This window comes from Sturnira hondurensis, unplaced genomic scaffold (assembly GCF_014824575.4).
Source record: "Sturnira hondurensis isolate 20B ecotype Veracruz unplaced genomic scaffold, ASM1482457v3 Scaffold0019006, whole genome shotgun sequence".
In the NCBI taxonomy this organism is placed as follows: domain Eukaryota; kingdom Metazoa; phylum Chordata; class Mammalia; order Chiroptera; family Phyllostomidae; genus Sturnira; species Sturnira hondurensis.
This window is the reverse complement of record NW_028091637.1, coordinates 5,663,925-5,736,013: the sequence shown is the minus strand read 5'-3', so window position 1 is coordinate 5,736,013 and position 72,089 is coordinate 5,663,925. Positions and strand designations below refer to the sequence as shown.

At 39.6% G+C, this 72,089-nt stretch overlaps 1 long non-coding RNA gene and 1 other non-coding gene across 2 annotated transcripts; one reads left to right on the top strand and one right to left on the bottom strand.

The window, feature by feature from the left end:
- Window positions 1-22,033: 22,033 nt before the first annotated feature.
- Window positions 22,034-45,167, bottom strand: LOC119004101 (uncharacterized). The gene is made up of 3 exons (XR_005070111.1): window positions 45,054-45,167; window positions 22,607-22,612; window positions 22,034-22,047 (listed from the first exon to the last, which is right to left on the bottom strand). It is a non-coding gene; the product is annotated as an uncharacterized LOC119004101 (long non-coding RNA).
- Window positions 36,515-36,615, top strand: LOC119004137 (small nucleolar RNA U13). The gene has a single exon (XR_005070130.1). It is a non-coding gene; the product is annotated as a small nucleolar RNA U13 (small nucleolar RNA).
- Window positions 45,168-72,089: the final 26,922 nt, after the last annotated feature.

Genomic DNA, 72,089 nt, shown 5'->3' with positions numbered 1-72,089 from the left:
GTGAATATAGATCTAAGCCTTTAAATTGGATTGTGTACATGCATTCATCAATTTGCCCTGATACGAGACTTATCATCAGAGGAAAGAATGAAAACAGTTTTAAGTTCTGTGTTAATATTCAATACGAGTGCAAATGTCAGGGCTTTGAAGACAAAAAGACCTGAGTTTAAATCTAAACTCTGTCTCGCACTAATTTTGTAGTGTTTGGAGCTGATATTTGAGTCTCAATTTCTGTGAATTTCTGGGGATGATAGTGTTTCCCCTACAGGGCTTTTGGGCTGACAAATTGAGATAGCTTGAATAAGCTCCCTTGCTTGGTGCTGTGTCCTTTGTAGAATTTTAATAAATATTAGCTCATTACAGCCCCTGCAACATCGCTTCCTTTGGGAATATGAATTAGAGGTGTGTAATGCTTTCTCTTCAGCTGTATTGAAGTATAACTGAAGTATAATAAATTGCACATATTTAAAGTGTGAGACTTGATGAGCTTTAACATATGTAGATACTTGAAAACCACCTGCTTTTATAAGCCACAACCTTTCCATCTGCGATGCTTTCTATAAATTGCGGTTAGCTAAATATTTCTACCCCATCTTTTCTCCTGTCTACTTGAATGGAATCCAATATATACAGAATCAGATCTAAACCTTGGAACCCAGGCCTTTCTTTGCTCCGCCATTTATCCCTTATATGCTTTTCCAGCCTTATCTCCTTTGGGCTCTTGGTTATAGCAATGGGTCTGTCCCCCATTCTCCAGTCATGCCTTGTACCAGGGTTATAGTCTTCTCTCTAGAAGAGTACCCTGCCACCCTGCCCCATGTCTACCTCATATATTAAAATTTTACCCTTCCTTTAGAGAACAGCTGAAATCACACATTATTTATGAAGGAGCCTCATTAATTTCAAATTTGCTTCCTTTTATTTCCTTGACTGCCTCGTACCATTGCCATTGTGTTTACTACACGAATGAGAGGGTGCAAGAAAGCTTCCCAGCTCAGTGCCTCATACAGAGTAGGGATTCGATCCATGGTGTTTTAGCAAAATTACTACTGCATAGCTTGGCTCCTTACATTTACTCATTTACTCACTCAATAAATACTTATTAGCATTTCAACAGGTATATACTGTGTAAGTCTGGGAGGAACAGGGGCAAATGTAAAAGAAACTGTCATCCCATAATCCAGTGGGAAAGACAGGTGAGCAAAGGGACACTTGCAGCTTGGTGTGATTTGTGTAATAAAGTTGAGTATGGCTCATGAGGGGAATGTCTTGGACTTAGCTCCAGCTGTTCACTGCCATGCCAGAAGGTACTCTCAGGATTGCCAGACCTTCTGATTTTTTTAAATGAAAACTAGAAATCAATAATTTTGAACATGCCACTCATTTTGTAATGTGGGACCAAATTCATTAAACCTGATTTTGGCCAAACTACGTGATTTTGAGGGGTGGGTCCAGGCTGCCGAACATCAGCTTATGAATCCTCTTTAACTGCCGTATGCAGTGCAATGCCTTACTCACGTGCGAGATGAAAGGGGTGTACTGTGCAGAAGAAAACACACCAGCTCTGGGGAGGATGCTATGCTGTGGATGGCGTAGTCTGGGACACTACCTTCCAGGCTTGCCCTCTTCCTCTCTGGCTGCCCTTATCCTTGTGTGTCACCGAACCTCCTCTCAGGGTTCCCTTGTGAGTTTTCCACAGTTCGCACCACGCCCCACATGTGCCCCCAGCTGAGGTCAATCATCCGATGTCAATTAGCATGGTGTTTGCAGTGTGTTTTATCCTCATAGTAAAGAGATACTTCTATAATATGTCTACTAAAGTGGAGAAACAAAAGATAGATCAAGTATCAACTCTATTTTTTAATGGTAAAGACCATTTTATTCTGCAAAAGTGGAAACTATTCTTAACTATTTAATATGCAGCATGGGTCACCTATTCATGGCTTCTTCCCTGGTCCCTTACATAAAACATTGCTCAGTTGAAGATAACAGAAACCACTCTATCATTTTAAGGAAGAAGCGATTTAATAGAGAAAATGTGTTAATGAGAGTCTTGTTGATCTGAAAGATCAGAGCTCCAGAATTGCCTCCCCACCAACAGCCCTGAGCTGAGTCCCTAGGGGGCCAGCTGCACCCCTGCTACACTCAGGAAGCACCTGCTGCAACAGCATCATGCCGTCCGAGCCCGGATCCGGGAATCAAGATGGCCTTGCCAGTCTGCTGCAGCTCCATCTTGTCCTAGCTGGAATCCAGAGGTAGGGTGCGTGCTGCCTGTTCAGAGCCAAGCCATACATCTCTGCTCCACATCAGCCAAATAGATACCTTGTGTGCTACTGTACCCTGACCACTGAAGGTGCTTTTTCTCTTTTTTAAGTTTATTTATTTTTAGAGAGGGGAAGGGAAGAAGAAGGAGAGGGAGAGAAACATTGATGTGTGAAAGAAACATCTATTGGTTGCGGACTCTCATACACACCCTAACCGGGGATTGAACCCACAACTCAGGCATGTGCCCTAACTGGGAATCGAGCCAGAGGCCTTTCGCTTTGCAGAACAGTGCCCATCCAACTGAGCCACACTGGTCAGGGCTACTGAAGGCATTTCTGATTGCAGATTCACTAAATTCATGGGTCACCTTGGTAAAACTCAAATAATATTTGAAAACCTCCATTTCCAGAAATTCTGAGAAATAGATTCTAAAAAATGCAATTTTATTATATAGTATAGTCTTTAAAATATTTTTATTATTTAAATTTATGTCTCTTTTAAAGTAAAATTTAATATATAGTATTTTTTACTTAAAGATGAATACATGGCTATTATATTTTAGAAAAAATGTGGAGTGCACCCACCTTCCATATTAGTCACTTCAACTTCTATATACTAATTTGTCTCCCTATGTATACTTCAAAAGAGCAGAAAAAAGTTGCTTATTGTGGCTTTAAAAAAAGCTGCATTCACAAATGTCAAAAATAGTGCTGATTTGCCTCAGTAAAGTTACTGTACTTGGAACAGCAATGGTAACTGGAGTCACCATGTAATTAAGCTATACATCATTTTCTTTAAAAAAAATGTTTTATTATTGTTCAAGTACAATTGTCCCCATTCCCCCCCAACTCCCCTCCACCCCAACCATCCACATTCCCCACACTTGATCCTACCCCTCTTTGGTTCTGTCCATGTGTCCTTTATACACGTTTCTGAAAACCCTTTCCCCTTGCCCCTCATTATATCCTTCCCTCTCCCTCTGGTTACGGTCAGTCTGATCTCACCTACAAGTGGAACCTAATCAAGAGAATTAGCAAGGAAGCTATACATCATTTTCATAGACTCATGTTTTTTAACATTTAAATAAAATTTTTGTTTCAGCATAGTTGTGAATTTACAGAACTGCACAAATAGTATCTATAGAGAGCTCCCGTTTCCCCAACACACGTCTCGCTTCATTAACTTTATCATGGTAATTTGTCACAATCAGTGACAATGTTATTATTAACTAACAGCCACACTTTCTTCCTCTTTTCTTAGTTTTTACCTAATGTCCTTTTTCCACTCCAGCACCCACCCACGATATCATGTGACATTTAGTCATCATGTCTCCTTAGGCTCCTCTTTGCTGTGACAGTTTCTCAGACTTTTGTTGTTGGTGACCTCGACAGTTTTGAGGAGTATTGGTTAGGTATTTTTAGAATTGCTCAATTTGGGTTTGTCTGAGGCGTTTTCTCATGGTTAGGCTAGGGTTACGGGTTTGGGGGAGAAAAACCACAGAAGTAAAGTGCCATCCCACTCCGCACAGGACATCGAGGGTCGGTACCCTCAACAAAACTTACCACCATTGGTGATTGCCTGGCTGATGTGGCCCATCTGACTATTGCTCAGTTCAAACAGATGTGTGAAACGGGAGTTATAGGGATTAATACTCCTGAATTTTTCCCACTTTCCCATGGTGGGTCCTAAGGTCCTGAGATCCTCCTGCGTGAAGTATTGCTCTTGGTTTTCCATTTTGGCAAAAAGGAGCTTGATGCTTCCTGTATGGAACCCTCAGTTTCCCGGTCAGAAAACCAATGTGGGGGTCTGCCAATTTCTGAGTGCATTGGTTTAACCATGTATTAAAGAAGTGGGAAATAATCCCAGGGTGGATTTATGGACCAACTGGCTCCACTGTGAAACGTGCTCAGGTCAGAACTCCACTTAGGAGGACACGGTCCCTGTAGCCTCCCATTCCAACTGTGGGCCAGAGTGCTGTTCTGCTGTAGGAACTCAGAAGTTAACATTAGCTCAGAGGCAATGTGCAATAATCCCCTGTCATCTGAGTATTGATGGGAATGTCCCCTTCTTCAACGTACAACCACTGAAACGGAAGTATTCCACTTGGAAATGTTCAGTATTCCATATCACATCCCCCTGCCTCCCTGGAGAGTTGATTCGACCCATCCACTGTGCCAACCTTCATTCCGTACAGCTCCTCCATACCTGCTGACCCTCCCTTCTTGCCAAAAGAGAACAAGTTTACTTCACAAAGTCATAGGTCATGCTATGGCTTAGTTTTTCCTATACACTCCATGTAGAAGTCACCAGAAGGTAGGTGAGATTGTATTTATTTGTAAGGAATCCTTTCTTTCAAGGGAAAATTACTATTCTTAATTATAAGTAGTTCCATAACTAGGTGGGTAGTCTAGGGGTCATGGTTTATATTTATGGTAGAAAAAATAGACATGTAAAAAGAAGAAACTTAAACCACTAATATTTCTGCCCCTAGAGAAAACTTCAGAATATTCACTTCAGAATATTCACTTTCCTTGTAGGCATTGGTTAAAACATTTTCAATGTTGTTCACATGCAGATTATTTTTCCCTTTAATTTACAACTATGTCTTGTTATTTCAGAGATAGGACATATGTATTAAGACCCTGGGCTAGACTTATGTCCTAGATACAATTTATTCACTGTGTACTCTTGGGTTTAGCTTTCCTGAGTTTTAGTTTTCTTGTCTGTAAAGTAGGGAAAATAAAATTACCCGTTGTAAAAAGTGATGAGCATTAAATTAGAGATCTTATGTAAAGCATACAGTCAGATTAGTACTTAGAATATAATATGTACTTGATAAATGTTAGCTGTTGTCATCATTTCACGTCAATAAATACTTATACTAGATTTGTTAATGATAGTATTTATTGGTAGTATATACCTTAATTTACTTAACCGATAAAATATATATTATATTATCTATTTTTTGCCATTTGAACATAAATTAGGTAAAAACCACTCAGAATAGCACTTGGGAAATCATAGGTGCATGATACATATTATGTACAAATAAGTATGTGATTATTAAATTATGAAAATGAATACATAATGAGCAAATATTTGTGGGTCCTTTCAATAGTCTGTTATGATGAGTTTCCAGAAGTAGGACACATATTTACTTGCAGGTTTATTTATATGAGTTGAATGATTGACACAGAAAGATTTTTCCAATTTCCACTCCCTCTAGCTGACTAGGAGCCTATTTCCCTGCCCAGAAGATAAGGTTTCCTTATTCTCTGTCCCAGAAGCATAAGTGATAGCTAAAATAACCATGACACCCTTTCAACATGAATGATTTAAGGACCTTCTCTTTGGTCTCATTAAATTGTTTTATTATCATCTGGAATAACTGGCAGAATCTCTATCAGTTGGGGTTTTCTGGAGTTTTGCAGGAGGGACTCAGGGAAAATCAGTAGTGTTTCCAGGTGTACACCCTCTCCAGGGCCACAGGGCTCTCGTGGGTGTTAAGAACACAAAGCCAAACTAGTAAAAGCTGGTAACTAGAGCTGTGGCATCTGAGGGAGGGGTATTTGCCTAGCTGGAAGTAAAATGACTGGTAAACTTAGTCTTTGGGGGTTATAATGAGAAGTCTACTAGTATCTGAGTTCCTGAAAACTGCGGCTTTCACCCATTTTAACCAACTGGGAATATGAATAATATTATCTCACTGATGTTCTAAATGTTGGCATTTTGTCAGCGTTATTGTAGTTATGGTGGGGTATGGTGGGGGTAGTTAATCTGAGCAGCTACAAGGCGATCTATTGACTCAAGTTATCTTGATTCCCTCTAAGGCAGGGGTGTCAAACTCATTTTCATGGGCGGGGTCCACATCTGCCTCTCGGCTGCCTTCAAAGGGCCGAAATACTTTTAGGACTGTATAAATATAACTACTACTTAACTGTTAAGGAGTTAAAATTACATTTGGCTCTTTGAAGACACCCGCCCCAGGTGAAAACGAGTTTGACACCCCTGCTCTAAGGGTATATCCACGGGGCAGAGAGAAACACGATTATCGCAGACTTCTTAACAGCCACCACGAACATACTGCCCCTCCTTGCTACTCTTTGCAGGTCAATGGCATCAGCATCACCCAAGTCCTTGTTCCAGGTGTAGAATTTCAGACCCCACCCAGCCCAATGCCATCAGAATCAGCATTCTAGTGTTTGAAAAGCACTGTTTTAAGCTACGCACCAGAAAATCTGCTTGATTGTACTAGTTCTCATTTTTGTGGCATTGGTTAAGTTACAGCCGCCTGTAAGCCTGAGTTTTTTCATCTATAAAATTATATCAACAGCATTTCTTCACAGAGATCTTTACAGAATGATGATATAATGTGAGCTAAGTGCTTCACTTGAAGGATATTATTATCTTGTATTATAAATCCCACACCATAACACTCATAACTGCTCCCAACTGAAGACTTGCCTTGGGCTGGTGCATTGCATCATTTCTCTGCAAAGCAAGTGTGAATGACTTCCACTCTACTGATAAAGACGATGAGGGCAAGGGATTAAGTGACTTACCCAAAGCCATGGGACTAGTAAATAGGGGAGCTGGGATTTCAGTCTAAGTTCATATGGCTCAAATTTCTACCTTCATTTCTATTTCAGGCTTAAAATTACTTCTCTCCACTGTGGAGACCATTTCTTTTATATTCCGTATTTTTTTATTCATCCCTGCTACATAGACATGTTTAACCTCTGTGCAGTCTTATTGAGGAATTTTAAGTTAAAAGAAACTGTAGTCTCACGATGAAGTGCCCTCTGTAGTCACCACTATTTGTTATATAGACAACTAAAATCATCCTTATTTGGCATAATTTGCTTTACCGCCTCCACAAGGTTATTCAGAGTTGGCATCATATTCTTAATACGTGCATCGCTTTAAAAAAATTTCACATGTGAGCTGCTGTGTCTGGCCAATAAAAGGAAAGGGGACCTGAGGGTGTGGCCAGCCTAATAAATGTGGAGATTTATTAGAAAGATAACTTTTCCTGGTGAGATAAATAGCTACAAATAAGTTCCCACACTCTAGCAGCCGTGTCCAGCCCGAGGCCTGCGGGCTGCATGCAGCTTAGGATGGCTATAAATGCAACCCAACACAAAATTGTAGGTTTACTTACACCGTTATGAAATTTTCTTTTGTGAGTATGTGTTGCAATGTATTTAATGTGCAGCCCAAGATAGCTCTTACTCTTCCAGTGTGGCACAGAGATGCCAAAAGATTGGACACCCCCACCTAGTGCACTGATTCTCAAAATCTGGCCCATTAGCATCAGTATCACCTGTGAACGAGTCAGAAAGACAGATTTTGGAGCCCCACCTGAGACCTCCTGAATTAGTCCTCTGTGATTCTGATGCATGCTAAAACTTTGAGAACCACTGTTCTTGTCCACTGGTTCTTAAACTTGGCTGGACACTAGAATTGTCTGGGATCAGGTAATATTGGTGCTTGTGTCTTCTCCCCAGAGAGTCCGATTTCATTAGTGGAGGGTGGTCTTGGCATTGAAAATGTGAAATCTCCCCAGGTGATTCACATGTTCCGCCCTGAGTGAGATCCACAGTTCTGTCCTAATACTTAGGGTTTCTGGCTTACAGCAGGCACTCAATACAAACCTTGATGGGGACAGCTCTTCTTACTGCTGACTATAAACCAGAGAGCAGGGGTGTCATACTCATTTTCTCCGGGGGCCACATCAGCCTCATGGTTGTCTTCAAAGGGCGGAATGTGTAACTTTAGGACTGTGTAAATGTAACTACTCTTTAGTAATTAAGCGAGAATTCGGTGCTGCTGCTGGGTAGAAACAAGGTGCCGGGCCGGATAAAACAAAGTGGAGGGCCGGAATCGGCCCGTGGACCTTCTGTCTGCCACCTGTGCTGTAGGGCCTAGAACAATATCTGGCCCTTAGTAGGACCTCAGTAAATAGCTGTTGAATGAGTGAATGTCACATAGAATTGTCACACTTCCTCAGATATATAAGATAATACAGTTGCCTCTGCCTATTATGAGTTCCCCTTCCAAACATTTTCTGGTGGACTTTTTTACTTATCGTTCAAGTCTCAACCTCTCAGCCTCCTCCTCTGGGAAGCAGGCCTTGACTGAGGAAAGCTGCCGAGACAATGTCTCCTATGTGCTCTCACTATGCCCATCATTATCTCTAGTGCCTTTTCAAAGCACGTGATCAAAATGGTTCACTTAGCCATTGATCTTCATTGGCCCATGTCCTCCTTAATAGCAAGTACTACCACTTCCTTACTTGGTACCTCCAGCCACTGAGTCAGTGTTGGGCACCTGACGGCTGCCCGGCAAACATTGTTCAAAGGAGTAGATTATTGCTTCCTACAGGATCGTCCTATGTTAGACAGCCTCCTGGTCAGCAACTCAGGCCTCCTCGATCAGATAATAAAACAATCTGGTCTGCCACGTGTATACTGTCTTTAGCAAGAGATGCTGTGGTACTTTTGACAGCTGGTCATTCCTGGGATCCATATAAAAGCCCCAGAAAATAGGCCGGCTGAAGTTTGTTGGTTCTATTTGATTCTGCTTTTGTACAGATGAGCTGTTTGGAAGCTTCGTTCTCGATACCAACTTGTTAAACCCGACCATCTGTTGGAGAGGATTTTATTTTAGACGACAGCATCTGGGTCCCCATTTACATTTGCTGAGGTTAATAGACCTGACAACCTTTCTCTGTTCTCAGCAGGAGCACATCCTGGAGCTGCTGGGGGTGGGGGGGGAAGACAGCTGAACTTGTTCACTGGTTGTTGTCAGATGAGCTCTCCCCACTGGAAGGCACTTTTATATTCCATCTTAATACTCTTATTTCTTAAAGTCATAGCTTCCAGAGACTGCACAGCAACTTCCGACCCCAGTTGCTGCCACTTGGTAGCTAGCTGGGTTAGCTGGGCCAAAAATTATGACCTCTCAGCTTTATTTGTCTTACTTGAAAATGAAGGCTAAAAAGTCTACCTTGCCATTTTTTGAGAGAAATAAATCATATTTATTAAAGTGCTTAGCACTGTATTCTGTAAGTAGTCTTACAGAATGGTTTTCATTTCAAAGGTTCTGCAGACATTCCACGTACATTTGATTTCATTCTCCCGACAACCCTGTGGCAGGTCGCATTTCCTGGGAAGCTCTGAGACGGCTGAGTGGACAGGGTGTTTGTTGTGAAAGTACCCTTGGGAGGATCGGTGAGAGAAGAGGAGGACGGAAGCAGGACAGGGCAGAGGGGAAAGGTGAACTATGACGAAGGTCCGGTGAGTTTTGGTCAATGTCCTGGGGGCTCTGGAGCTGGAAGGGTGTGCTGACAAATTGTCTTGCATCTGGCCAAGAGGTCCAGATCCTTATACCCCTGCACCTGTCAGCTACTGAGTGAGGCTCTGCTGTGTTTGACGGACAAGAGGTCTTAGGAAGGGTACTCGGCAGTGAAGTAATCACTGACGGAGATGGAAGCTGAAGGCTGTCCGCAATAGCTCTTCCAGCAGCTGGGTGACAAATCCTTCACTGTGGGGCAATCTGGTAGTTGTCACATACCCCGGGCCTGGAGTTTCCTTTCTAAATAAATGAGAAGGGTACAGACTTTCCCTAAATGAGATGGCAATGTGTGTGTGNACCTCTCAGCTTTATATGTCTTACTTGAAAATGAAGGCAAAAAAGTCTACCTTGCCATTTTTTGAGAGAAATAAATCATATTTATTAAAGTGCTTAGCACCGTATTCTGTAAGTAGTCGTTATTTTTACCTTTCAGATGGTTTTCATTTCAGAGGTTCTGCAGACATTCCACGTACATTTGATTTCATTCTCCCGACAACGCTGTGGCAGGTCGCATTTCCTGGGAAGCTCTGAGACGGCTGAGTGGACAGGGTGTTTGTTGTGAAAGCACCCTTGGGAGGCTCGGTGAGAGAAGAGGAGGACGGAAGCAGGACAGGGCAGAGGGGGAAGGTGAACTATGACAACGGTCCAGTGAGTTTTGGTCAATGTCCTGGGGGCTCTGGAGCTGGAAGGGTGTGCTGACAAATTGTCTTGCATCTGGCCAAGAGGTCCAGATCCTTATACCCCTGCACCTGTCAGCTACTGAGTGAGGCTCTGCTGTGTTTGACGGACAAGAGGTCTTAGGAAGGGTACTCGGCAGTGAAGTAATCACTGACGGAGATGGAAGCTGAAGGCTGTCCGCAATAGCTCTTCCAGCAGCTGGGTGACAAATCCTTCACTGTGGGGCAATCTGGTAGTTGTCACATACCCCGGGCCTGGAGTTTCCTTTCTAAATAAATGAGAAGGGTACAGACTTTCCCTAAATGAGATGGCAATGTGTGTGTGTTTGCAGAGAGAGAGTAGAGGAAAAAAAGGGGAGACAGGAGAGAATAAAACCTAACACCAATTTCTTAACTAGAGGCCTTTTGATAGTAAAAAAAACCAAAACATTTTGTGTTTTACAAAATGCATCTTGCTTTAGGCACCCAAGCGATCTCCCTTAGTTTCCCAGGGAGATGAGGAATCCACTAAGAATCATATTTCCCCTTGTGAAAAAACCCACTAATGATTCATAGGATGAGCCCAAGAGAGAGGGAGGTGTCAACATAAGAACTGCCCTGAACAAAAGGTAAATGGGTGGGGAAGACTTCATGCAAGACGATTACAAAAGCAGAGGCAGATTGAATTCAACGGAACAGGGGGATGTTCCAGGTGTCCAACATGAGTTCATAGATCTTGCTCAGCAGAGGGTTTTCAAAAGCTGTGAAGGGGAAGTCAGAGCCACCTGTATTTGCTAATTGGCTTAACCCAAAGGCAAAGTAAACTTTCTCCCCTCTGCACGACTGGGCCTTAGTTTTACAACCTGGAACTGAGGTCCCCTGTGGAGTTAGGCGCCTGCCCTCCCACAGAGACTATAGCTCCTTCGATTTTCCCATTTTAAAAAGATGGTTTTCTGGTCCTTGAAAAAGACATTTCCTCGTCGAAAAACCGGTGAAAGGCTTCTCAGGAGGCTTACTTATATTTCAAAGGGGGCAGGAAAAGAAATGACATACACTAGTTTTCTAAAAAAAATGCTCTTAGAAAAGGGAGAATGGGGCCTATAATCAGGAAGAAGCCTGCCAAACCTTTAGTTGCGATGAGGGGAACATTAAAGCGTTCAAGCTGTCTCGATCAGAGCTTTGCAAAAGAGCTCAAAAGTCAGGGCATGAGTGCTGGGTTTTGACAAGGCAGGCCAATTAAACCTGCTCACAGCCAGCAGCCCTCTGGAAGACGGGTCCTTGCTGGACTGCCTTCAGCTGGGTAATCAGACGCTAGCTGCCCGAAAGGGTCTGTGTGAGCCAAGGCCCAACCAGGTCATCAGAAAGCACCAAAAGCAGCAAGCGTTCTGAATGGAATCGCTTACAGTGCTTATGCTTTAAAACCTTAGACACTAACGAAAGTAGCATCTAACTTATAGCTGAAAAATTTTTTCTTCTTTTTGATTATTACATTTTTATTTTTTAGGTTTTTTATTGTTGTTCAAGTACAGTTATCTACATTTTCTTGCGACCGCTCTTTTCCCTGCCCACCCACTCTCACCTCCCACCTTCAATCCTACCCCACTTTGGCTTTGTCCATGGGTCCCTCATATAAGTTCCTTGACAATCCTTCCCCTTCGTTCCCTCATTATTTCCCTCCCCACTCTCCTCTGGTTACTGTTAGTTTGTTCTTTATTTCAATGTCTCCGGTTCTATTTTGCTTGCTTATTTGTTTTGTTGATTAGATTCCACTTATAGGTGAGATCATGTGGTATTTGTCTTTCCCCACCTGGCTTATTTCACTTAGCATAATGCTCTCCAGATCCACCCGTGTTGTCACCAAGGAGAGAAGCTCCTTCTTTCTTTCTGCTGTGTAGTATTCCATTGTGTAAATGAACCACTGTTTTTGATCAACTCATTTACTGATGGGCACTTAGGTTGCTTCCAGCACTTGACTATTGTAAATTGTGCTGCTGTGAACATGGGGGTGCGTAGATTCTTTTGATTGGTGTTTCAGGGTTCTTAGGGTACAATTCCAGCAGTGGAATTGCCAGGTCAAGAGGCAATTCCCTTTTTAGTTTTTTGAGGAAATTCCATACTGTTTTCCATAGTGGCTGCACCAGTCTGCATTCCCATCAACAGTGCACTAGGGTTCCCTTTTCTCCACAACCTCATTGGCAATTGTTGTTGATTTGTTTATGACGGCCATTGTGATCGGTGTGAAGAGGTATCTCATTGTGGTGTTAATTTGCAACTTTCTAATGGCTAGCAATGCTGAGCATCCTTCCATATGTCTCTGGGCCCTCTGTATGTCCTTCTTGGAGAAGTGTCTGTTCAGGGCCTTTGCCCATTTTTAAATTGGATTGTTTGTTTTCCTGGAGTGCAGGCATGTGAGTTCTTTATATATTTTCAAGATCCAAGGGGGGAGCACGGGGGTGGGATGGGATGGGAGTAATAGACAGAAAACTGTACTTGAAAAAGAATTAAAGAAAAAAAAAAGAAAAAAAAGATCCAGCCCTTGTCTGAGGAATCATTGGCAAATATGTCTTTCCATATGGTTGGTTCCCTTTTCATTTTGCTAATGTTTTCTTTAGCCATGCAGAAGCTTTTTAATTTGATGAAATCCCATTTGTTTGTTCTTTCCTTTATGTCCCTTGCTCTAGGGGACATATGGGTAAAAATATTTTGCATGGAATATCTGAGATTAGGGAAGTATAGACATGATCATCGCTTCTGACATTTTAATGAATTTGTTTTAGCCATGTGTATTAGTAATTTAAATTTTTCCAGGTATTGTCAGTCTCCAAGTAATGCTAGGTCCTATTTATGCTAATAATTGACGTTTTACTGAATTATCCTTCTTGAGTATTGGAGAAACTTCCATTTCCTTACTCCTGCATAACCTCACCCAGAGATTTCTAGAATCCCCATCAAGAGAGAGAAGTTTCAGATGTCAAACATGAGTTCACAAACAATTGTCACATATATTTCCATTCAGGTCTGTGGCTGCCTTTCATGCTGGAGAGAGGCTAGCCTGGGCTTGTTGCACGTCAAGAGGCCACCACTGAAATCTGCATCTTGCATGCCTCAGTGCTGGGGAGTAACATGTAAAATACATCATAACCAGAGAGTTCCGTTTCTAAGGCCTTTTGCTGGTTTGGACCTGTTTGCCCTTGGATCCATTCCTTGCCTTTCCTCTGCCGAATGGTTGGGAGCCACCCTGCCTGGTTTTAGAATCTGTAACCCCCCCATGGCTAAGGCTGAGTGAGCAACCTTCAGACCATAAGCCACTAAGGAGACAAAGATTATCTTCCTGGCAGGAGCACTGCTTCTGCTCCCTTTACTTCATCTGTAACTGGCCCCCTGTGCTTGATGGGTTAGCCAGTGATGGGTAATATTCCCCAAGGGGGGAACAACCTAAGACAGGCACAATCATGTGGAGGCCCCAAGGAAGGACTTGGGGGGCTACAGCAAAAGGGGGTGATAGACCCTTGCCCCTTGGTTATGGCATAGCCTGAGTCCTCATTCTGTCTGCAAGAAGTCTCCTAATCTCTTACCCTGGACTGACTTAAGCATGAAACAATGCTGGTGGTGGGTACTGCCCTATGCTGTGCTTGCCCTAGGGTGGGTTTCCTAGGGCAATCAGGCCTAAGAAAGAGTATGTAAAATCCTGTGAAACCTGCTTTGTTTAGAATGCTCTCAATTAAATAAGAGTCCAAGCAAGAAGCGAGTTTTTTCCTCAAAGTTTCATAGCTCTTTAGCTATCTGACCCTGACTCAAAATAGGCCCTCAGAGTTCTTTGTTATCTATTGTTTGACCCTTATTGCCTGAGAATGATTAATGAGCTTTACCTGTATTCCTGTGCAAAACAAAGCTAATAAAAGTCCATTGAGGAAAAGGCTCTTGGCCTTTCTTTGAAAGATTGGCCACCTTTCATCCTCAAGCAGATCATGTCTTGGTAGACTTATTCTCATTTGTGGTGGCCCGGGGGGTTCTGCCCGCAGCCCCCCCCCCCCCCCCCCCCCACCAAACCACTGGGATGTTTTTCTTCAGAGATTGGAGGCTGGGAAGAGGGCATAATTAAGGATAATTCTTTACTTCCCTCTCCACCTCAAGCTTTACCTCCTCCATGGCCCCAACTCAGGCTGGACAAGCCTATCATAGTTGCAGTTAGCCTTGAGAGACCTAGCCCTTGAGTTGTGGCATTACTACCACCCACTTTAACCTAGGGATATACATGGCTTCCTGATTTTCCTAATCTCCAGTTTTTTATTGTCTCCTGTTTTCACCCAGCTGTGTCTCCTATTCCATGAATTAAATTCTCTCTATTTAAGATATCCAGTCATGTCTCTTTTCCTTATCGAACCCTGACTTGTACAGACTTTCTCTGCATACCCAAAATGTAATCAGATATAACCTTTATCTTTCAGGCTAGCTCTTATTTTCTCTGAGGAACCCCACAGGGGAAAAAATTCTCTACAGTTTCAGCAATCTCTCCACCACTAAGAATAAAGGGGGGAATGTTGTGGTAGCTGAATTCTTTTCCCCCTCCTGGCTATGATTGCAGCAGCAGACTTAAGGAAGGAAAACATGAGATAATCTATAAGCCCTCAGAGCTTTCCTTCTCTTTGTTGAGTGAAAGAAGGGAGATAGAAATTTGGTGGGTTACAGTGAGATCTTTCAGGATCACAGCCAGCACTGTATTGCTTAAAGGAATAGATTAAGAAACAATTCTCTTTATTTATTATATCAAAGCTTTAATTGTTTGATATTTCAGAAATATATACCTGCCTAAGGCAACTGGAATGTTCTGAAATGAGTAAATAGCTTTAATTTTGTGATTATGGATGTACTATTTTTAGTTACTCCATTCTGATCACTTCTTTAAGGCAATTCTGTGGTTATCTTTTCCCAAAACATAGTGAATACATTAAATGCAGTTCAATAAACAGACAAATTGGAGTTTAATTACTGGAAATTGCAAGCAACCATTAATGCAGAAGAGCCCTCATTATTTGTGGTGAATTAAGAAAAAAATAGTATTCCATAAAGTTTATATGAAGTGTTTAGCATAGTAGGCTCTTGGTAAACATTAATTTCTTTCCCACTTCAACTAAAAATTCATTTTCCTTTTTTTTTGTCTTATTTAAATCACCTTTAAAATTGTTCTCATGTGCTCTAAGCACTCATCTCTTCTTTGCATATCCCCACCCTCTTAGCCTGGTAAAAAGCTTGGATGGGCATAACCCATGGTTACCTCTCTGACTCTCATTTCCCTACACTTTCCTAAAACATTTTGATCTGCTTCTCAGGGCCATCCCCTTTGTATTCATCACTTTCCAATATGTTTTTGTCCCTTTTGTCATTAGAAAATCAAACACTCTAGAGTCCTTAAATATGAAACAGGTTAATGAAAATTCGTTATAGTGCAACAGCTACTATTTAGACATATGTGATATTTGAACTATAAGAATGTGACTGTCTTTTAGGAATGCATGTTAGGATTAATGAATATTCTATACCTAAGTTCTGTAATGCCTGACCACTCACTGTAAGAACTGAGAGCCTTAACAGTAAATGTATAATGACCATCTATCCAGGGATTCCTGAGGTTACTGGGCACAGAAAGAGCCTTTTGGGTAAATTTACTCTTCTTTATTGATGAGTTTCCTAAGGGCACATGCCACAGTTTTCCATTTACTTTGTGTTGGGTCCCTTAGAAATAGGTCATCAACTGTTTGTTCAGTAGGAGTTGAATTGAGTGTTGCCTTTGTGAGCTGATTGATGTTGGCACTGGGGTTTCCTACATTAAGGGACAGGAGACAACATGCCTGGTGTGAGGCCCATGCTTGACTATTGCTCTCTTAGACGAGTCATGAGTCTAGCATGAGCTAGAGCTGAGTCCTAGCTTCAGAGCTTTCCGACCGTGCAGTCTTGGGCAGCTCATTTCACTCCTTGGAGTCTTAGTGCCTTTATTCATAAAGTGGAATAAAACTATAGTGAATATTTCACTAGATATTTCAAAGATCAAATTTGATAATTATGTATGCAAGGGTCATATAAAATGTAGACTACAAAACAAGTATAATCAGTTATTATGAACTTGCATAGATATAATTATAAGATGAAAATTGAACAAAGAATGACTCGGTCAATATATACTTAGATATTTGTGAATTTTTCAGATTTACTGCCCTATATTTTAGGATAGTCTGTACCCTCTTGGGTTTTTTTGTTTGTTTTGTTTTGCTGTGTTGTACCCTCTTGTTTTTAACCTGAATTGAATTCATTACCATTGAGTGTCTCAGTGTATATTTCCTTCCATCCAACTTTGTAGCCAATAACTATAATTTATATAAAAACATCAGGGAGTTAAGGGAAAGGAGAAGGAAGGCAAGCCACAAATTTCCATCTTTCCTCATGGATAGTGTTGATCTTAATGTCCATCTATTCAAGATCTGATGATAGCCTCAATGATAAATTCACTTTACACTAACATAAAACATGGTCATGGGGAACACATTTTAAAAAAAAACATGAAGGAACGTATTATTTGAAATACAAGAGAGATTGAAATGAGAAGAGCCAAATGATCTGATCCAAGTGTCTTTATTTGAAGCGGCACTCACAGGTGGGCTAAGTCTAGACAGACTGCAGAAGTCGAGGGAGGTAAGAATTTTTTTTTGTTTAAAGAAAAAGCACGGAGTTGTAGAGGAATAAGGGAGGGGTCAGTCTCTTGTTCTTTTGGACAGTTGCCTGAGGGTTTCAGGATGTGAGTCCGGACAACGGGTTTGGTAAAGGGCCAGGCTGTCCCCAGGTGCAGGAAGGTCAGTCTGACCACTTGCCATTATGGCTGGAGTCAGATGTGTATTGTACAAGGTGGGAGACAGTTCCAACTAAGCCGAAGACTAGCAAGTGAGTTGGGACAACTGAGTTGTGGGCAATTTGGCAGGTCAGAAAACTCACCTGACCCTTTCACGTATAAATAAAAATAAAATAGTATGTTGAAAAGAAAATTAAAATAAAAGAAAAAATCCCATTTTCTTATTATGTAAAAGTTTCTAATTCCAGTATCACTATTCCTTTTTTTTCAAAGATATAATTGACAAATCTTGATCTACCTCAGGATTCCTACATTCAAGAAAATGGTCTAAGTTATTATGATAAAGAATGTATATACAACCTAGGAATCATAAGACTCTTGTGTATGTGAGAGAATTCTTTATGACTTCTCAGACAAACCTAGGCAACTATTTGTAGATGTATTGTCTGTTTACTATCAATAATACTGACCTATCTATTGTCTGTTCTATAGCAAGTATTGCTTGTGTATATGACACCATAAAAATGGATTATATTAAAAAAACATTCAATCTGTTGAATGTTTTTTTTTCTTGACATCTTGGCCAAATCACTAGAGAAATTGTTGAGGAAATAATACACGGACAGAGTGAATTTTTAAAAGTATATTGTTAATCCTCACCTGAGGATATATTTTTATTGATTTTTAAAGAAGATTTTATTTATTTATTTTTAGGCAGAAGGGACGGGAGGGAGAAAGAGAGGGAAAAAAACATCAATCTGTGGTTGCCTCTCACATGCCCCCAACTGGGGACCTGGCCCACAACATAGTCATGTGCCCTGACTGGGAATCAAATTGGCAACCCTTTGGTTCACTGACTGGTGCTCAATCCACTGAGCTGCACCAGTCAGGGATTTTTATTTTTTCTTTTTAATTTAGGAGAGAGAAAAGGGAAGGGAGAGGGAGAAAGAAAGAGAAAGAAACATTTATTGGCTGCCTCCTGCACATACCCCAACTGGGATTGAACCACAATCTGTGTATGTGCTCTGATTGGGGATCAAACCCATAATCTTTTGATATATAGGACGATGCTCCAACTAGCAGTGCCACCTGGCCAGGGCAGACTGAATTTTAATAAGTTTTTCTCATGACGCAAACACAACCGGCAAGTATAACCTCACACAAGTCACATTTTTTAAATTTTAGTTGTATCATAAATGAGAGCAATAATAACTAACTTGCAGATTGATACATTTAATTCATCAGGTACTGAGACATCAATGAGACAGAATCATGATTAGAGTTGTAAGGATTAAATATGTCAAATCTGATAGCCCCACGGCACCATATAGTAGCTGTAGCTGCAATATGTTAATTCTATTTTCTCACCACAAAACTCACCCCGTTGACTGTTCCTTTACCTTCAAAATTACCATTAACAGTCACTGGGCATCAATTACATAAAACTGTTTTGTGCTGGTAATAAATGAGCCAGGCCTTTAAGAATATAAACAAACTGTGTTCCAGGTAATACACAGCTAGCATCCCAACTCTGGGTGCTAGACCAGTACCTACCACAGTCACTGCTACCTCAGCTGGGGAATACATGCAGGAAAAATGCTATAGGGAAACCTTCACTCTTTGTTGAAAACTTTCACCCCAAATCTTCATCTGATCTGATCTGATCTTGACTATGGCAAAACTCAAAGCCTGTGTTTGGTACCAGAAGTTCTCTGTTTCCTTTGGAGTTATTTTATTTTATGTTATTTAATTTCATTTTATTTTACTTTACTTCGCTTCTCTGTCATTTTATTTTTGGCTTATGAGGAGTATGAGGTAGGGGGCAGGCGCATCTGCCACTGGCAGCCTCACTCCAAAAGCTTCCCAGGAGGGAGGGCGGGTGGGCGTGTAGAAATCAGGTAATTCCAAGCAAAGAGGATTGTGATTTTACCTTGTTTTATTCAGAATTGTGTTATTTCACCCATGGGTGCAAAATGAACAATAATAACAACATATTCCACTTTTTTATGACGACCTCATTTGTTACCTTAGGAGTACATTTTGTGTTTGTCTCGGGATAGAGTTCCCTCTCCTTGGGGGCAGAGGTGTCCATGGCAGAGGACAGAGCAAGAACAGAGTGCTTCACTGCCGATACACAATGGGGAAGTATTTGTTTGGAAAATGGAGCTATACATATGTAAAAAATTGATTAAAATGAACAAAAGTGAACCGAAATCTTGTTTTGATTTTGACAGAGGCCGTGCAGATTTGGGGGTTACCCGTGTCCTGAGGAAGGAGGAGGGAGGTACACAAACAATCCTGCAAAGCTGGGAGCTCTTCCGGGGACTAAGCTGTGAGCGTGTGAGTATTGGGTGGGCCACAACGTCTGTTTGTTTTCTTCCATAAAATAAAAGACATTTCTCATTTTCACCAATAACTTTATTGATGTGGGTGTTTTGAGTATGTTGGGTATTTCCTGTGTGGTCAGACATTTATTGTTCTCAATGTCTTGATTTGATCGCTATCAACTTCGACTGGTCTGCCTGGCTGTGGAGCATCTTCCAGTGAGAGATCTCCAGCAAGAAACTTTGCAGACCACTTTTGACGTGTTTGGTCAGTCACAGCAGCTTGTCCATGCACTGCAGAATTTTGTGTGTGTGTGTGTTTCATTGCGTTTGCCTTTCTTAAAATGATAAAGCATATTATGCTAAAAAAAGCCTAAGTTGCTTATTTCCTTCCATTTCAATATTAAACTAGCTACACAAAAATTCACCGGTTTTGATAAGTTTTTCAAAAAAGCCATGCTGATATGACAGCTGTCACAATACAATCTAACAAAATTGTTTTGAATGAAGGTAAAGACTAAGTGCTGTTAGAGCCATCATATGGAGAAAACCAAACAGACTTTTTGACCAACCCAACAAATGAAATTTGCTCTGTGCCTGGGAGCATGTGCACACATTGTGTCTAGTGGGAGGAAAGGGGATGGGTGGGAGAAGCTCATTTACAGGCCAAGATGTGTGGGCAGAACCATTTTTGGGAAACTCTGTTAACATTCACCAGCTACAGAGCACTGTGTATTGAAGAAGGGACAAATTAACCCTCTGTGAACAATATTACTTCTGGCATTTCAGAGGCACGTTTACTTAGTTGCACAGGAACAATGCTCAGGGCTTGCTCAAAACACATTTTTTTCACTAAAGAAGTTATAGACCTTCAGTATTACTGCCGACCATGACTTGCCCAGCTAGGAATTTATGACTTATTACAGCACCTGTTTTTTCTGTCTGCAATTTACATGGTCTAGGTACACATACATGGTCTAGGTATGTGGGAAAAAAAGAGGTTCTATGAGGTTCTATGGAAAGTAACCTCACAGGGTGATCTGCTCATAAATTCCTAACTGGGCAGGGTATGGTGCGCAGTCACACCGCAGACCTACCATCACTTCTTCAGTAAAAGGCTTAAGCAAATCCTACCCGTTGTTTCTGTACATCGAGGTTAATGCTTCTTTGCAATACTCCCTTTCAAACCCTCCTTCTAAAGCATGAGAGTACATAATCATCACTAGCTCCTAATCCGACCCCCAGCCGGCTTTCTCCCGCCTTCATGTCGTCTTCCTTACTTAAGTCCCTCTTTAATTTTAGATGCATAAAAGAAGCTGCAGAATTATTATTCTCCAGGGCATTTGATATCTTGCTCCCCAGCATATATCATCAGTGTGGCTCCCAAAAGCTTGAAAAAATTTTCCACAGGTTTGGACATTGTCATACCTGGTCTGTGTGTATATCCAGGGTCTATGCACATGTATATATTGTGCATATACATGGTCTATACATATACACACAGTCTGTGTGTATTTTTGATATAAGAAACATTCAAAGCTGTGGAATATTTTAGAAGAGATTTTTTTTGTATAAGCCCAAACTGATAACAATTGCCTGAGAGCAAGTTCTCATATAATCTACAGAATGACAGTTTTGGAGTTTCTGTTATGCATTTGAAATTAAGGAGGGAAGGTCAAGAAGGCTACATGAAGGTGAGAGAAAGCCAGGTGGGAATTGGTTATACCTTCAAGGGGTATTGTTTCTGGCACTTCAAAGATGTGTTAACCTCGATGAACACGAACAATGGACAGGGCTTGCTTAAAAATCTTTCAGTAAAGAAATTTTAGGCCTGGGGCATAACTACCAACCTGACCTGCCCAGTGAGGAATTTATGATTAATTACAGAATGCTTTTTCATTCACATTTCCCCTGTTGCTCATAAATCAATGTGAAGGATACATCGATGATCGACCTTTGGTTGGATGTTGTGGTCTCACAGTGCTAGGAAAACTCATGTCTAGGAAATCTTGATATTAAAGTCTTCTTGTTGAAATGGTGAACCGTTAGGGCTGGTGCAATGCTGCAACCATGAAATAGGAATGGAGGCTGTATTTTTCCAAAAGGGGAGGGCAGGTCAATGGGAGGCAGTCAGATCTTATGGCCTTCATTGCAAAAACAATACTCTGGGTCATTTCCATCCTTTGAATGACCATGCTCTGAATTTTGCCTTCTGTCTCACTTTTTTCTGTATTTTATATCCATTATATTGTTTTCATAAATCACTGAGTATTAACAGTTATTTTATACATGATTAATAATCATAAGACTTGAACTTTATACAAAACCCCAAAGAACAGGTATAAATGTTATTATGACTAATATCATCAGCAGATGTGTAAAGACAAGCAGCTGGTTTCTGAGTTAAACATCAATCAATAGGTATATAGGCCTTGTCAATGTCTCGTCAATGCCTGTCTACCTCTGATGTCGGTGGCTTTCTATAACATTCATCAGCTAAAGAACACGCTGTGTGTTGATGAAGGACCAAATTAACACTGTTTATGTAACTTAATGGAATCCACCAGAAATACTTTTCAAATGGAACCCACTCCTACATCAACATCTATAAGTCTGAAGTGATCTAAGTGCAGAGAAGGGGGAAATGTTTTAGGAGGTAATACTTGAATACATCAGGCCTGGACGTCACTGTAACCAGTGTATTAAATAGAAAAAATTCGTGACAGGTGATCTGAGAATGCTTCCCCCGTGCTCCCACTCTGCCTTTAAAATGTAAGCCATGGACATGATCCCTCCCCTGCTCCTGGGTGGAAACTTAGGCAAAACTTAGGAAACAAGTCCGGGATCTTTCCGGTCACTCTCCTATAATAGAAAATCTCACCATCACTTTAAATCACAATTTTAAACTCAGGCTAGCAATTGAAAACGATCTGTTCCAAAGAATAATCAAAGCACAGACCTTGATTTTTAGGTCATCTCCCTTCCTCCGTGGAGGACTGGGGTGAGAGTGGAGCACATTTTTTTTCCTTTTTCTTGCCTCATTTTATCCTGCAATTGCTAGCAATTAATTGTCCCTGCCAATGGCCAGGGTAGGAGATGGATGAGGGAGAAGAGAAGAGGTGAGACAGAGAGTTTTCACCTGACAGTCCAAGTCCGGAGTTAACCTTGAACTCCCTGCCCCATGTAACACTGTAAGTCAGCCCCTCACTGGCACTGGTGGAGGGTGGGGAGGCTGCCTGGCTGGTCCTCACTGATTATGCCTCTCTTGATTCAGGTGTGGGCCCTCCTACTGGCCTTTCCCTGCAGCTTCTGCCCTGTGATAGGGTGGAGGGGTCAGCACCCCAGTGGCATGGCCGTCGAGCCCCTTTCGCTCTGGCAAGCCGCCCTGGGTAATCACTGTTTATTTTTGGCTCCTGGAGCATGGTCATCCTTTCAACACGGAAAATTAAGCAGCAAATTCACCACAAAAGAGCAATTTGGAGGTAGAATAAGTAAAGCCAAGGGTGGGGGACTAAAGGCAATAACAGAACAATACTGTGAAATATTACAAAAGGGTGATAGAGTGCTTTGCCTTCTTTCTTCCAGAGAATGTTTTCCTCATAAGGTTCAGTGAGTTCCTTTCCTTTGGATTGGGCTGTTATTCCGGACATTTGGTGGATGGGTAAGAGGAGAGCTATATAGGTAAAGGAAGATAGGGGCTGAGGAGGCTTTTCTGAAGGTGAAAGGCGCCTGGTAGGTCCCTTTTCTCCTTTTTCCAGGAAAAAGGAGTCTAACACTCTATGGATAGAGTGGGAAAGACCCCTCTGAAGGTAGTTGAGAGCTCAGGACAGACCAAGAAGCAGAAACTAGAAATGGATATAATACTATGAACACTTCTGAAGCTAAGGAGAGGCAAGGGAGTGGGCAGGCAACTAACAGGAGATGATGGATCAGATAACCTGTATTCTCGTCCCCAAACCCTTCCTTCTGTGATTTCCCCTTGCTAATCAGTTAGATCAGTTCCTCTTTTCTCTGGGTTACCTGGTGGGTTTGGGATTGTGGCCATTGTGGTTTACAGCTCTTGATGGGAGGCTTTGGGTGAGACTTTTGGAAAAGTATCTTGGGAATCAAGAGGTAAATAAATCAATAAGAGGTAAATACTAAGTGGGCAGATGGGAAAGGTAGACACTATGAGGAAACAGAGTTCCAAAGACCAAGATCCTTTTCAATATAACTCTGCTCTTTCATGTTGTCCATAGCTGATCTCTGGGCATCGGGCATACTTGCCCTATGGACAGATGAGTCTAAGAAAGCCAGCTGTCAAATGAAGCCCTCAACTCAGCCCTCCAAGGTTTAGTTGTTTCCCAACTGCAGGGACTCTTACCTCACACCCTCACAAGGCACAGAGTTAGTAGATTCTATTCTCCTTTCCTTCTTGGGATGTGCATGTGAGATTCAGACCAAGCCTCTCTGCAGATAAATCCTGTTCATAAATCCACTCTCTCTGCTTTTCTATCTTCCTTATGGGTCAGTTATCTATTCACTCAGGCCAATGCCATTTATTGATTGTTTTCATGCATTATCTGGAGCCGAGTTATATAATCTAAGCACTGACTTAATATTGCCCAGTTCCTGGCCGTGATAAAACCTTCTTTGTGCGGTTTTGGGAAGGTTGGATTTAATCCTGTCTGCTTAACTCCTGCTAAAATACACTGCAGGCAAAACTTCCTCAGACTCAGTAATTTTTTATACGCTCTCTGCAATTGAAATGACTCATGTTTCCTTATCTCTGTGGCAGAGGAAATGAACGGCCCTCCCTTCTCAAGATAAACACTGCCACTAATGAGGTGCGGTGGGCAGCAGATCTGTTTCTCAACACCAAAGGGTCGGAATTTGTTGCTTTTCCTGCTTTTCCCCAGAGAGAAATAAACTCACTACCCATTGTACCAGAGACAGCATGGGAGGCCCCGGAAATCTTTCAGAGCCTTCATTTCCCCACCAGCACTGAGTTTACCTTCAGAAGGACTTTTTAGGGATTGTATGAGTGTTCAGGGAGTTCTCTGTTGACAAATTTTCTGAAAAAAATCTCACCTGTCTAGAGGGCTCTCTAGACATTTTTCGGGTTTTAGTAGTGCCTTGCTAAGTTAGTGTCTGAATTTCCCCTGAATAGATTAGTATTGTATTTTCAAGCTATTATCTGTTATGTTGCTAAAGGAAGGGAAGTTACCAAAAGAAAATGGGGCATTGGTGTCATGTGATAGGACACCTGTCCCTCTGCTAATACCTTCTCAGCTGTGTGCGTCCATTGCTCACCTGTATTTTATTATGTACCTGATACCTCAACAGAGACCATCTACGTGGGTCCATTTGGTCTGTGCTTCATATCTACTTTATATTATTTTAACACTTTCTCATGCAATCATCCTTTATTTAAGTTTTTAGTTTCTTCTTTTGTGAAATATCTGCTGGCAAGAGGAAACATTTGATTAAAATAAACCATCTTTGGCTTCTTCCTCTTCTGGCAGTGTCAATGTGACTTACTGTGTCTGATGCTCAATTTCCTGATCTGTGAAATGGGAATAGTTATAACTGTCCCACAGAACGGGGAGTGTTAATGCACATAAAACTGTGTTAAAACTCTAGCTGGAAGGGTGCTCAATCAATATTTATTTAATGTATAGTAGATAAAATTATGGACCATTTTGGGAAGTACCTGCCAGGTAAGGCGGTCTGGGGCCAGTGGATTGTTCATCACTGTTGTAGTCCATCCTTCTGGTAGAGATGCTCACAGAAATGTCAGACAAAATGTAGATAAAAATTCTAACCCACTTCTTGCCCTTGTCTATTGTACTCACTGTTCCTTGCACCACATCTTGGTATCATCTGTTAAACATCATGACTTTAAAACATCAGTATTTTCACCTTATTCTACCAATGAATAGAGCATTCTATGGGAAATGTTCTGAATAACTTAATGCATTTAAAACCCATTGTGAGATAAATTTTGTGTATAAATTGCTGAAGGGAAAAAAAACACCCTATCATTTCAAGGTTCTGCGATTGTCATTAATGCAAATAGTCATGCCCACGTGTATTTATTTACCTGCACATGTATGTATTTTCAAGGCTCATCATTTAGGGAATTTCTCAGAGGAACTAAGCTATCTTTCTTCCTGATAAGGCACAAAAGTTTAAAATGATAAATGATGCCTTAAAAAAAAAAACTAGGGGAGTGTAATAGTTCCAAATATGTTTCGCAGAGGAGTCACACAAGAGATCTGAGTATTCTACTGAAATAATATAATAATTATTTATTTATCAGCCTTTGGGAGCCCTCACACAGAGAATTAAAACAGAAACAAGTCTGTTTCTATTCTGCTTTTGGTTTAGTTTGTTCATTAGATTTCATCTAAGAGGAAAATGGACTCATGGACATGGATTGCAGTGTAGTGATTGAAGGGGTGGGGGACACAGTATAATGGGGAAAAATGATAATGGGAAAATATAATAAAAGCAAATTAAAAATAAAAAAAATAAAATAAATAAAATGGCTATAAGATGGTTGGTGCAAAATTAATACCATTTTCAACACTTCTAAGGATCAGAAACTTATAACAGATATTATTAAAAAGAGAGAAAGATATTAAGGTAAAGCAAAATTAAATCTGTATCAAATGTAGGAAACATTTCCTTTCTCACTCAGTTCTACTTTTTATCTCTTCTTATACCTCAATTAGCCCCTTTTTTATTACATGATTTATATGATTTGTTACTTTTCAAATTTTATTGGCATTACAAAGTTGCTAGCTCAAAATGTTTATTGGTTTGCTTTAGTACTTTTTAAAGTATGATTTTCTCATCTTGAATATTGGTCCCTCACTCATAGTTCAGAATATTTTGCTAATCATCATATTGGTGGTGGTGCCTTTTAAATTTAGTACCAATCATAGGTATAAATTATTTGAAGTTTAAAAGAAATTATTTGGAGTTTAAAAGTACTGTCCTAAGCATTTTTTATGCATTGGTGGGAATGTTTACATTATCTCTGGAAGGGTATTAATTCAATTTAAAATGAATGAAATCTTTTCTGGCTTGGTGTTTTCCAAAACAAGATGGGTCCGTTTTTCTTGGCCGCCTATATTGTCCTGCTCGTTTGTATCAGATTCCCTGTCTCAGATCCTTCAGTTGGAAAGGAGGCTCTTGTCACCATCCTTGGAGGGGTTTCCAGGATTTAGCAGATCATGGAGGTTCCATCGGACCAGAGGGCATTCATTCCATCTTTGTTTACCCAGCTGTGAAATTCTGAACCCTGAAATTTTTCTGTATATTTTGAAGTTATCTGCACTGCATAGAATTACTACAGACCCCATCTATGTCTGAGTAGTAAGAATGGATTCTGACATTTGTCCAATTATGGACCGATATTCTTAGTTTAAGTACTTTTATTTTTCATGTATATTTCAGCAGGCAGCTGAAAGAAAATGAATCAATCTCTGCTACATAGTTTCCCCAAATTTTGAAACTACTTTTATTTATCCTTTTATTTTCCCTATTCTTTAAATGTCATATTATTCACAGAATTACTGAAAACAGCTCTAACCTTTTCATGTGCTGCCGCAGAGGTGTTGCTATAAAGATCCCCTGATAAGGTTGTTAAAATATATATATTAAAAAGTTTTTTATTGGCTAGAGAGAGAGAGAGGGAAGGAGGGGGGAGGAAGAAAGAGAAAGAGAGAGAGAGAGAGAAACACCCATTTGTGTTGCCAACATTTAACAATAACTTTATTGACTTGGATATTTTGAATATGTTGGTTTTTTCCCACGTGGTAGAATATTGCTTGTTCTCAATATCTTGATTTGATTATTATCAACTTCAACTGGCCAGTTGACCGTGGAGCATTGCACAGTGAGAAATCTCCAGCACGAAACTGTGCAGCCCACTTTTGACACATTTGATTAGTCACAGCATCTTCTCCACACACTGCACAAATCTTTTTTATTTTTATTTTTTACATTTCAGTTGCATTTTTACCTTTCTCGAAATAATAAAACATAATATGCAGAAAATGTTGTGTACATTCCATCTTCAATATTACAATGGCTACACAAGAGTTCGCTAATTTTGATGTTTTTTTACAATGCACACTGACACAATACAGTCTAACAAAAGTGTTTCACGTGAAGTTAAAAACAACCAAGTGCTACTAGGCCATCTTATGGGAAAAAACAAATGAACCTTTTGGCAAACCCAATAATTTTAGAGATCACTTTAGCTGTTTGTGTGGAAAAGACTTAAAGCGGAGAGGTTGGGATTCGGAAATAGTGGTCGGGGGGCTACTGCACAGCGCCGTGGTGCTGGCTTCTGTAGCCCCGCAAAAGGGAAGCGGCGGACAGAGAAAAGGTGTGTTCTGGAGGTAGAGCTGAGAGCACCTGGTATCCAGAGAATTGCTGTTTAGCCAAGGGCCATGATCACCTTTTATTTTTCAAACAATATGAAAAGAATCATTCAAGACAAATATTTGCCTGCTTCCCCACCAATTCATTTTATTTTCTGTTACATTTATTTTAATTCACAGAATGTTTTTCTTTTTTGATAATTCTTCATTAGTTTCTTAATATTTTCATACATATTATTCATTTAATCCTTATCCCAGCCCTCCAATGCAGATTTTTTAAAAAACTTATTTTATTTTTCAATTACAGTTGACATTTACAATTAGGTTAGTTTCACATGTACAGCTTAGTGGTTAGATATTTATATAACTTATGAAGTGGGTGGTCCCCCAGATAAGTCCAGTACCCACCTGATTACAGGTTCTATATAGAAACTGAGCTTCACATAAGACCAGATGATTCACCCAAGACTGCCTCATCAGTGAAGCTATAATTTGAGATTTAAAGCTCAATCCATCAGGTTGCTTTCCTCTAGTTGAGCACAAAGATATGGAGCAGATGAAATTGGTCCCCATTTTGTCCCTTCATTTGCAGTTATTTAGAAGTATGTCATCTCCCCTCAACCTTCCTACACACCCCTTACATCTCCTTGCCCACTGGAATGGTTCTGGGGAGGAAGGTTGAAGACATGTGTTTTTCTCTTCTAGCTTTGTTTGTCAGACCTGTGAAATATGAGATTAAGCATTCTCCTCATCACTTCATTTCATCTTGCTATGGCTAGGAACTCTCTCTCTTTAACTTACTGCTTTGGACCGAGGTCTATGAAAAATAAGAAAGAAAGAAAGAGAGAAAGAGAAAAGGAAGCCACAGGAGAATGAATTATCAAGGAAAAGGCCTTTGGAAAGTAAGCATACTCACTCACTATGGACGATTAAGAGTAATCAGTGCTTACTCAAAAGCCACGGTGTACTCCAGCGATGAGAGTTATGGGGAAGTGATAAGAGTAGTAAAAGTGATACTTTAACAATCAAGGTTCTCTTCAAATAAGTTAAATTCAATGAGTAAAACTGGGTTATCATTTAATATAGTACAACTACTCTCAGGGAGTCCGGTGCATGCAACCCCAGATTTTCCATTAATCTGTGTGAGTCTGTGATCACCTCTTCAGTTTGCAGAGGGAACAACTGAGTATTTCTTACCAGAAAGTATGCTAGATTGATTGTGAGGACAACAATATATAAATAATTTAGTATTCTACCAAATTTACTATTAATTTTATTAGTTGTTATTCAACAAATAGCTCCTTAGTCTCTTCAGTAATCTAGGCACAGCAACAAAGAGGCCATATTCTGCTCTTTCTCTCTCTTCCCACTCTGAGGTCCCTGGCCATCTTGCTATTCCTTGCACATGCCATGGTAATCCTCAGAGCCTTAGCCTTAGCATATGCTGTTCCCCTGCCTGAACCCTCTTTCTCCAGAATTTCATTTGACTCTCTCCTGTACTTCCGTCAGGTGTACCTCAACTCCCACCTTCTCAGTGAGTCCTTCTCTGATTATTCCCTCTGAAATTTCATCCCCACCCCCCACTACCACAACACATAAACATTTTGAATCTTCCAGGGTCTTATCCCCAAATATAAGCTTTATATAGAGAGGGATTTTCATCTTGATTGTATCTTCTAGACCAGGACAGTACCTGTCACACAGTGGGCAATAATGTATTTTGAACAGATGAATGAACAAAATTAATCTCTGTATCAAGGAACTTGAAGTCTAAAATTTCTGTGATCAGTATGATCACTGCCACGGAAAGGTCAACATAGGGTATCATGAAGCACAGAGGAAAGGTGGTAACTCACAGTGGGAGTGGGGTGTCAGGGATGTCTGCCGAGGGGAGATGCTGCTACCTAGGTACCCAAAAGTTGACTGGGAATTAGGCAGAAGAAGGATACTGGTCAAATTGCAAAACTTTGACTTAGATTTAATCATGGCCATGAAGGAAGGATCATGTGCTCATCTGTACACATACCTAGATAGGCATCCACAAAATAAAAGTAAATAAAAACTAAGAAGCACCTTTCTAGTTACCTTGAGACATCATCACCTTTAAACCTTTGAATTGTGATATTTACACAGATGAGATACTGACATGAACTCACTTCTGGGATATTTATAAAATCACCATTAGCCTTCACTTGGTTTATCACTCAAGATTCACAAGTTTGCTCTGGCTGGGTAGCTCAGCTGCTTAGAGCATTGTCCCAATAGGCCAAGGATGCAGGTTCGACCTCCAGTCAGGGCACATCCAAAAGCAACCAATGAATGCATAAATAAGTGGAAAAGCAAAACTAATGTTTCTCTCTCTCCCATCCTCTTTCTCTCAAAACTCAATAAAGTAAAATAAAATAAAATAGAGTCACAAGTTTATCAATCAAGAAGACTTTATTTCTCTCCTACGCACTATAACTTACATTATCTGGAACCTTAGGTGTGTGATCAGAAGCCTGCACTGGAAGTTAAGATTCAGATCAAAACTGTAGATTCCCTAAATATTTATGTTTGAAGTGATTTACTAATAACCATTTATTATGGAACAAGTGACAACACTGAATGAACAAACATAAAGGTGATGCACATTTCTAGTTAAATTGTAAAAAAATTAGGTAGAGAGTAACATTGCAGAGAATTAGGCAGCAGAAAAAAGTAACTTATTTGCTGTTATCAAATCCTTCCTTTCACCTATTTTTCACACAGGAGACAAAACATTGGTTCAATTCCTGTCCCTTATCAGCACCAAGCTGGGAAAGGCGTCTGCCACCGACCGGGAGTTGAGAGCAGATGTCTATAATCTGAGTCAGGCTCACTTAATTCCCCGAGAAACTTCTCAGGGACACACACTCCTGTTCTTAAGTTAAAAGAACTGGAACACGTCACAGGGTTAAGGGCAGCAGGGAGAATTTAAAAAAGGCCACCTCTGATTGCTGGCTGCTACCCCTCTATAGGGACCACACTGTTCTTTGAGGCAGAGACCGAAAACAGAGGCCTTAACTACATAAACACACTTTCCAGTAAAGAGTGACATGCTGATTTCCCAGTGCCAAAGGAACAAAAGTTCCAATTTCTGCTTGAGGAAACAAAGAGAGCGTGCCCTTGTACGGAGCATGTTCTAGCTGTGGACTGCTCCAAACAGTGTTGCTCCACCGCTCAGCTGGTTTCCGTGGTGAATTGGATTGCCCTAGCAACCCTAACTTTCCTCCGACGGCTGTCTTTTGCAGAGTTAGCAGTTATAAATTCAAGTTTGTGTTGGAACAGGGTAGCATCTAAATGGAAAATGCAGCCAAATTATGAACATACCTTTAACACTTCACATTCCAGGTTTATCTTTTTGCTTCTAACATTCAAGTGATTATATATATGTGGCTTATAACTTTGTTTGCATTTTAGAATTACCTGGGGCACTTTTTAATAATTAACAATGCTAGGTCCTTCACTCAGAGACTCTTGTTAGTTGATCGGGTTGGGACCTGATTCCATTTTTATTTCTCTAACATGCTCAACCAATATAATATAACAAAGTTGGGGGGACTGGTACCTCTAAGAACTTAAAGCACTTGGCTTGCACACCATCACCTTCTACCCTCATGGCCCTACCTGTATCTCTTAGCATCCCCGAGCCTTACTTTTCTCATCTTAAAAGTGAGAATATCAGTGTCTACTTATTCTTTTTTGTTTGTTTGTTTGTTTTGTTTTCACCAAAGGACATTTTTTTTTCATTGCTCTTAAAAAGAGAGGGAGGGAGAGAGAAAGAGAAACATCAGTGTCAGAGAGAGAAGCATCAGTTGGTTGCCTCCTGTACACACCGCCTGGGGATTGTACACACCTGGACTAGGGATCGAACCCGCAACCCAGGTATGTGCCCCGACTGAGAACTGAACTTACAACTTTTAGGTACAAGATGATGCTCCAACCCATTGAGCTACACCAGCCGGGGCTCCACTTCTTTGAGTGTGAGTTTCTTGGAATCAAGCAAAATAATAGCTTTCAAATATGTTGAAAGTATGTTTTCAAATGTAATACATGAGATATTTGAGAACATATGTGGAAACTCAAATATCTTTTAAAAATGTGCTGAGGTGGCTATTTGTTACTTGTAACTGCTTGCCATCTATTTTCTCTTGGGTTTGTAAGCAGGAGGCCAGACCTCCTTTTCACATGTGACCCAAAGCAGACCAGGCAGAAGGTTCTTCACTAGAGGGCTGGAGAGCTTCTGTGGTTGGGTTTCCATTCACTCCCAGCCCCAGAGCCAAGATCTGTCTGCCCCAAGATTCTCATCATGGCTGAGTCTGCAGTTGCCCCAGAGCCTCTGAATTTCCCGGCTGCACTCTCTGCCTTCCTTCCGTCATCACACAATCGCAACTACTCTCTTTTATGCTAAACTGAAATGGTACGGGCTTGACCTCTATCGAATAGGTCATTGCACTGACATTTCCTCCAAGACCCAGGTTCCCCACAGACCCAGGCAGTCTGAGGACAGGAAGGGGAGGCTACTCCACCACCCTCACCCCTGCAGGCTGACTTTTTTTATTTTCCTTTCTTCATGGGCTCTTCCGGGCAAGTGGTCCCATGCCCCTTTCATAGCACACAGTCTCTTCTTTAACAGGCCCAGGAAGAGAGGGGACGATCTCTTAGAGGAAAAGATCAGGAGAAATCAAGAACTTTCTTGGTGTGTTAAGTATTCAATCCAGGAAGGAAGGCTTCGGATGGGATAGAGGTATTGCTACAGGTTCCAGCCTTGGGTCCATCATTGTATGACCTTGGACAAGAAATTTAACTTCTCTGGGTCTCAGCATCAACATCTCTAAATAAAACTCATAAGTTGATTGTTTTTAAATAATTAAGAGTGCTATATGTCAAGTCCTTTATAGGTAGCAGAAAATTTTAATTGTTGAATAATGAGGCTGGTGATAAGAATGAAGAAACTGGGCTGTGCACTCGGTTTGAACAATCCTTTTGTTTTGTTTTGTTTTGTTTTGTTTTGTTTTGTTTTGTTTTGTTTTGACTCCAGTAGCAACTGCAGATGGCCTGGAAGCAAATGCTTTTCCACATCAGCGTTGGGTGCCCATACCTACCCAGGGAAGAGTGAGGACACAGAGCTGTGGATTGGTAGGATCTTCTGATTTTATGGATCTTTTGTTCTTCTAAAACAAGGAATTTATTTTGTACCAAAGAGGGTTCATGATGAATAGGCTGTGATTGCCCTGCTGGGAAAAATGTTTTTCTTTCTCATTATTCTGTTGCACATGTGTACCCACATGTACACACACACACACATTCGGGTGAATCAGTGTTAACTCTGTCACCAGGACAAAAGGCAGAAAGTTTTAGCTTTGGTGCAAAAATGACCCATTGTTACCCAACAAAATTGTGAACCTGTGCTCCTACAAAAACTTTGCTGTATTGGCTGTGGGGCTCTGTTAAGAGACTAGAAGAAGGGCATGCCATCAATTTTCAGCTTCCATAAATACAGTTTCTGTCAATTTTGATGCCAACCTAGAGAGAAGGCATCTTATGTTTTTCACTGGATAAGCCAGGTGCCGCAAAAATCTGTCTAAGTTTGATAGCAAGGGTGTGTGGAGTGGTGATTAGTGATTAACTCTCTCCACCTCCCCTGATATTTGCCTGGGTCAGACATGTATTGATTTGGGTTGCTGCTTGACAAGATGGTGCTAAAATTACAGAACAGACACTGTGAGTAGTGTGGCTACTCAGAGAAAGTGCTCAAGGGATCATTCTTCTGAACTTTAGTTGGAGATAAGTTAGGGTGGTCAGGAATTTGGCATATGTATGTTTTTCTTAGGACAAGGTTAGTATTTGAATGGATCTGGGAAGTGAAAAAAGACTTAGGGATTGAACATGAGGGGTTATATGGGCTCGGTTTACCCAATATTAAGCCAACAGCTGAGTCCACAAAGGCACAGACCAGGAGGACTTGGAGTCTCAGGTCGAACTTCCTGGAATGTCTGTGGCACTACCTAGACGTAAGAGCTCATGTTCCTGGCAGATGAGGGGGTCTTTCGATGGTTTTGAAGCTTGGACAAGTTACTTTGCTACTCTGACATTTACTCTTCATTTTTGAAGGCGAGAATATAATACCTACGAGGCAGGTGTATCTTATGAGAGGAGGGCTCCTAAGAGTTATAATAATTCAAAATGCACATAATTCAAGACTAATTCTGGAAAGTGAGAGGTAAGGCCTTGATGAAGGCTGGAGCTGGGCTGCCTGAGTTCAAGTTCTGCTTTGGTCACTCAACTTTTCCTCATTACAACATGGAAATAGTAATAATAGTCCTACACCATAGGGTGTTTTGTGAAAAATAAAGGGGATAATACCTATGAAGTGCTTATCAGTGCTCAATAAGTATTAGCTTTCACTCTAATAATTATTATTTTCCAGCAAAAGTAGCATACCTACATGTTACCAAAGCATAAATACTATTTAAAATTCCCCAGGCTTGTCATTTAAATTTGGCTATTCTTCATACTCTTTAAAATTGGGAGACATTTGCTACATTTGAAGTTTTATAAATAAAGTTAGACTGGGTTGATAATTTATATTCAATTATTTCAAATTTGCATAATTGAAATTGGCATGATTTTAATTTCCATAAAATGTGAAAAGCCCTGGATCTCACTGAGCTATTGTGAGCATGAAACACGCTAATGTACGCCAGTCTCACTTAGCCCAGGGCCTGGAATTATTAATAACAATGACCTTCAGGCAGTGAGAACTGAGATTGGACACTTGGTATAATTACTTTTCCCCCATCATGCCTTGCAGTAATTCACCTAACAAATGTCTGTCCTTTTCCATTCTAACACAGAGCTGGTTTAGGAGCATGAGGGTGGAACTTTATAATCATTGCCTACATATTCCTATGTCCAAAAGTATTTCAGGAAAGTACCACAAACTTACAAACTCCATCAGACTCTCTTCAAAAATCAACTCTGAGGGGTTGCTGATACTTGGAATAATTTCCTCATCTTTACAGCTTGGGCAAATAGCATGTGAAATTTTAGGTTTTAGGCATAAATATCTTAGTACATGGGAAGTTGGTAAAAAAAAATAAAGGCCTCAGAACTCCTGCATCATACTGACCTGAACAATGGATGTAAGTTTTAGTATAGACTCCAAAGTCAATTTATTCATTATGGACAAAAGTTTGTTGAAGTTTCTGCTAGAGACCAAAGGGAGTCCGGATTGTCTTCAACTCCTCCACATCAAATTTTATGTATGTATGTATGTATGTATGTGCCTATCTATCATTATCCACTCATTCACCTAACTTATGTTAAGACTCTATGTTAAATGCCACGCTAAGTTCTGGATAAAAAAAGAAATAATGAATGGCTCATAGGCTCTTAACATACACACAGTCCAGCATGGGAGGAACTGATAGTCAGTTCTAATAGAAAGGAATAATAGTGCGGTGATAAGGGATGTTATGAAAGCCAAGGGAGGAATATTTAACTCAGCCTTGGGAACCAAGGCAAGAGAATTGGAAGAAGTTATGTTAGAGCTACTTGGAAAACAAGGACCTCTGAAAGATCCCAGAAAAAGCAGATTATTTTTTCACTTATTTTTATTTTTTTTATTTATTGATTTTAGAGAAGGGGAGGAAGAGAGAGACATTGACTTGTTGTTCTACTTATTTGTACATTCATTAGTTGATTCTTGTATGTGCCCTGACCCTGGGGCTCAAACCTGCAACCTTGGTGTATTGGGATGATGCTTTAACCAACTAAGCTTCCTGGCCAGGGCATAAAACAGATTTTTAAAAATGGACTGTCATAGTCAATTTGGTCTATAAGACTTACCACTGGTAAAAGTTAAAACGAAAAAATATATCAAACCTACAGAGAACCAAACAGTAGCCCACATTCAAGTTCAGATAGCATTTTAAAAATAACTAGACAACACTTGGTAGAAAAATATAAATAAATAATAACCACTAAATAACAAAACCCAAAGTATAAAGGTAGTGACAAATAGATTAATTCAGAGCCCAACAGTACCTAGAAGTCACCAAAATTAAGGTCTGTTTCTTTCTGTAATTTTGATTCTGGAAGTTTAACATGGTTTGTGCAGCTTTGGAAGAAAAGCACCTACCCTGGTATTATTTGCTCATTTATTTATTCAACAAATAGCTTCTGTTTTCCTATCACGTGCTTTTGCTAGGAACATAGCAATCAGCATGAAAGGTACGCTCAACTGTCAGCAGGGTTACTCAGGACACAAACCACTCACCATATTGTACTAACACAGTAACACAAGGAGGCGGGTGTGAGTTGTTCACTTTGGGTGTGAAAATAAGGCCCTGGGAGATAACTCAGGGGCATGTGTAGATGACCCATGAGCACAAATTGGGTAGAAAAATGGCCGACCCAGTGTAATTAATAAATCGTGGTGAGTTGGCAAAGGATATTAACAGGATGCTGGAAGAATCTTGAGTGAGTTGTCTTCAGATCAGAGTACCTAAACAAGCTGCTCCTTAACTGAGGTTGGTTTTATTCTCTGAGAATGGAGAAAGCACAAAGTCGATCAACAGGGAAACCCTCCCAGAAACTTCATTCTGACGTTAAACATCTTGCTTCTGTAAACATACTCTGAACAATGAGTTTCAATATCAAGAAAATCTCCAGATCCTTTTGGACACTAGTTCATAAGCATGATAATTAAGTATTCATGCTTTTGTGTGAGCTGTGCCTCCCTGAAATCTTGTTACATCATTACCCATCTGATGTGAAAAAAAAAACCCCACTTCCCTTTCTGAAGGATAGTATGCCCTCTAACAATTTCTGACTTAGAATAAACATCCTATTTAAAGACAAACTTAATCTTGATATTTGATAGCAGAATATACCCATCTATATAGTTCTTTCTCCAGAGAGCAGTTTTCTTTTATAATTAAGACAGCTCTGAAAATGTTGCCTTCTTCTAAATCTGGAGACGCAACAATTTGTATGATTTTCTGGCCACAGTGAGTGTTTTCCCACTTCACCCCTTTGTCACAGGGGTCTAAAAAGGCACTTCAGACCAAAGGATATAATAGAAGACAACCTTGCAAATAAATTTCTGGTGCCACGTTACATTAATACCTTTCAGTGACAGCAGAAAGGAGCGGTGTCAGAGTGTAATTTCACTTACAAAGTCAAGCAGAAAATGAATTTCTCATGGTAGGAGTCATCAATGAAGCATGGCTGTTTGGAGGCCAGCTCCTGAAACCATGGGAGCCAGTTCAGGGGAGCATTAAATTAGCACTGAAAGGAAAACAATTTGCATTACTGAACTACAATCGAAGTGGGAGTAAATTTTACATGGCATCCAACCTTTTTAAAAGTTGTTTTATAAAAAACAACTTTAGAGCTATTTTAATGCTACACTAATCCTAATTTTCTATCCAATTAATTATCGCTAAAGTTTTTAAAAATACATAGGAATATTCCCATTAGTGATGAGAGGGTGATTAATAATGACTGAAAATGGGTATGTACTCCAGGTCCCACAAGGTCTACCAGAAGGCCAGCCAGAACGCTACCTAAGGTTTTCCTATAGCGTAAAGAATTCTTTCTGGATAGTCCAAGGAGAAGGTCTTGGTTTGGGGGGCCCCTAGTCTCCTGGATAAAAATGTCAACTTTGCCATTTACTGGCCATATGACCCAAGACAGTTTGCCAAACATTCTGAACCTCAACTTTCTTATCTGGAAAATGGAAAAAGCAAAACTTACCTTATTTTAAAGATTCATGAGATGACATTAATAAAATACATGTACTAACATAGTTCCTTACTGACAAATGATGCCTATTTACCTCTTGTGGAATCTTTTCATATATATTACAGGGGTCAGACCTATCACTTATAAAGGCACTTCAACAGGTTGCTTTGGTCTCCAGGACAAACGAGGCAAATTGCTTAGAAGGCCTCTCTACTCCCTCAAGGACAGCTCATAAAGAAGTTGAATAAATGATCAAAGTCAAGAGAAGAGAATGTGAAAATAAGATAGATTAAAAATGTAGTGCATTAATATTCTCATTAAGATTCACTACTTTGACTATTACAAAACAGACTAATCTTGACCACATAATTTTTACCATGAGTTTTAATGACTATCTTCAAAATTTCTGAATTCTTAAACTGTATTGGTGTCACTGGATTGCAAGGTCCTTTCTTTGTCATCAGCCTGATGTATAGGTTTCCAGATTTCAGCTGTCCTTTTCTGTAACTTTCTTTCCCCACTTGGTTTGACAAAACAGTGTCCAAATAATTTCAGCTCTTTTTGCCTTGTGTTATCTGATTAGGTTGTTTTATTCTCTGTTGCATGTCACAAAATATTGACCAAAGTATAGTGGCATCACTGTAATCTGTTCCCCACACAGGCAGTCATGGTGATTTAAAAAGAAAAATCAATGAAAAATTGTGTTTTTCCTCTGTAAAACCTTCAACTAGATCCCTTAACATTAAAAATAAAGTACAAACATCTTATCATCCGCATGCCAGAGCTCCTAGTTCTCTCTGACTTCATTACCTTCCACTCTCTCCCTCAGTCATTGCATTCCAGCCACAGTGGCCATTCTCCTCCTGGATTATTTTGCCATGCTCCTTCCAGATTCAGGCCCTCTGCCTCCATGATCTGGAGTGGGCCTCCCAGACCCTCGTGTGGCTGGCTCCTTGTAGCCATTCAGCTTTTAGGGTAAGAGTTTATGCCTCAGAAGGGTCTTCTTTGGTCTCAAGTAGTAACTCTCTCCCTTTCATTTTGTTTTATTTTCTTCTTAGGTGGAATAAACATACAAACTTATTCGACCTATTTGCTTATTTTCTTTAGACGTTCTGTCTTTACTCTCCTCTTCCCCATTGAAATGCAAGTTCTTTCTACCTGGAAGAGTGTATGCTGCTTATGCAATAGATGAATAAAATGAATGATTTTGTTTTCTTTCTATTGTAAGCATTCTTGTTAGTGTTTTTGTCTTGGAAGGACTGGTTCATAAACACTTGAATCAAAAATTGCTTAGTAGAAGAACAAAAAACTGAAGAGCTACCCAATATTTGTCCTTTACCCCCGAGGAATAGTAAAAAGACCCTGGAGTGAGATTAAAAGATTTGAATTCGAGTCAACGATCTGGTATGAATCACCTGTGACACCTCAGGCAAGTCACCTCTCTGTGTCTTTGTTTCTTCATGTATCAATGAAGAACTAGAAAATTTCTAAGATGTTTTCTACTTCCAATATTTTATAATTATTAATGAAAATACTAGATCTGCTATTATGGTAAATATTTATGAAATTTTACAGGAGGTTGAAGTTAATGGACAGATGAGTTAGTGAAATCTCTGAACTTGGTTTTAGGTTTATGGCATAGGAGTTTCTAAGAAATTCCTTAGTTCCAGAATGGAAAACTAAGGAAGATTTTAACATATTGTCAATAATTCTAAAGGATTCCACTTGGAATCCCTTCCTTCTTCTGCCTGGCAGAGGCAACAAGACTTCATAGTTAATATTTGCCACCTACCAGCTATAGAAATGTGATGGAGAGCCATATGTTTACATAGGATATATGCTAAACCATGAGATTACAAAAGCAAACTCTCAGCTTTTTGACTGACTGTTCTCTAGTATTATATTGATAGATTTATAAAAAGTTATGAACAGTTCTGGTACATTCTATAAGGCCTGGGTTCTAGTTTCACTCTTACTGGTAATTAGTTGTATGTCCTTAGTTATTTAAGGCTGTAGTAAACTCATCTTTGAAATAATCCCCCAGGCCCCATACATTTCCTGAAATTATGATTCTGTCTTTGAATTTTCTGAGTTTACATCTACTGTAAGAAAACTTCATTCAGACATATGTCTAAAAATCTACACAAGTGAAAAATTGATCAAAAATGTAAGTCACCATGTAATTCTTAGGGAGGAAGTGATATCTTAATGGTGCTCATTAAGCATACCATCCTTCTTCAGGGTGGTAGAGAGTTTGAGATGAAGAGAAAGATTATAACAGGTATTTCTTCCTGCCTCTTACGAGGGGAAATTTAGCATGGGACAGATAGCATTTTCAGGATCATTACTACGGACCATTGTTCAGTGACCTATACAAAATGAGTTGATTATTGGTCTATGGAGTGATCTCTCATGTAAAACAAAGACTCCAAAGAACAATAGTGTCCAAATTGGGAAACCTGTACTCTTAGAAAATCAATATACCTCCAGCTTTATGACAGAACCAGCAGGAGTCCACTGACCATTGCAAGTGATGTGAAGTGATCAGGTTAGAATTCTAACCCTTTCCAGACACCTGAAAAATATTTGAGTTTTTCTTTCACAATTTTCTATTTTTTAAATAAGGAACTTTTTAAACCATATCTAAGTTTTTGTTACCATCTTTTCTGTTTGCATCTCCTTTTCTTCTTTCCTATCTCCTGTTTAAATAAAGAGTTCTATATTGTCCAACTTTTAACTCTGTTTCATTTTTTTTAATTTTTAATTTTAATTTTTATTTAATTCTTGTTCAAGTACAGTTTTCTGTCTTATATTCCCAGCCCTGCCCCCACAGTGCTCCCCATCTCCCTCCCATTTCCACCCCCCACCTTCGTTATTGTCCATGTGCCCTTTATATTTGTTCATGTGAGTCCATCCCCTTTTCCCCTATGATTCTCTCCCCAATCCTCTCTGGACCCTGTCATCCTGTTCCATATTTGAGTGTCATTGGTCATATTTTGCTTGCTTGTATGTTTTGTTGTTTAGATTCCTGTTAACAGTGATATCATATGGTATTTGTCTTTTACCACCTGGCTTATTTCGCTCAGCATAATGCTTTCCAGTTCCATCCATGATGTTGCAAAGGGTAGGAGTTCCTTCTTCCTTTCTGCAGCATAGAATTCCATTGTGTAAATGTACCATAACTTTTTGATCCAGTCATTTACCGATCCTAAAAACCCTGAAGCACCAATCCAAAAGAACCTATGCACCCGATGTTCATAACAGCACAATTTACGATAGCCAAGAGTTGGAAGCAACCTAGATGCCCATCCATTTCATTTCTTATTTTGAAGATTGTTTTTGTGATCAAACCAATTTTGTGTTGGTTACTCTTAAATTTTCATTCCTAGATTCATGGAAACATATATTTAAAATTATACCTTTAGAGCATCAAGACACTAGCATCTGGGTATGTGTGTATGAGTGTGCATGTGAGGATTTTAATAGTCAAGGAAACAGTAGAGTTAGATTTGAAAATGGAGTTTTAATGGGTTCCTCAATGTTGTGGTTAAGGATGACTTATAAAAAAGGTAGAACCTTTGGTTATCTTTTAACATATTGTCAATAATTCTAAAAGATAAGTCTCTGAGTCCAAGCTTTTATTTCACGCCTAGCATGTTAAACTAATTGATTGTCTGGGGTAACTAATTAGTAGCTGCTGTGATTATCTATTGCTGTGCAACCAATCAAAATCTAATGGCTTAAAAAGAGTGTATCTTTAGGCTCATGAATCTGCTACATTTGCTAAATTTGACTGGTTGTATTTGTTGCCTGCTGTGGATTTTATTAGGTGTTACTCTTCGGCTGTGGCATGTACACATTATGCCTACTTTGAAGTTTCTCATAGGGAAACATTTCTCTTGAAACTTGACACGATGCTGACGCATCTGCTACCTGATTCCTGATATTACCACTGACTTTCTCAGTGCAGATCCATCTCACAGTGGTGGTGAGGGTCTCTCTTTGGCATGTGTTCTTTACATTGGCATGTTTAAGTACAAGATGGCTCTTAACTCTAGTTGGCATCTCTAATATTTAGAAAACAGTCTCATAAAAGAACTTAAGGCTGCCTATCACTTTTGCCAAAGTTCTTACTTAATAAATTCTGTCATTTAAAGTTATTAAATCCTAGGCAGAATTTAGAGTTCATTTTTTAAGTGAAACTCTTTTGTGTGCCAAGAAAATTGGGCACAAAAAGAGGCTTATCTTCCTTGCATTTCCATAAACAAGTTGTCTGTTTGAATTATTAGATTTATTAAAAACACTTATTTATAAACTGAAAGAGATATTCATTTCTTTATTCATTCTATTTATCATCTATCTATCTTTCTTTCATCTATCCCCGATGAACCTGCCCCTCCTTTTCACTGATGTCAAAGGCCTCATTTTACTCTGCAACTGGATATTGTAGTAAAGTAATTAGTATTTACTGTATCCTGGGATTCTTTTGGTATAAAGTGTAAGGCAGCATCTTTCATTTCGCTTCTCTAATTTCACAGTTCAGGCATAAGCAATTGAAGGGAGAAGCTAGCATCCGCCAGTCCTGATGTATTCTTGTATACTTTAGTTGTTTGCTGATGAAACCTGAGGAATGTACTATTTGGAGTCTTATAATAGTTACCTTGTATTATTTCCCCTACCATACTCCCTAAGTACTTCACATGACCAAACTATGTTAGAAATCAAATAGAAAATAAGCACACCGAGATTGAACCACTTTTCCCTGGCATATACAACATAAGATACCATTTGCCACTGTTAATGTAGTCATAATTTAGCCATTCCACAGTGAAAGACTCAGCACCAGCTAAAACCCCTGGTAGTTAATGATTTCTTATCTTAGTTGCAGCCCTTGTGATGAAAAAAAATTATTCAATATTTCTATACTTGGTGACTTGGGTAATCCTCAGGAAGTACAACTGAAATTTTAATATTAGCTGCACTTTAATATTTATATCTCTTACAAATTTATTATGTTTCCCTCAGGTGAAATAATTTCTTTATTCTTTTGACATGCCAACCTGAGTCCAATTTAAAACATGTACCTTTGATATAGAATGAAGTCACTTGCTGTTATTGAGATTCTTGGTTACAAACATGGCAAGTTTTTAATTTTAATGGTAGGAGAATAGTTTAAAGCATTGCTTCTGACCTGGGTCTTGGTTGCCATTGGTTAAACACACACACGCACACACACACACGCACACACACATACACACACATACACACAAAAGGTCTGTCCAGAAACTATCCATCCAAGTACCTAGCCATACAATATGAAAAATAGAAACATTGATTGAAGACAATACAAGTTAAAAGAGCCATTGTACATAGGATAATGATGCCTCAGTCCCCTTCCAAGTAGGCACCTTGGGACATCACATAGTTCTCTCAAGTGTCTCTTCCACTGTTCCAAACACCCTGCAAAATCCTCTGTTGGAATCACCAGCCACTGCCCTGTTGTATTTTCCTGAATCTCATCAGTGGTCTGAAATTTCTTCCCTTTCAAAGGTGATTTTAGTTTTGGGGAAAGCCAAAAGTTTCAGGGTGCCAAATCTGGGCTGTAGTGGGGCTGAGTCACCTAGGTGATTTGATGTTTTGCCAAAAACTCTGCATAAGATGTAATGCATGAGCGGGTGTGTTGTTATGATGAAGCTACCAATCACCAGTTGTCTGTAGCTGTGGCTGTTTTCATTGTATTGCATCTCTCAACCAATGAGGAACATTGAGGTGTAGTACTCCTTATTAATTGTTGGGCCGGCCTGGAGGGGTGTACTCATGAGGGACAACACCTTCCCAATCAAAAAACACAGTTAACATGGGCATGATCTTGCTGAGAATTTGTTGTACTTTCTTTCTTTGGGTGTGGAGAACCAGGTGACTTCCATCTGGGATGACTGGTCCTTTGCATCAAGATCATAGACACATGATTCATCTCCAGTTATGACCATCTGGAGGAAATCTTGTTCACTGGTAGCAGTTTGAATCAAGTCATTAGGAACTACAGCACAATGTCCTTCTGCTCTGGTAGCAGAAGCCACAAAACAAATTTTGCCACAACACATTTCATGCCAAGATCCTGTGTCAAAATCTCAGGCACAGTTGGGAGAACTGAACAGCTACATGCAAAAAAAAAAAATGAAACTTGAGCACCAACTTACACCATACACCAAAATTAATTCAAGGTGGATAAAAGACTTAAATATAATCTGTGAAACTATTAAAGCCCTAGAGGGGAGCACTGGCAAGAAAATATCAGATATTCCATGCAGCAATATTTTTTTTGATATGTCCCCTAGAGCAAGGGACATAAAGGAAAGAATCAACAAATGGGATCTCATCAAAATTAAAAGCTTCTGCATGGCTAAGGAAAACAGTATCAAGATAAAAAGAGAAGCAACAGTTTGGGAAAACATATTTGCTAATGATACCTCAGACAAAGGTTTAATCTCCAAAATATACAAAGAACTCACACGACTCCATTCAAAGAAGACGAGCAACCCAATTAAAAAATGGGCAAAGGACTTGAGCAGACACTTCTCAAGGAGGACATACAGAGGATCCAGAGATACATGAAAAGATGCTCGATATCGCTAGCTATCAGAGAGATGCAAATTAAAACCACAATGAGATACCACTTTACACCAGTCAGAATGGCTATGATAAACAAAGAAACAAACAACAAGTGCTGGAGAGGTTGTGGGGAAAAGGGGACCCTAGTTCACTGTTGGTGGGATTGCAGACTGGTACAACCACTGTGGAAAACAGTATGGAATTTTCTAAGAAAACTAAAAATGAATGTGCCTTTTGACCCAGCAATTCCACTATTAGGAGTATATCCTAAGAACCCTGAAACACCAATCCAAAAGAACCTATGCACCCCGATGTTCATAACAGCACAATTTACGATAGCCAAGAGTTGAAAGCAACCTAGATGCCCATCGGTAAATGGCTGGATCAAAAAACTATGGTAATTTACACAATGGAATTCAATGCTGCAGAAAGGAAGAAGGAACTCCTACCCTTTGCAACATTATGGATGGAACTGGAAAGCATTATACTGAGCGAAATAAGCCAGGCAGTGAAAGACAAATACCATATGATATCACTGTTAACAGGAATCTAAACAACAAAACAAACAAGTAAGCAAAATATGACCAATGACACTGAAATACAGAGCAGGCTGACAGGGACCAGAGGGGAGAGAAGAGAGAATCACTGGGGAAAAGGGGATGGACTCACATGAACAAGTATAAAGGGCACATTGACAATAACTAAGGTGGAGGGTGGAAATGGGAGGGAAGTGGGGAGCACTGGGAGGGGGGCAGGGCTGGGAATATAAGACAGAAAACTGTACTTGAACAAGAATTAAATAAAAAATAAAAATTAAATAAATAAAAATTTAAAAAAATCTCAGACACAGTACGGTAGTTTTTAGAATCCCCAGTTCAGCTTCTGGTTCTCGCACTGTCAGTTGCCAATCTTTGTTGATTGCAGCCTGTACACGTTCAAAATTCTCGGGTGTTCTGCTTGTTGCAGGCCTTCCAGAATGTGGGTCACTTTCAACAGATTCTTGACCATCTTTGAAGCATTTGTGCCCCACTTGTATTGGTGCTGCACTCAGTGCATTGTCCCTGAAAGCCTTCTGATTCATCCAAATAGTTTCTGCAGAGGAATGTTCAAGCTTAATTTCAAAATTTGATGCAGATTTGTAGCTCTACTCAGTCATTTTGAATGTGACAGGCACACAGTACACATGCTCACTCAACAGCATCTACTGTCCCCACTGACTAGTACAGTGAAGTTGTCATTGCTCGTTCATGTGCATTCCAGTCCACTCTCCTTGGCTGCCAGGCTACATTGATGTCACCCAAACTGTTTGTGTTATATTAACAATGGCTTGATTTTTCCGAACAGATCTTGTATAACCACCTATTTTTAAGGTAATGATTTTTTCTCTTTTATATTCTAGGCTTATGCTTCATTAGGCACATCTTAATTTTTTATTAACTTAGATCATTTTAATAAATATCTGTTTTGGTTCCTCTTCTTGGCCCTCAGAGTTTTTCAAAATATTGACTGAAAAATGGTCCTGTTTATCTAGCCCACTGACCCTGTTTCAATCCTTCTGAAGACTCACTGTGTGAGTAAATATTCAAGCTCTTAAGATTTTTCCCTTAGAGCAAAACAAAACAAATGTTTTGGCACTAAATATTCTAAATTCAGCTGGTTAAATAAAACTACATTTTACTGTTCAAAAAAAAAGCACAACTTCCAGAGAAATATGAAAGGCTTGTATGTCTTTTTAAAAAATTTATTGAATTTACTGGGGTGACATTTGTTAACACAATTATACAGGTTTCAGGTGCACAATTCCATAACACATCATCTGTACACTATATTGTGTGTTCACCACCTCAAGTCAAGTCTCTGTCCATCCCCATTTATCTCCCCATACGCACCTCCACCTCCTTCCACCCCCAACCCCCAGCAATCACTGCACTGTTGTCCAGGCCTACGAGTTTTTTTCTTTTTTCTTTTCTTTTGTGCTCAATTTCCCCAGCTCCCCAGCCCCCCAATCTCTCCATCCATCCCAACCACTGCATCCTGCTCTACATTTGCACAGCAAAGTAAATCCAACTCTTACCTTAGGTCTTTTTTCTTCCCTGTTATAAAAATAAAACTCTACAGAGAATCCATATAATGCAGCACACTCTGAGATCATGCTCTTTGCAAACCTGGAAGGACTGGGGGACTCATGATGCCTGATACCCTTAGCCCATATTTCTTTGAAAAACAACTTCTAGCTTTTGTTAAACGTGGTAGTCTCAATCCAAATGCTTCTCTCTATTTCATCTTGGGTTCCCACTAGAATTACATAAAAGGACCGGGCAAGAAAAAATAAGGCTACAGGGACAAAAAGAACTAGAAAGGAGGGCAACAGCAGCAGAAACATGGCCTTAGTTGAAAGAGTTATTACTGACACAGCTGAGGAAGATGAAACCTAACAGTATGCTAAATGGAAACCAAGGGGAAATCCATGTCTCTTGCTCTACCCTGGAATGTCCCAGGCACTGGAGAGCCCATGCAGTATGGATAAAGGCATGGGGCTGAGAAGAGGAATATTAGTTAAGTTAACGTATATGGTGGTTACCATTCTCACCTTCTGTAAGCAACTCTGACCATCTCTGAAAAAAGTGGAGGTCCATTGTTAGAAAAAATGGAAACAGAGAGTCTTGAAGCTTTAGACATACAACATAGATAAAGTCAAAGGTAAAAAACACAAAGTCAAAACATGAAGATTACATTAAATTGTGAGCTCTCAGCAAACCTTCCTCCAGGATCTCAGAATGCCAGAATGGGGCTTATAATTCCTCAGGACGGAGATGATGGAATTCTTCTCTAGAAATGAATAGGTACCTCAGTAAAGGCCTACAGATATTGACATTTGGAGCTCCACAATAAAAAGGCTTTTGGGGAACAACAGGCTGAAATCACATTAAATCTGCTCCGTTATAGTATAGGCCTTTTGCAATATAGTCTCACTGGTTAAGGTTTTTTAGCTCAGCCACTGCAAGTGTCAGTTGTATAATTGAAGTCAAAAAGCGCTGATTCATTCTGTTTGTGAGAATTAAAACTCTGAACAATTGTAAGGTGATGAGCCATGGGTTCATGATATCTTTAGTGGGGAGTGTCCCAGAAGCAAACCTTGAGACAGAGATTAAAGAACTAAAACCTATTTGGGAGGTGATCTCAGAGAACACTAGAAGGGAAGTGAGGAAGTGAGGAAGAGGAGGAAGGTAGCTAGAACACACCTCAGAGTTGTCCCCCTAGCTGGGTATTGATACAATGACTCCAGTTGGTGGAGGGCTGGGTCAGGAGAACTGGGATGTCTCTGGCAAGTCCAGCCTGACATGCAGGCAGCAAGGTGATGCTCCAAAAGCCAGGGAAGGCTTCAAGGAAAGCAGGCATGCAGGTGGATGGTATCAGATTTTCACCAAGTGAGAAGTGCTGGGCTATTTGGGTGGGGCACCAATTTCATCCATTACACACAAGAAATTAATAATTTTCTGAAATTTGCCACATGGATAATGATCTATTTGGGGCCTACAGATGGCTGAAGACCATAAAAATACATAATAGCCTTCTTTATTTTGTTTTCTTTTAACATATAGATAATCTTTGTACAGAAATCCTACTGAGTCTACTCAAGTATTCCACGAAAAGACTACTTTCAATTATTTTCCATGAGATTTTCCCCAATATTTAAAAGTACATTTTAAACAACCTGATCATAAACTTTCTCTTACCTAGATCCTATCTTTACTTCCAGAAAAAGTGTTTAAGATCCAACATGGTGCTCGTCCCAACACTGAATGTATTTTAAAATAAAAACTTTAGAAACTCTTCTTACAAACAGAGGCAGGGTCTGAAGGTGAAATAAGCCTAGAGGAGGAAAGGAACAGACCTTACAAATGTGGGCCAAAATGTACACAAGAGAATCAGTTAAAAATCTTTGCAGCTTTTGAGGTTGAGGGCCAAACAATCTATCTGCAAAGACTGATTTCTAGTGGCCCCGGTACACATAAGACACGTCAAATGTTTAGCTGAGTGGAATCCTGCTTTCAGCACGCAGGGCTACCTTTGCTTCTTGTTACTGATTGTACCTTAGTTTAGGGTTAGGGTTATTTCTCATTATGGCTATGCGGTTTTTCCATATTTCTTAAAGTAAAATTTATTATTAGGTTTAGTTGGTGCTTGGCTTGTTTAGCTTCTGTATTTCGAGGCAGGTTTTTAGACCATTACTTCATGAGATATTTTTAAGTGTTACAAATGTTCGGAATTATTCACATGTTCATGATTTAAAGACTGCTACATAAACGTTTCCAATTGCTAAACTAATTGTCTGTTTTGCATGGAAAGAATTCAAAAAATAAACAATTTCTCTTAGCACATTCATGGTACTTTTCTAGGTGCAGAATTATACTTTTGTTCTCCATTTATTTGGCCTAATTTGATATTCCATAGAAGGTTGTCTTTAAATAAAAAACAGGACAAAACAAAAGCAACAATTCCTCTCCAGTGGCATCAAATCTTCTTTATTTTTTATTTTCATGACAGCTTTATTGAAGCATAATTTACATACCATAAAATCTAGCCACTTGCCTTCATTTTTATTCTTGTTCAATTACAGTTGTCCTCATTTTCCCCCATTACTCTCTCCCTGTCCTGCCCACCCCCACCTCCCACCTCCCACATTCAATCCTCCCTTATGTTGTCTTTGTCCATGGGTCCTATATACATGTTCCTTGACTGACAGTAACCAGAGGGGAGGGGGGAGGGGGGTAACGGGGGAAAGAAGGGAAAGGGTTGTCAAGGATCAAGTCTTCTTTTTTTAAAGAAAGACTACATTGCTACTTGTTATGAACTGGATGTTTCTGTCCCCCGTCCCTGAAATCATATGTGGAAGCACCTACACTCCAGTATTTGGTGATCTGGCGGTTACTAAGGTTACGTGAGGTCATGAGGGTCGGTCCCTGATCCAGTAGGACCGAAGTCTTGATACGAAAAGACAGCCGAAAGCCTATGTGTTCTCCCTCTCTCCTCCAGGTGAAGACACGCCGAGGAGGTGGCCATCTGCAGGACAGGAAAACAGCTGTCATCAGTAATCAAACCAGCTGTCACCCTGATCTTGAAGTTGTATTAGGTACGTATGAGGTATACATATGAAATTATGTATTTTTATGAGTTGATGTTTTTATCATGAAATGTCCCTCTTTGTCTATAATATTACTCATTCTCTTGAAGTTTACTTTTTCTAATACAAATATAGCCTCCCTAGCTTAGCTTATGCTTAAAGTTTACATGGTCTATCTTTTCCCATCATTTTATTTTTAACATTTCTGGGGTCTTCATATTTAAAGTGTGCTTCTTATAAACAGAAAAATCGAAATTGCTTTTTAGTTTAGTATGACATACATTCCATTGTTTTCAGCCCATTAATATTTAATATAATTAATTGCATGGTTGGCAGTAAGCCTATCACGTGGGTGTTTGCTTTCTGCCTCATCTATTTTTTTCCCTCATGTTGCTTGTTTATTGCTCTTTTGGGTGAGAAAATTATTTTTGTTAGTACCCTTTGTTTCATTTTCTGTTGATATTTAATTATGCTTCTTGGTATCATTTATTTAGTGATCGCTATAAAGATTTCAATATGTATTTTTAATACTATTTTATACTTTTAAATAACTGTATTACTGTCAAGCAATTTAAGAATTTCACATTACAATTCCACTTACTTCCCCTTTTTCTGTTCTCGTCTCATATTTACTTCTACATATGATGAAAACCTGACCATATGTTATTACTATTTTTCTTTAAACAGTAAATGATGTTTTAGGGAAATGTAAATATGTGTATATAAGTATGTATGTGCATATGTATATATGTATTTATTTGTGCTTATGCACACACGCATATGAGATAAAAAGTTCCTTTATAGTGCTCGTTAGCACTTCTTGAAGATTCAAAAATAATCACTTGCTATCATTTTCCTTCAGCCTACAGAAATTATTTTCATATTTCTTATAGTATAGGTTGGTTGTTGACAAATTCCCTCAGCTATTTATTTTAAATATTTTTATTTCATCTTCCTTCTTAAATGCTATCTTTGATTAATGAATATAGAATTTTGGGCTAACATTGTTTTTCTGCCAGCATTTTCAAAGACTATGTGCTATCGGACTACATTATTTCTGATTAGAAGTAAGACATCATCCTTATTGCTGGGCCCTGTTTGTAGTCAGCGTGAGTCTCTGACTATTGTCCTAATACTCACTGTATCTCTGGTTCTCTGCAGTTTGACTATGATATGATTTAGTGAGCTTCTTTTTTAATTTATCTTGCTTATGGTTTATATGAGATTATTTCTTGGGTCTCTGGGTTGATTATATTGATAAGATTTGATAAATCCTCAGTTATCTCTTGGAATATTTCTTTTGCTTCATTTTCTCTCTTTGCTTCTTCTGTTCCTCCAATTATTCAGATGTGAAATTTTTGATATTATCTCATAGATCTTGCTTGATCTATTATATTTTCTTCTCAGTATTTTTCTCTTAGTAGTTCAGTTTATTAAAACTACTGACCTGTATTCAGTGTCTGATTCTTATTCTGCTATGTTCAATCTACTCTTTATTTTTTTTCATTTCCAATATTGCATTTTAATTACTGCCATTTGCATTGGCTCACTTTATAATTTCCACGTACTTGCTAACATTTCTCATCTATTAATGCCTGTTGTTTATTTTTTTTACAGTGGATCTTTTAATATAGTCTTCCCAGTTATTTAAAATTTTTATTGATAATTCCAATATCTAGCCCACCTCTGGAGCTATTTCTACTGAGGTATCTTTGCCTTTCCCATGATCACATTTACGTGATTCTCTCTTCCTCATAAGCTCTGATTTTGTGCTTGTCCTTGTGTGTAAAATAATTAATAATACCTATGCCTCCAAGAAGATCTTGCACATTTTCCTGTGAGATGGCTGGTATTGGGAACATGTATAATTAATCTGTAATTGCAGTAGGTCTCAGCTTTGTTGTAACTTTTATTCAATTATGTTCATCATTGGCTTAGAGTGTTTTGAAATGGACTTTCTCTTTTGTAGGCCTTAGGATCTGAGCATCTTCTGAGATTCTAGAAATCTCTTTAGGTTTTGTTGCCCTGCTGCCAACTTTCTAAACCACTCACCTCACTCTGAACCTCAGTTTACTTCTTTGTTGTTTGCTCTCTGGATGGCTGAGGAATTGTCTTTGTTCTCCATTTGCTGCCACTGCCTTTCTGCTCTTAGAAAGGTCTCTCTGGTCCTGGAAGGCCAAATGCAGTGCATTTGACGAGGCCTTTAGCGTGCCCAACGCAGTCAGTGAAGGCTCGGGCAAATGTTTGTTGGATGAGGACAGACTACTCTGTAGTCGAGGCTGCTTAGGATTCCAATTTATCATATCAGTCAACACACAACTTTAAAACCTTGTTAAATTTTTTTTCTTGTTCTTTTTATCCATGTTTAGGGGAGATTCTGCCTTCTTTCACTGCTTCACAAGGCATGAGCATGATTATGTATTGCTTCACTGCTAAGAATAAGTTGTCATGTTCTGGAAATTAGTTGATTTATGCTTCTTTATATCCTCAGGTCTTAGACATATTAGCAAACACTGATTTTATAGCTTATCTAACTTGCTTGTGTTAGGATGGAAGCAGTGGTAACTTGTGATTTTACTCTTCCCTTTGGAAGAGGAAGACCTTAACATGTTTAAAATGCAATTTGAAGGCATTTTGGTCTCATTTTAAAGATCCTCAGTGGGCCCTGGCTGGTGTAGCTCAGTGAATTGAGTGTGGGCCTGCAAACCAGAGGATTGCAGTTAGATTCCCAGTCAGGGCACATGCCTGGGTTGCAGGCCAGTTCCCAGCAGGGGATGCACGAGAGGCAACCATACATTGATACTTCCCTCCCCTCTCTCCTTCCCTTCCCCTCTAAAGATAAATAAATAAAGAAATCTTTAAAAAAAAGATCCTCAGTGGGATTTGCTAACAAAAATTTCCTAGCTTCACAGTACTTTGTTTTATGTTTGATTAACATCCATCAGCTGGCTAATTATTCCAATGACTAATGGGTTAGTAGATAGTGATTTTGCTTTTGGTATGGTTTATTTCCTGGAACATAAACATTGGTTTACACCAGCCTGGCACTTACTTAAAATCACTGCCACTGTATCTGATAAGCTATTGTATTTATTGATCATTGACTGTTATGATTTCCCCTTTGTTATTCTTGGATCATCACCTTATTGTTTAACTTTTTAAAATAATTCGATGTGTACATGTTCCTCTCTATTGCTCATGTCTATACTATATTTTATTCCCCATTTAGCATCTATTTCTCTTTATGTTTCATTAGGAAAAAATAATCTGCATTTATTCATTCTCATTAAAGAAAAATTATGCTTACTTTTACTTTAGAGCTTACCTGTGTATTTCATGACTATGACCTTCTCTGTGCTCCCCCCCTACCTCAGCCATATGAGTTGTGTAAGCCTCATTGCCTACAGTTTATGATTGCAAATGTGCTGGTTGATTTCATAGTTGTTTTAGTTATTCACTTACTAATTTCTCTGTTAACAAATGGCAGTGGAGTATCCACCCAGTACTCTGCATGAGCTCCATGCTTGGCAAAAGTAGTGAGAAAGAAACAGTCACCCACTAAACTGATTATACAGGGTGGGGCAAAAGTAGCTTTATAGTGGTTCATATGAAAAATAATACAGTAACTAACGAATGACAATACAAAAAGGAACTCTGCGTTTTGTGTACTCACAACTGTACACCCACTTTTGCTCCCCCCTGCATTCTACTGTCCCATGTTCCTTCAGGTTTATCTTTTTTGTTTGTTTGTTTTTTAATCCTTTTTTAAATTTAATTATTGTTCAAGTACTGTTTTCTGTCTTTTACTCCAATCCCAGCCCACTCCCCAAGTCCTCCCCACCTCCCTCCCATTCCCCACACCCCCACCACCTTAGTTTTTGTGTCTTTTATACTTGTTCCTGTGAATCCTTCCCCGTTTCCCCTGAAATTCTCTCCCCTCACCCCCTGGTCCCTGTCAGCCTGTTCTGTATTTCAGTGTCTTTGGTTGTATTTTGCTTGCTTGTTTGTTTTGTTCTTTAGGTTCCTGTTAATGGCGAGATCATATGGTATGTGTCTTTCACTGCCTGGCTTATTTCACTCACCATAATTCTCTCCAGTTCCATCCATGCTCTTGCAAAGGGTAGGGACTCCTTCTTTCTTTCTGCTGCATAGAATTCCATTATGTACATGTACCACAGTTTTTTAGAACAGAACAGAGAGCCCAAAATTAAACTCAAGTCTCTACGGGCAACTAATATTCAACAAAGGGGGCCATAAAATAAAATGGTGTAAAAATAGCCTCTTCAAAAAATGGTGTTGGAAGAACTGGACAGCTACATGCAAAAAAATGAAACTTGAGCACTGACTTACACCATACACCAAAATAAATTCAAAGTGGATAAAAGACTTAAATATAAGTCGTGACACCATTAAAGTCCTAGAGGAGAACATTGGCAGGAAAATCTCATATATTTCACGCAGCAACATTTTTACTGATATGTCCCCTAGAGCAATGGACATAAAGGAAAGAACAAACAAATGGGATCTCATCAAAACAGGTTTATCTCTTTTTAAACCAATAATTTTGTGGGATGTTTTTTATAGATACTAACATCAGTACCCTAAGTCACTTTTCAATAGTCACTTGCAGTGTGAAGAAGTGAAAAATAAGAAGGATTTATGTGGTTTCTAGCATCTTGGATTTATTGATTTAATGTTGTCCTCATTGACATTCCAGGAGGTAGGACTGGTCCAGCATCTGGCAGATATTATCAATAAGAATCATGTAAAAATGAGAAAATACATGCAACTAACAAGATTTCACACATACTCTCATTTTTACCTTCCCTTAAAACACACTAACAACCTAAGTTTGTATGAATAGAGGCTCTCTATCAGAACACATGGGTGAAGGCATTGCAGCTTTGGTTCTCATTTTTAGGTATCAGATATCTTGGGAAGTGTTTGTCTCTCTTTTTGTGGGCCCATAGCATTTTGTTCTATCATTACTTGCCATTCTAAGGGGTGATAAATATTAGAAAATTCCCAAGGTTGCCAGAGTTCCTTGGGACTTCATTAGTAAAGAATTTACATTCTAATTGGGCCTAAAAGTGAGTTTGCAATATAGCAATGCTTTTTGATGAAAAGCCTGTCAATTGCTAAATCCTTGTTTTAGGATGAGAATAGGTATATGAGCATGAGCCTGAGCTATTTATTTATTAATCAGCAGTGGATTATTTTAAATTTTTGGAACTGCCTATCATCATTATTAATACATCCTCCATTCTTAGTGTTCATCTGCCCAATGAATAGCCTACTAGTATAAATTTCAATCATCCTGTCTATTAATTATCTGTATTTAGATACTAGTGTGATGGACCGAGACTTTAGTATATTGATTGCTTGAAATTTGGCCACATGGTTGGACCAAAGATTGAAACCTGATTGTATTGTTTTCTAACATAGTAGGTAAAACTTTTGATAATAGAATTTAACTTCTGTATACCAATACTTGATGTCCTTGGGGTATTTTATGTAGCAAAGGGACCAGCAAGTCCTTTCCAACATTCGTTCTAAATATGTGATTCCAGGAGAGGTTCCCAAGAACGGTGGGTAGGAACCGCCCACTATGACACATGATTTCCAACAGAGCAGCCGGCACCACCACATGTCACAGACAGCTCTGCCTTAGCATCCTTCCTAGTCCACACTTATAAGCTCCTTCCTTTGTATTCCATCGTTGGGTGGCAGTAAGAGCAAGGTGGAGAATATTTTTCCTTTAGAAATCAATACTTAGACTACACATAAATGTAATGGATGTCAAATGAGGCCTTCTATAGATAATTTGAAATTCTTGAAGGGGAACACCAATCAGTTTACTGGTTTCAACTTCAAAATCAGACAGGTTATTCCATATTTTTTTTGGCAGTGGGCAGGGTAAAGGCAGAAAATCGTCTACTTGTAACCTCCAAAGTGAGGATTGAAGCAAAAGAGAGCACATTTTTATGCCCTAAAACTCACATGAGAGAGAGCCTATGTTATTGAAAGAAAACATTTTCTAAAAGACCCAAGAATTCAGAGAATCATTTTCAATGCCATCGCCTCTGGAGTAAGCCAAAGAATGAACTACAGCCTCACGTTTTATCATGTTTATATGCTTGATTTAATGGTTAATCACAATCTACAATGTTTGAACTTAGCTAGAATGTTCAAGCTGAAGAAAAGAAAATGCAGAAGCCACCCTGAGAGTATGTCTGGTGGGAAGTTAGGTACTGCAAGCTGAGATTCCTCTCTACACATACTTACTTCCTGAAAGAACCCTTAAATCTTAATTATAAATTTCCCTATTTTATTACCCCCTTTCCCAAATTCTCTTCTCTTTCTTGGAGGTTGATATGATGATGGAGGTATATTGGCTGGGTCTTGGGTCACTCGATCGGCTCATCAGAAGCCTGTGTCATGCTCAGAACAGGAATCTAACAGCTTTTTGATAGTTCATTTGTCCTTTCCACCATCTTGGATATTTCCCAGAATCCACTGATCACCGTAAAAGAGGATGGATTGCTTTCTTATGCTCAGTTTCCAAGCAGTGATTCAATTTAACACACATGCATTGAGTGCCTGCATTATGCCAATTAAGGTGGTAGGAACTGGGCATGAATGTAGCCTGAACATCTGTGATGGCCTTCTATACATGGAAAACTTAATTGCAATCTCAATTTTATTTCAGAATCCTTCCCATAATTTCCAATACTTTTTTCCTTGGTTTTTTTTTTCCTGACATTGCATTCACGCATCAGTGCACACATTATTTCAGACCCATGTAAACCAGCAGGCAAGTGTAAATCCTGTGGTCATTTCCCATAGGAAATTGATTCATGCTCAGAGTTTTCTAATTTTGAAAACTTTAATGAAACTTTGAAGGCTGGTGCGGAAGGACTACATTGTACACTTTCCTGTTTTCTTCCGCCATTTTGGCTCTATTTCTCTCACTCTTCATCCTGTCAAAGGACTGTTCTCCCATCATTGATTGTCCTGCCATATGCCTGTTACAAGTATAAAAATTCACCTTTGTAGGTGCTTTTCCTGTGTAGGACAGCTATGGGTGTGTGTGTGTGTGTGTGTGTGTGTGTGTGTGTGTGTAGTACTAGATATTGTCAAGATTTCTGTTGCTCGTGGAGTATTCTATTGTCCTGGCACCATTTATTGAAAAGACTGCTGGTTCCTACCTCTGCCGTAGCAACTTTTTTTTTTTTTGTAAAATCAAGTGACCGTCTAAATATGTGTCCACGGCTGAGCTCTTTATCCTGTGATGTCTGTCTTGCTGCTCATGCTGTCTTACTTCTTATTCCTTCACAATAAATTTGATATTTGACTATAAGAGTTCTCCAGCATTGGCATTTTTCAGTGTTGTTTTGGTTATTCTTGGCCCTTTGCAAATAAACTTTAAAATTATCTTATCAATTTATACACACACGTAGCCCTGTGGGATTTTAACTGGAGGTGTTTTGAAGCTGTAGACCAAATTGGTGTCGAATTTTAATGTTTTACAAAATCGAATCTTTCCACAACATCATTTATTTATTTCTTTAGGTATTTAAAACTTTTTTACAATTATGCGTTATAATTTTAGTGTACAACATGTTATATTTATTCTTAGTTACTTGACATTTTTCATGCTATTGTAGATTTTAGTATTGTCTGTTTGTTGCTGGTATATAGAAATCTAAATTGACTTTATATTCTGCAAACTAGTTAAATTAGTTTTCTTATTGTTTAAGTCTCTTTTTTATCTGTAGTTAATTAACTTCTATATGTTTTTATTTTCTTATGTGTAAACTAGGAATACCAACAGTAATTCTAACTACACAAAGATACTATGTCAATTAGGTGAGATAATACATATCTAATACTTAGGACAGTTTTTAGCACATGATAATTGCTAAATAAATATTGTATACTATTATATTTTCTAACATGAAATAATCTCTAAGACCTTGTTAACACACCAAGTTATAAGTCAAGACACTATGATTCCATTAGTTTAAACAGCACTAACTTTGTGTTTAAGTGCATATTGGCATAATTGTCTATAAAAAGGTCTAATAAGACAATAATTAATAATATGTTAATAATGGTTACTTCTGGAATGAGAGTGGAGTGGGGAAGAGGTAAGAGACTTTTTTGTGTATTTCTATATTTGTTTTGTTTTTCTTTCTAATTAGACTGCATTTGAATTTTATTTACATCTCCCAAAATTACAATTTAAAAATGAAAAATCAGTTTTGGTGACTGTATGAAAAGCAGCGTAGAGGTGGTAAAACCGCAGGTCAGTAGCATTTGTGCTAGTGAGCTGGTTCAGAGGAGAAATTTCCAGAGACAGCGGGCTCGATAGGAGAGGTGAGTGGGAGAGGCAGGCGTTCACTCTCAGGCTGTTTTCTGCTTTGGGGTGACTGTGTGGATGGCTGTGCCATGCACGGAGATGGCAAATGCCAGAGGGCGGGAGCTTTGTAGAAAACAAAAGATAACTTTTGGTTTAGGCCTGCCGCATCTGAGAAATCTGTGCAGCAGTCAAATGTATCCCGTCAGTGGCAACCGGAGCCCGCGCACAGAGGTCGGGAGGGTGGTTTGGGCTGCAGATGGTATTTTACAGTGGTTTGCGTGGAGCTGATATTTCAGCAGCACAAGGTGCCCAAACAAAGCTCAGTGGAGATGGATGAGGAGAAGGCTGTGGCCATGAGTTTTTTTTCTTTAACCATATTTTGTAAGAATAAGCTTGGGGTACAGGACAGAAAAGCCAAATTTGCTAACAGGAGACAATAATCTTTTCTTTCTTACTCTCCCTGCAAGGTTATTTTTCTATACATAGAGTAGAGAATCAAACTCCTTTTCTGTGGTGGTGTTCTGCTTTCTCACAAAGCTGGACTACTCTTGAGAAAAAAATAATACATTTTCGATGCTTTTCTGCTTCCCAATGGCTGAGGCAAATGTTTCTCTTTCCCCTTTTCTCTGTGATTCCCTCAGGAGGGCTTCTGATTCTCCAGCAAGCCTTTCCAAAATGGGTGTGAGATTCTGAGGCCTCTGGGCATCTGACGGGAGGGTCGCTTTTCTTGACTGACCAGAGGTAGGTAAGTTTTCTCTACAAACATGCATAACTCCTGAGATACAAGTAAAAAAAAATGCCATTATTTCTTTTTCATCTCATTGACACAAATTAGTTGATTCATTCTTTTTCTATTCCTTGAATTGGTTATAGCAACAATTCATTATTTGTAAAATTTTGAATTTTACTAAAATTCAGAAATTATTAAAATTCCCTGTAAATTCAGGAAGCTAGATTAGGTTTAGTATCTTGGATTTGAACAGTAGGCAGCTGTAGACATTTTGATGGGTCTTAGAGGGGTCCTCAGTATTTTTCCATTTGACTTACAACACCTTACAACAGAATAGTAAATCACACTTTGGAATACAGAGGGTGGAATTTTCAGTATTCATTTATGGACAGAGTTGCAATTTTATAAATGTATCCAAACAACAAAATTTTAATAAATTATCAGCTCAAATCATTAATATCTCAGCCCTAAAGAAACAGGGGGCTTTCTCTTTGTCACCAAGAGGAGAACTCTCTAGTGGGTTTAATTTTCTCAGCATAAACTTAACAAGATTGACATGTCTTGAAAGCTTTCTTTGTGTTGAGATATGATCTAGCTTTGAGGATTTGTGATAATTAGTCTAGCAAAATACAATTGAAGCTATCATTTACTATGTGCAACTAAAAAATGGTAGGCTAAGGGGAATTTTAAAAAAAGCGAATGTGGTGGTATGTCATAAAATCTTGACAATGGTTTGCCAGGAATTATATCCTAACCCAAAAGAACAAGTCTAATGCTACCTACTGTCAATCACAATGTCAGAATAAAGAACTGACTTCTTTCACACATACATACGCACCCACACAGTAAATAAAATAATGCTCTGAATACTTTAGTTCAGAGCCAACATTCAATTAAGAGAATAGTTAAGGAAAAAGACATTTCTTACTGAATTATCCACATTTACTTTCAAAGAGTTGTCACTGAAAAAAGCAAAAAGCCCACTGATGTGAATTCCAGGGTCTTTTAAGAAGTGTTTTAATAACCTAATGTGTTCATTTTCTATTACAGCTATAACAATGACTTGTGTCTTTCCCACACATAAATGAATTCACCTTACTCCCAGGTCCTCAAAAGTCTCAACCCATTAGAGTATTAACTCAAGTTCAAAATGTCATTTAAATCTCATTAGTTCTACAGTCCCAAGTCTCATTATTAAATCATTTAAATTAGGTATAAATGAGACTCTGGATGTATTTTGTCCAGGCACACAATTCCTGCCTGTCTGTGTACCTATGACATTCGAGACTCAAGTTATCTATTCGAAAAATAAAATGATGGGACAGGCACAGGATGAGTTATATGCATTCCCTCCCCCCCCACCGCCCCACCAAAAACAAATCCCAAGCAACTTTGAAATTGAACTGGGCAAACTCCATTCAATTTTAAGACCCAGAAATAGTTGCATATTCTGTGGCCCATGAGTCCACCTGGAGGATCTATGTTCTGCCCACAGAACCATCCCTTTTTTTTCAGTACTGGTAGTATGAGTTTGAAGCTGAGTAGTTATATCAGTCTGTTTTCTGCTTGTCAAATTTTGGAAGTAAAAAAACACTTCCTTTAAATTCATTCTATCTTAGTCACTTTCAGTCCCTGCAAATAGTGCATTTGCTGATATAACATCCTTTAACAACATTTGAGTCTCCTGTTACAGCTCAGAAATTGATTTCCTTAGACACAATGTTGCTCCAAGAATCTTTCCTAGATAATCTCATCTCTATTTCTGTCTTCTTCTGGTATGCCTGAGGGCACGTTAATCACTTCAAAAAGCTTTCTGTGGGACAGAATGCTGTGACCTTTTGTCTCTTCCAAGGACCTAGAGAAAGACTGCGGAGCCCCACCCCTGGATTCCTCTTCAGAGCCAACCTTCCTGACAGTGTTGGTACCTTGTGCAATCTGAATGGGCTAACCATTCCTTACCTCATCAAATCCTGGTTCCTTTTTGCTGAATGGTTCTTCTCTCAATGTATCTCTTTCCTCTCACTATAGGCAGCAAGAACAACCAGGCTGCATGCATAACGCTTTGCTTGGAAATCTCCTCAGCTAAATATCCAAACTCATTGCTTACTTCTGCTTGACACTCAGCTCCATGACGCAATTCAGCTGTGCTTTCCGCCATTAAATAACAAGAATTCTGTCCCCCAGCTTTCAATAACACAGCACCATTTCCTTCTGAGCCTGTAGCAGCAGCCCCTTTCATGTATTTCTATCAACAGTCTTTTAATGACAATTTAAATATTCTCTGAAATGATATGGGTTTTCTCTGTCATGCTGTTTAATTCCTTCTGAGCCTTCACTAGCAGTGGCTTTGTAACAGTGGGGAATTGTAACCCACCCTTCCATCCTTTTGACATTGTTTCTATAAATGCTCACTCAGACTAGTATGTAGCTTGTCAATAAACAGCATGTTTGTATAAGAATCCTGGGAACTAACTTCAAAAGATACAGTTCCTCGGCCTTCAGCCATTCCAACTCTGGGAGATTAGCTGACCTTTAATTGTAAAACCAGGATGACCCACCCCAGACCATCGCTTGTCAGTTTCAGGGTCCTTTTCAGAGTGGACCGTGCTAATCTGCACATGTAGAATTTTTCAACTCCCTCCCTTTGATTTCTGCTCTTCTTTCCCTCTCTCTCGTTATACAAACCTCTGCTGGCATCGAGATGTGGAGATAGGCTTTGGGACAAGAGTCCCCCAACTCCTCAGGTGGCCGGCACTTGAATAAACCTCTTTCCTTCCCACCAGAACCTGTCTCATGAGTTTGGCTTTCACTGCAACAGGCAGCCAGACATGCATTGGGTAACAGCTTTAATATCCATCTTTGTACCAACTGTCTGTTCAGTGGAATGTAGGCTGTCTTATTCACGTGCCCCTGGATTCCTCAACCCTCTGTCCATTTCCAACTCCAAAGCCACATGTATATTTGTAGGTATTCGTCACAGTAGCGCTCCATTTCTAGGTACAAAATTTGTTCATTACTTATTGCTGCCGCAACAAGTTGTCACAAGTTTAGTGCCTTAAAGTAGCACAAATACATTCTCTTACAGTTCTAGAGGTCAGAAGTCTGACATAAATCTAAGGGGACTAACATCAAGGTACAACTGGTTTGGCTCCTTCTGATGGAATTGAAGGAAGAGTCTGTTTCTTTGCCCTTTTCAGCTTGAGAGGTGCCTGCATTTCTTGACTCACACCCCCACCCCCTGACTTTTTTTACATCGCTCAAATCTCTTGTTTTCATTGTCATATTTATTACTACTCATATTTTCTACTCCCATTACAAAGATCGTTATGATTATATCTAGCCCATCAGATAATCCAGCATAATCTCCCCACCTAAAAATCTTCAATTCAATCACATCTACAGATGTACTTTTTGCCATATAAGGTAACATATTCACAGGTTCTGGATTAGGACATAAATATATTTGGTGGATATCTTTAGGGGAATCACTCAAAGAAAACACATTTTCTACCACAATTATCCAAGTAATTTTATTAGTCTTCTGTTTTTGACACTTGTTACTAAATCCATTGGCATTTAATCAGGCTTAATAGAGATGATTATTAGGTTACCTAATAATCACAGGGTACAGGTTACTTAATGTTATAGACTGAGTGTGTGTGTGTCTCCAAAATTCACAAGTTGAAGCCTAATCCCAGGGTTAGCACTTAGAGGCGGGCCCTTTGGGAGGTGATTACGCCCATGAGGGTAGAGTCACCATGAATGGGATTAGTGTCCCTGTTTAAAATACCCCAGAGAGCTGCACCCCGACTTCTGCCATGTAAAGACCCAGGGAGGAGACAGCCACTTGTGAGCCAGAAAGTTACCTCTCACTCTACACTGAATCTGCTGACACCTTTACCTTAGAACTTCTGGCCTCTTGAACTATAAAAAAACAAGTATTTGTTCTTTAAGCCACCCAGTGTATGGTATTTTTGTTTTAGCAGCCCCAGTGGACTAAGACACTTAACCTCTGACCTCAGATATAATACAAGGATGGTAAAATAATGCTAATGCATGTGAATTACTTAGAAGCATACCTGGCACTCAAGAAATTCTGTTCTTGTTGTTGTTGTTTGTATTATTAATTATGACTTCATACCCAACTGCCTACTCAGTAATGTATTTGGTTGTCTGATTGATATTTCAAATATAGTAAGCCCAAAGCTGAACTCTTAATCCACTTTATTAATCCTGCCCCTCTCGGCGATTTCCCATCTCAGCTGATGGTAATTCCATCCATCCTGTTGCTCAGCCCAAAATGTTGGAATCACTGTCAGCTCCATTCTTTCTTTCATATCATATATCCAATGATTGAGGACATTCTGTTGGCTAAATTTTCTCAAAACCTGATCACTTCTCCCATTTCTACTGTTACCACCAAGTGCAAGCCCCGAGTATCTCTTGGTTACAATTAAACCTTTTCCTGGAAACTCAAGGAAAACCATTCCCTTATCTTTCCTTTCTGGCCAGCCCCACCCATCCTCCTGTGGCTCATTAAAATAGATTCGTTTTTATTCTATCTGTAACTATTTTGAAAACTTTACAAAGTAATTGGCAATTACTGACCAGTATTGCCTATGGAGAATCTCCAGCATTAAACATTGGGGAGATTTAAATTTTCAGTGGCAGGTTAAATCCCTCTACCTTACCTACCGGGTGCCAGGCAGAAGTTTTCTCCACAGGGGCCAGTCACCTCTTCCTTCTAACCAAGAGGTGTTAAATGTAGGCAGGGCCAGGACTAGGGCGGGGGGCAGTGAGGTGTCTGCCCCTGGTGCAAAACTTGAGAGGGTGCCAAAAAATTGTGGTGAAGAAAAAGACTATTTTGATGCACTAGCCAAAATGAATCAAAGCAGTCAGCTATGGCTCCTGGCATCACCACCTGTTTTTGTCAGTGAGATTTAATTAGAAGAGTCCTCTTCATCTCTGAGGGGGATGAGTGACAACCCTGGGGGAAGAGCAGCAGGGAGCCCTTCAGGCAGAGCTGACCAGTGAGTCTCTGCACCTGTAATTGAATTTCACCGACAAGCATCACCTTCCAAACCACCCTTATGCAATGGAAAGGAAATTGGCTTGGGACACTGGGGCCCATTGCTCTGAGCAAGACTTGTAAACTCTCCTCATCCATGAAATTAAAGGTCTGGACTTCATCATCCTCAATGGTCGTGTACTTCTATAATTCTACAAAATGTATTCTCTAAACATTCTCTGGGTACTTATGTATACGATTTGTCTTATTCTCTAAATCCTGTGCAATCACACTTGTCTTGTTTTTAAACCAAGTTCTTTTCATTCTTACCTTAAACTTTGTGGTTGGTGCTTGGATCCCGGTGCAAGGGTAGTCCAAGCACACCTTGGAGCAGTCTCCGAATCCCACAGAAGGCTGCCTCACTAGCATCTCCCCACAGCACCCTCTGCTCTTCTTTTTATGCAGATGTGATCATGGTTATATGAGCTAGAATCCTCCTGATTCTGTTGGTTTAATTCTCCTTTTACATTCTGTTCATAAAATCTGCATAATAATGATAACTTTAAATCGGAGGCTCAGCTAGCAGACATTTCACTCTGAAGTTTGAGCAAAGTGAATGGACCCATAGCAGAAAGATGTACAGAAGTTAAAAGGAAGAATGTGGGAAGAACTCACTCAGGTAAGTGAGATACTCCTTATCTGCACAGCTCCAAGCCTGTGAAAACAGGGAATGAAAACAGGGAATAAGAACGAGGAATCGGGGAAACAGAAGCCTCAACCCCCTTAAGCAGTGGCAGCTAATACCAAAACCTCATCCAGTCCCTTGTGGTGCAGACGGCTTTTCTACAAATCAGTGTTAATTTGCCACTATTTTAACGATGTATTGCAAAACACATTGAAACTAACAGAAAAGACAGTGTGCTTGAGGTCCCCATCTTCAGGCATAACAGTTTTTCTCCACCAATAAGTCTATTTCTTCCTCAAAAATTTAATGATGAATTTGTATGAATAATAACATGAACCATCCCTGTATCTATCTTTCGCTGGTTTCATTTCTAACAAAAAAAGAAAGATAAACTCTTGACTCAAATTAGCATTTGTTCTAACCAACAGCATTCACAATTTTCCATACTTTTTCTGTCAGTGAAAAACTTTTCCATTCACCACGCAGGGAGCAACATACTGGCCTGTGGCTGATTGGCACAAAGGCATATATACATCTGGTACTAAAGGCAGTGGCTAACAAGCAAACAACCAATCAGCCCAGAGCATTTGTCTTTAGGGTGGGCCTTGGAAACATCTCTTCCTTTCCCCCCAAAATAGTATCTGCCAGATCCTTAGTCTTCAGGTGACATTTACTCCCCGACTCCTTGACCTGCCCTACGCAGACCTCTTCCTCGTGAGTGTAGAGCCTGGTGGCGGACATCAAACTCCCCAATCCATTCCTGAAAGATTCATTGAAGAGGGGATAAAAGAAACTAAGGCAAAATTTGAGCATCCCTAAGAAGATATTAATTAACGGAAAATTATCTAGGTGTTATTAATTTTCAAGTTAATATTTAATTTATTAAAATTCATTCAATGCAAAGTTTTTTCTTGTTTTTAATTCTACTTATATTTTACTTATAAATTTAGCAAAATATAACACTCAGTTTTAAAGGGACTTCAACTAATATTCTGTCTTATTTAAATGTTAGATTTTAAGCTCTTTTGAACACCTTAAACTTACTTTATAAATTTAGTACATTCAATTTCCTTATTAAGAACTTTCAATAACAGATGTAAAAAAATCTCCTTGAACACTTACAAGGTCTGTCCAGAAAAATTCCAGCCATTGTTAATATAAGGAGAATGGTTTGGGTGACATCGATGTAACCTGGCAGCCAAAGAGACTAGACTGGAATGTGCATTTGTGAACAATGATGACTTCACTGTACTAGTCAGTGGGGGCAGTAGATGCTGTTGAGTGAGTATGTGTACTGCGTGGATGTCACGTTCAAAATGACTGAGAGAGTAGGGCAATGAATCTGCATCAAATTTTGCATTAAGCTTGAACATTCCTCCACAGAAACTATCCAGATGATTCAGAAGGCCGCAGCTATAGGCAACTGGTGATTGGCAGCTTCATCACCATAACACACCACGTGATACCTGCTCATGCATCACATCTCATGCAGAGTTTTTTGGTGAAACATCATATCGCCCAGGTGACTCAGTCCCCCTACAGCTCACATATGGTGCCCTGTGACTTCTGGCTTTTTTCCAAAGCTAAAATCACCTATGAAAGAGAAGAGACTGCAGACTGTCAGTGAGATTCATGAAAACATGACAGGGAAGCTGATAGCAATTGGGAGAACTGTGAGAGGTCCCAAGGTGCCTACTTTGAAGGGGACTGAGACAATATTGTCCTACGTACAATGTTTCTTGACTCTATTTTTCATATTACATGGCAGGATACCTTCTGGACAGACCTGTTTCTTTCAAGTCTATCAATTAAACTAATAAAAATAGGAATTTTAAATTCATATTAAATAATCCCACAATGTATATAGGTATAAGACAATTTTAACTTCAAATTACACTGCTTAAAATCATTAAGTTGATATAGTACCCTCGAAGGTAAAATTCTTCTAAATATTATGAACTCAAGATATTAAGTACATATTTAATACAAAATATCAATATCATAATTCTCTTAAGCATTTCTACATTTATTTTTAATATTCTGAAGGTTCAAAGATTCTTGTTCATTAGCAAGAGTTGTATTATCTAATTTTGTGGTTGTCGTCTCAACTAGTGAAGATTATATAAAAATTAGAGAAACTGCTTAGGACATTGATTGAAATTTATTTGCAGGTCTTTAATCATCACTGTGGCAGGGACTCCAGAATTTAAACAGGGCAGATTGTTCATCACTTTGAGTGTCAGTCCTCTCAGTGTTTTATTCTTTCATGTATTTAAGAAAATTTGCAATCCATGCTACCTTATAGCTTGATTGGATTCATCTACTTTGTTCTGTTTTGAATTATTTTCATTATCTTCCTAGCTATTAGGGCTACACAACTCATAGCTTTGCCTGTTTCCACATATCTCTAGAGTAAGACATGCCATTTTAATGGCATGCACACAAAGGCCTGGGATGTACACTCTGTGAAAAGAAGGGGGAAAGGGCTTAGGAAACTGGAATCCACCTCTCGTGAACTAGTGTACCCGGGGTGGGGGAGGCAGTTTTCCTGTGTCAAGCTCAAAGCCATTGCTATGTACTGAGATCCCATCTTGTTTTATTCATACAAACATTCCACACCGACAAGGTTAGGAAGTGGACCAAACCAGATACATACCCAGTAATAACTAGGTTTGCATCTAAAAGGTATAGATTTTGCCTCCAGTGAGGAACTGGAGGATGGCAGTCCTGGTGAACAAAAGGAAATAAACAGAAACAATAGAACCTGGAAAATGCAATGTGCAATGCTTAGAGACCTTACCCTTGGAGTTCAGATTGACGGATGTGTGTGTGTGAGCACCTGTGTGTGTGCGTGTATGTTGGAAACGGTATGGTAGTGATGGGAGATTGAGACATGGCAATAAAACCTCAGAGCAGGTCTCTGTCTCTGAGACACATTTTAAGGATGTTTATCACTCAAGATCAATACACAGTATGAAAGATGTTGTCATATAACACTTCGGTAAACTGATTTTTTTAAATTGCTACTTATCATGTCCCTCAATATCTTAAGAAAAGCATTCAACTATTTCATACTGCTGCTTCCTAATAAAGGGTTTGTGGTGACAAATCATGGTAGGTGTATGACTGTGCATAGATCCCCGAGCCTTCTCTGGTCTCTTTCTTGAACCGTCTAATAGTGACTACTGTTGTATGAAACTCTCTAACCACCCATGTGGCAGCTGCCTGGATTGAAAGAAAATGTACATTATGCCTTGCTATACTTCCTGGTACAGTAAATGCTTCTAAGGAATGACAGATGTTGTCCACGGCCATACCACCCTGAACACGCCCGATCTCGTCTGATCTCGGAAGCTAAGCAGGGTCGGGCCTGGTTAGTACTTGGATGGGAGGAATGACAGATGTTACAAGTGCAAGTCCAGTCTCAAGAGGGATTCTCCACTCTGTTTCAAATTCATACTCTTAACTTCTTGCTTTTCTATGTCTTTTTTTAATACCCCCATCCTCCTTATAATGCCCTTCCTTCTGACTGCTTCACTGTTTGTTGCACTCTCTGAGTAAGAAAAAAGGGGAAAGCCCAGCTAATTAATGCCGTGTTAGGGAAGAGCCTCTGTGGTAAGGACGCATTCTGGGTTTGGTTCGCCTGACTGTTACGGTCACTGCCTTGGCTTCAGGGAGGCCAGCCAAGCACATCCCTGCTCCTGTCCCAGTCACTTTTGCTCTTCCTGTCTCCTTTTCTAATATGTTATCCTTCAAACAGCCTCTTTTGTCAGCGTTTTGCCATTTACAAGCTGGCTTGCAGCTAAAAACTTTTTATCTAGAGAATCTGTGTAGCCTCATGGTTGAACATGGACACTCTAAAAGCAGAGTTCTTGGGGGCAGAATCCATGGCTCTCCTGGCCTAGTGTGTGTCCTCGTGCTGATCATTTAAGCCCTTTGTGCTCCATTTCACACTGTCAAATGGGGACGATAATAACACCCACCTCATATGTTTATTGTGGGAATTAAGTGAGTAAATATATCCAGAGTGTTTGGCAGTGTACCAAGTGTATAACAAGCGCTAGACAAAGGTTCATGATCAGTCTTATTTGACTGGAACAAGGGCTGAGCAGAGATTGAGTGAGAATGTAAACTTTGGGCTAAAAGGCTGCCGCCGTGGATTTTCCACTGGTCTGGCTGCCTAGACCCACAGGCCATTATTAAAGGAGAGTCGGCTGTGGATTTAGCTTCAGTCCATAAGAATGAAAAATGTGCCAGAATTATTTGCATTTGGCCTGGATCCTTATATCCTTCCAACAGTGCCTCTTTCTTATGCTCAGAGGTCTCTTGGACTAAAAAATTTAAAATCCAGCCACCACAACAGCAACCAAAAGTGAGCTGTGTCCAAGGGAGAAAGAATTGAAACTCTGTGCCCAAAGAATAGGAGCTAAGTGGCCGGAGGTGTCTCGATTTGTTCTGTGAGCATCGCATCCTGAGGCTCAGGGATAATAATGGGTTGAATTTCCCTTGTGGTTTACTGTGAAGTTGAATCTGTGATTCTGGCTACTTTGGAGGCAGATTCTTTAGGAATTTAGTTCTTAAAGCACTATCAGGGTTTTAAATTGTGAATTCTTCTCAGCCAGTTCTGGGTGAGCATACAATAAAAGCCCTGTTCTCTGGAGAAGGTTGGGTCTAGTGTTTCTGCCTCTTCCTGAGGTTTGATCAAGTGGGAGGTTTGCAAATAGGAACCCAGGAGCACCATCTGGCCAGCCAGCTCTCTTCCATTCCTCTTCGGTGGGGTTTTCCATTGTGTTCCCTGTTGCATCTGCTTGGTGGGTGCAGGCTGATTCCAGCCAGCACCTCCCCGTTCTGCTACAAATGCCACCCTCATTATCATGTTTAGCAGACAAAGACTACTGCTCCAAGGCCAGAAGTCCTTGCCTTGCAATCCTGAAATAATCCCGAATTACACAGATGGTATGTGGGCATGGACTCAGCATTTTTGAGTGAGAAAAGACCGGTACATCATCTGTACCGGCACTATTCAAAAGGCCTTTCCGTGAGGATGGAAGTGGTTTCTAGCCTGTGCTAGCGCTGTGGCAGCTGCCAACCACATGTGGCACTTTCAGGTGGATCAGTGTTACTGAGAAAGTCAAATTTAATTGCATGTAACTCACATGTGGCTAGGGGCTATCATATTGGACAACTCAGAACTGTACTTATTTGATAGAGGAGAAAGCTGAGGCCCAGAAAGAGGGAGAGTGGTCTGCCCAAAGTCACCGAGCTGGTGCGGGCAGAGCTGCGGTTAGAGACTGGGCCCACATGCTTCCAGATGGTGCTCTCCCCATTTTACCATCTGGAGCCATGAACACAGTTCTAGAATCTCACCGGCAATAGGAGATACCAGAGCCCCTTTCTTTTGTGATATCCAGCTCCCAGGAGGCAGTTCTTCCACCACCCTCATGACACGCCTCCCTTCTGTGTCAGTCCATAGAGCTGAAAAGGATGATGTCTCCACTGACTCTACGGAAAGACTCCATTCACCAAAGGCTGGGTTGAATGAAACACTTGGTAACCTTCTCCGAAGCTTAACATTTTTTCTTATTTTAAAATGTATTAAAAATTTTTTATTGTTATTTTATTACAGTTGTCCCAAATTCCCTCCCCCCTTGCCCTCTTCTACCCATCCCACCTGCTCCCATAATCAATCTCCACATTATTGTCCATGTTCATGAGTCATTTATGTTTTTTGACTCCCTTCCTTCCCCTTCCTTCTCCTTCCTTCTAGCATTATACCCTTCCCCCTCTCCTCCAGCTGCCTCTTTAGAAATGACATGAGCTCATTCACTTTGGGACCTGCATCTGGATTCCTCCAGAGGACTCGAGGTGACGAGATGAAATCACATTCTTGAGTACTTTGCACGCAGCCTTGGCAAATCCTGTGATAAATAAGGTCCTGGGTGTGTAGCACATTCCCAAGCAAAGTTTCTTTTGTCAAAGTTTTGCTGGCCTCTGGGTAGTTTCTTAGGAGAACATCAGTATTAGTGGAAAGAGTCATTTTAAAACACTGAAAATTGGCATTCATGCAGAGTATGGCTAAGGGCTCCAGTCCAGGAATATTTTCAGCTGCTGAACAGAGATGTGCAAAATAAATTAATAAGCAGTTTGTAAAAAGATTCCTTCCTGTGATTAGACACACATCGAGTTATCTAGCTTTCTGGGACACCCAAACCATCATTCAGGACCCTTGCTCCTAAAACACGGTCCCTTGTGTTGATCACGATGGATAAGAACTGAAAGGCACCGAGTCCTCACAATGCCCACCTCTTCCCCCTTGCATCTTGTTCTTTTGATGATGGTGCTGAGGGTCCCTGCAGACAAAAATAAACCATATCCCACACTTTTTGGTTCTCTTGCACAATTTTCTCTTCCTAGAGCCAAACTTATTTTTTTCCTTGGCATACACTAAGTTCTTGGTAATGCATTTTTTAATGTTAAACTTAAATGAGTAGTCTGTGTCTATTTTAATCACTTTCTGGGCACTAGGATGCATGGGGAATTGTAAACATGTCCTGTGGGATTTCTTTCTCAACAAACAGTTTCTTAGTTCCATAGTTGACTCTGAGGGTCCCCCCCCCAAATCACCTGGTATCAAATGGAATGTTCTGCAAATGCCGATATAGGGGGAATTACTTCAGTTATGCAAGGCGGGTAAGTTCTAGGGATCTGCTGTACAGCATAGTGCCTGGAGTTGATACTATCCCGTGCACTTACAAATTTGAGAGGGTATCCTTGTCTCAAGTTTCCTTGTTCCCACCCCTCACCCTCAACACAGACGGACACCCCCCGCCAAAGAAAACCCAAGGAAACTTTGGGAGGGGATGGTTATGTCACTTGATTGGGGTAATAGTTTCACAGGTGGGTATGTTCATATGTTCAAACTGTGCAGATTAAATCAAATATATGCTAACATCCAATTGCATATATTAAATATGTTCAGTTTTTGTACATACATTTATAGTAGAGTTGTTTCATCAATTTCTTTTTTTTTAAAAAAGAATCTGAACAGAATGAGACAAAGCAGGGACTCACAGTTAAAATGTAAAAGAATTTCTTCTTAGTCAAAAAGATGCCACATAATTGTGTCCCTCTTAGATGTGAAGGGTAAAATGCTCTTGGCAAATGTACATATTTATATAGGTGAATTTATGTTTCTGTTTTGTGAAGTCAGAGAAAGATTTTCTTCCTACTTAAAATACTCTCAGATTAACATGCACTAATGTGGTTATCTGATGGAGGGCGAAGGATGACACCAGAGCTGAGGGTCACTTCACGGGCCAGTGGTCACTCAGAGTTACCCAGGGCCCCACAAACGGAATGAAATAGATTCAAATTTGAACTTCATGGTGGTTAGGAAAATGCTGTGTACACAGAGAGGGAACCATAGGCTGAGTAGGTTCTGGGTAATTTCAGCATGGATAAGCAGTGGAAATAATAATGGGGCAACAAGCTGTCTCTTCTCTGTAACCCAGTCTGGGGTGTTGACATCATGGTCAATGTGGTCTGCACGGCAGGTCCAAAGATCACTGCAGCAGAGCAGGGATCAGCAGGCTTTGGAGTCAGTCAGGCTTGGGTTTCAGTACTTGCTCTGGGCAAGTCACTTATCTTTCTAAGCCTCTGTTTTTCCATCTTTGAAATGCAGATAATAGTATTCAGTTTGAAGGATTTTTATGAAAAACTGTGTGTGTGTGTGTGTGTATAAATCATTTCGTACACAGGTTTTCATTCACCGTCAGAGCATGGGCCATGGTTATAAGGTGGCAAAGTCTATGCTTTTCCTAAATTAATAACTAGCTTATAAAAAAGTATATAACATTCACTGGCATTTTAATTGTATTTATTTATTATTATTTTTAAAGATTTTATTTATTTTTAGAGAGAGAGGGAGAAAAACATTGACATGAGAAAGAAACATTGATTGGTTGCCTCTTGTATGTGCT